We start from the raw sequence: 70,638 nt of genomic DNA, 5'->3' as shown, positions 1-70,638 counted from the left end.
AAGGAAATGCTCTTTCTAGATGCTCTTCACTATGGCTAATAGATGAGCTTGCTGAATAAAAAACTCTCCTCTAGTAACTCAGACACTACTCTATTAGGGTTCTCTCATACGAGTGTATTAAACGGACGCGTGCAATGCAAGAAAAAAAATCCGATTGCATTCTGACCAATGTTAGTCAATGAGTCAGTGCTGATCTACGTATTTTTTGTCAGTTGTATTTGACGTGAGGAAAAATTTGTATATCGGACAAGACTCGCCAATGCAAGTCTATGGGTGCTAGAAAAAAATCAGACGGTACACTGGCCATGCATATGCAGCCCGATTTTTACACATCGCAAATAAAAATGATACAGTATATTCAATCATCCCATGACAGGAAATAACCATGCCAGAATGTGTTGTTACCCACACACTGTAGTTTTTTTTTCAAAGCAGAACATCTACGGAGAACAGCATAAAATAATATGTCAAGTCCAATCAATGTTGAGATGCTCCTAGTCCTCGTACAGGAGTGTTCTGAGCAATGGGACATTAGGGATATGAGGTATGCCGACGAGAAGCGGACTGCATCATGGACCTGTAAATGCCGTCACATGTACCCGAAATATGCTGCCAGCCCACGGGATTTCCAAATTGGAATTAGTAAATTTTTATTTTAATCAATAAAATATTGTTTCTTACCCTCATGTCTGTCCCATATGTTAGACTGCTTGACAGCATATCTACAGTCATGGCCAAAAGTATTGAGAATGAGACAAATAGTAATTTTTCCAAAGTTTACTGCTTCATTTTTTGTAATGGCAATTTGCATATACTCCTGAATGTCAAAGAGTGATCAGCTTAATAGCAATTACTGTACTTGCAAAGTCAATATTTGCCCAGAAAATGAACTTTAACCCCCAAAACACATTTCAACATCATTGCAGTCCTGCCTTAAAAGGAGCAGCTAACATCGTTTTAGCGATTGATCCATTAACACAGGTGTGGGTGTTGATGAGGACAAGGCTGGCGATCAATCAGTCATGATTAAGTAAGAATGACATCACTGGACACTTTAAAAGGAGGCTGGTTCTTGGTATTATTGTTTCTCTTCAGTTAACCATGGTTATCTCTAAAGAAACACGTGCAGCCATCATTGCACTGCACAAAAATGGCCTAACAGGGAAGAGTATCGCAGCTACAAAGATTGCACCTCAGTCAACAATCTATCACATCATCAAGAACTTCAAGGAGAGAGCTTCCATTGTTGTCAAAAAGGCTCCAGGGCGCCCAAGAAAGACCAGCAAGCGCCAGGACCGTATCTTAAAACTGTTTCAGCTGCGGGATCGGACTACCAGCAGTGCCGAGCCATGAATAAAGAATGGTACCAGAATGTCCTCCAAGAGCAACTTCTCCCAACCGTCCAAGAGCAGTTTGGCGCCCAACAATGCCTTTTCCAGCATGATGGAGCACCTTGCCATAAAGCAAAGGTGATAACTAAATGGCTCATGGAACAAAACATAGAGATTTTGGGTCCATGGCCTGGAAACTCCCCAGATCTTAATCCCATTGAGAACTTGTGGTCAATCATCAAGAGACGGGTGGACAAACAAACACGAACAAATTCTGGCAAAATGCAAGCATTGATTATGCAAGAATGGACTGCTATCAGTCAGGATTTGGTCCAAAAGTTGATTGAGAGCATGCCAGGGAGAATTACAGAGGTCTTGAAGAAGAAGGGGCAACACTGCAAATATTGACTTGCTGCATTAACTCATTCTAACTGTCAATATAACCTATTGGTACTCATAATATGATTGCAATTATATTTCTGGATGTGATAGAAACATCAGACAAACACTAATAAAAACCAGAGGCCAGCAGATCATGTGAAAATATAATTTTGGTGTCCTTCTCAAAACTTTTGGCCATGACTGTACTTACAGTTCATTTAGGCATTGATTTTGGCCACCATACCTAATGCCACATCCAACATCATGCAACATGTGTAACAAACCGCATGCACCCCGGCATGTGCTGCTTGTACAGATACATTGATCAAATTGTTTCCTATGTAATTTATGTGTTTTGTCTAATCATAACTTTTCTCTATGTAATTTTGCTTATTCCCAAATGACCAAATGCGTATTGTTCTCTTCCATATTTTCAGACAGCTAACCACATTTGTTCAACACTGACATACTAGATTTTGTAATTGGAGCCATGCATGAGCAGGCAATGTGTCTTCAACCCATAAGTTCCAAAAAAGAACACTCATATTCTTTATAATTTGCAAATATACACAAACTCCATAGCAGAAGGCACAAACACTCTGAATGTTTTATATATGGCATTGTTTCAGTCCTGATTTGGTTATCTTTGTATTGTACCCTTTCCAGTGAACGATGGGACAAGACACTGGTGCAGCTGCAGGGATCAATATAGGAGGGAGAATCAGCAGCAAGGCAGGAGTGGAGGTGGGGCTCCCAAAAAGAGACCATATCTGTATATGGAGCGACTTAGTTTTCTTGTGCCCATAATGGAGCTTAGACATTAAGTTCAATCCTCTGTGCTGTTGGTCCAATTGTGCTTTGTTTGTCTATTATTTGTACTGATCCTGCAAATGTTAAATTCCAAAACTGATACCAATTTACGGGACTGGGACACACCATCTGAGCCCGAGGTGGTGGACACGCAAGAGGAGGAGCCAGGAACATCAGCTGGCCCACAGTGGAGCCCGACCAAGAGGAACAAGAAAGCTCCACCTTGCCGCTTGACACCTCGACCTCGGTGGGGATAAGGCCTCATCACATGGCGGCTCAGCTGAAAGGCCTCATCCCCAACCAGGACAAATGGGACAGCGTCAACACTTGAACGAGATAGAATCCATGGGGGAGTGACACACCCATTTCATTGCCCCGCAGCTGCATACCCATTAAGGAAGAATTGAAGATTCAAGATTCTCCAGTTCTTCCATACGCCACAATACCTACAATTACAAACCGGTAGTTGCTGTCAGTCAAGGCTAACAGCTAGTGTTGAGCGAGCACTAAAATGCTCGGGTGCTCGAAGCTCGGGCAGAGCTCGCCATGATACTTGGGTGCTCGACCCGAGCAACGAGCCCAATGTTAGTCTATGGGAGACCTGAACATTTTTGCGGCGGCACCCCCGGCAGTCTTTTAAAAGCCTAACAAGTGCCCAAATCGATAGTGACAGTGCATGGGGATCGCCCCAGGAAGCATTTCTGACCCCCAGGTCACTGCTGTCAACAACGTGGTCAGAGGTATTAAGCCACTTTTAAGGGCTCACAATAAAACGTTCAAAAATGAAACTGAAACTGCTTTCCTGTGAAATATGTTAAGGAAGTTCCTTTCCAGGGTAAAGATTTGTGTATAAGGTAAAATAAATAACCCCCCAAAAAATACTCCTCCACACCTTGGGCTATGTTCACAAGTAGCATTTTTTATGCATTTTTGCACTTTTGTATTGCTTTCAACCGTGACAAATGCATTCACCGGGAAATGTCATTTTAACATTTTACAATCTTATCTGGCCATGTGCTGTGTGACACATGCATACAGTGCTGAAAAGACATGGGAACAGCATAGGGAAGCATCTCTGACACCCAGGTCACTGCCTAAAAGTATGCCCATCAGAAGTGATCCTTGCCGCATCAGAAGATGCAGACTTGCAACTATCCCCGTGCAAGTTCTAGTCCCAGGGCAGTGTTCAATTGTACCTCCCCCATTCCTTGCAATGCAAGTGACGCGCCCCCTGGGCCATATTCTTTAGGGGAATACCCGGAGCCGGATCAGATGGGGGTTGTAGTCTCCGAGTGGCTGTGACCCGGTCCGTGCCCAGGGTGTCAAGCTCAGAGTATGTGGCAGTCCTACAGATGTTACAAAGTTCGTTATGTCGACTACGCCACCCGTTGGATTGCGGTCACTACGGCCGCCGCTGCAGCAGGGTCCGCTGAGGCTGATGGTGTTGGTGCAGCTTTAGATAGTATAACCCCCAACGGGAGGGGTATGGCCTCAGGGGGTCAGGTGCAGAGGATGGGGGTTGTGGTGGTGCAGCGTAGATGATAATTAAAGACAGAGTCGGGTTGTGCAGTTCAGGGTGTTTACTTACTGCAGATATTCCGGTCACTCCGGCCTTAAGTGACCACCCGAGCCGTGCTGCGTCCACCAGGTCCTGGATTCAGCCAACCCCCAAGCAAGTCCGGAGCGTGTCCCTGAGCCCTCCTTCTTGTCCTTTCTTCTGGCCGTGCCCACCAGGGATCCACCTAGGTCCAGCTCCCTCGGGCCTTCTGTTGGGAGACCCTTGGCCTTGGGTTCCCTGACCCTACACGTGGTTTGCCTTCAGGGTGGATGTGGTGGGTGGCCGTGGCAGATCCTGCCCACGGCCTCCGGTCTCTGGCTGAGGTATGCTTTAGCCCCCACCAGTTTGGGATCCGGTACCCTGTTGCCAACTCTTCACCCTAGGGTTGTACTTGGGTTCTCAGAGTTCTTTTTGTTTCCCCCTCTGGGTCTTTCTTTCTTCTCCTCTCTCACTCTGGGCCTTGGAGCTGCTCAGCTCCTCTGCTCTCCTCCTCTGCAAAGTCTGGCTGACTGACTGACTTCTCACAGACTGACCCTGATCTAAGATGGTGCCCACCTTATATACTCCCTCTATGTGTGAGCTCAGGTGACCAGCACCCAATGAGCTCCTAACTTTACCCAGGCTGCTCCCCCTATCTGCCCCTACACTACTGGGATGTACCACCCCCCTCCCACTCCAGCCAGGAACAGACTCGGTCGTACCTGCACATTTCTAAGTGGGAGTACCGTTGGTCTGTTCCTCGGAAATGGGATGTGTGTAGTGCATGCAGCTTTCTGAGCTCAGTTCCACACTCCATCCTTACCCGGGAGTGGAATACCACACCTCTGGCTGAGGTGCAATACCCCTGTAGCAGCCGAATCCTCAGGGTGCTACATTCCCCCCTGGTAAATCACAGCACGTCCTCGGGCTGTAAGATATAAACATCCACAAACATACATTTTTTTTTTTTCATAAAACATAAACATATAAAACATATAAAACATATATATCAGCAATAAACTTTTCATATAAATAACATTCTCGCAGACTTTTCTTGCTTCTGGCTCCTCCTCCGGACACTGTGCAACGTGTGCCCGGGAAAAGTGCAACAGTTTCTCTAGAAAAATGGTTTTCCTATAAAACCGGTAGGGGGCGCTTTAGGAAGCGCAACTATATACAAGGTGATATGGCCGCTCTCAGTCCTCGGCCAGGTAATGGGAATAGGGATGACCGCTCTCAGTCCTCGGTCAGAGGGATTAAGGGAAATACGGGTAACAGTTCAGTTCTCTGGTCCCAACGGGGACTATATTAGCAGCAACGGTTCACTGTGCCCCGACGGGCAACTATATACAGCTTCTACTCCGCTGTACTCAACGACGACGTCCTCCTGCTCTTTCTTTGTGATTAACTTTAGCTTCAGACCCGTCCGGGTCCTCTTGCTCCATGGTCTCTGATAAAGCCCCATCCGTGCTGCATATTGAACTTGATCACAGTCCCGGTGGAAGGGGGACCATGAGCTGCACGGTGACTCCTCCTGGCCCGGCTCTTCTGCTCCGCGCTCTTTATTTGGGCTTGTTGTTCCCGGACCCGCCTCTCTCTCCGCTCCCTCTCAAAGACCTCGAGCTGCTGCCGGCAGCACTCTGCACGCTCCGCTGCGGCTGCCCGAGTCTCCTGAGTGAACCCCATGAGGTCTTCTCCGGTGGGGTCCCACTCAAACTGTGCCTCCTCTAGCGGGGGCGAGATCCTCTTTATGGGCTTTGGAACCGGGATCAGGGGTTCGTCTAGGGGTCTCTCTTTCCGGAGTCGAGGATGGTGAAACTCCGGTGGCCATATGAAGGGCTGCCCATCCGGGCACGTATGTTGGGCGAACAGATCTTCTCCCAGATGCGGCACTCTTGGTTTTATGGGCGCGGTGGTGGTGGCGCCCGGGTTGCCCAGGCCTTGCGGCCAGGCCTGGGGCACCTGGAAAGTGAAGGGCACCGTAAGGACGGCGGCGCCCTGGGCTACTTGGCCCTGCGACCAGGCCGGTGGCTCCGCGGAGGTCGGGGGCGCTGTTGGTATTGCGGCGCCCGGGGGTACTAGGCCTTGCGACCAGGCCGATGGTACTTCCTGCTTGGTCACGCTCGGGGTCGAGGCGTATGACGTCACAGGGGTCGCGGCCGCGGCTTCCGGTTGAGGCCTAGTCTGTGGCGGTGACGTTGCGGTTACGGGCACGGCAGGGGGTACTTCGGGCTCTGCGACGGGGAGCTGGGGCAGGTACGCGGTTTCCCGGTTTGGGGTAGAAACGTCCCCTTTACCTGCCTCCTTTCGTTCGGCTCCCTTCTCGGCGCCGTCTCCGGCCTTCAGTCCTCCTGCGCCATCCTCAGAGGCGGTCTGTCTCCTCGTCTTGGGTGGCGTGCTCCGCTGACGAGTCTCGGTCCGCTGGGCCATCTCTCGGCTCCACTCCGCCAACGTCTCTCGTTGCACCCGGGCCATCCTCCGTGCGAGGCCCTCCAGCGCAGTCTGTGCACACTCCCGATCTCGGGGGAGCTGTGCCAAGACCTCCACTAAGCCTAGTGGGGTCGTTGCTTCTAGCAGGCTCCTGACCAACGGGTCGGTGCTGCTCTGCTCTCCTTCCGTTGTCTCCAGCAGGCTCCTGGCCAGCGGGCCGGTGCTGCTCTGCTCTTCTCCCATCTCCGGGTAAGCTTCTTCTGGACTCAGCTCTAGGCTTCTTGTCTCCGGGTGCGCTCTCTCCAGACTGCTCCAGGCGACACCCATCTTTGCTCTCTCCTTCTCAGTCCTCCCACTTCGAGGGCGGTCCCGGGGCCACTTGGTGATTGTCAGCTCCAGGGGCAGTTCTTTCACGCTGACAGACACCTCTAGCATCACAGTCTCTGTTGGTGGGGGCGGTTTCCACTTTTGGCGCCATTTTCGGTCCTGGCCCACGATGGGAGGTGGCCTCTTGCCACCCTCTGGCACGCCCATAATGGCGTCCGCTCTTCCAAGGCGGGAAACCTTTGGAAATGGCGGGAATCGTCTCCCAGTGGCGGGAAACTCTGCAGATGGCGGGAAAAAGCTGTTAATGGTGGACAACCGGCGGGAATCGATCTGTGACGGAGTCCGATGGCGGGGACCCTCCGGAACCGGCAGGAGACTTCTTTTTGAGGTAAACTTGTTCTTTTCTTCAGGCACGCAGTACCCGGGTGTTGCGGGCACGTGATCCTGCCGACTACGCCAAAGTTGACGCGCCCCCTGGGCCATATTCTTTAGGGGAATACCCGGAGCCGGATCAGATGGGGGTTGTAGTCTCCGAGTGGCTGTGACCCGGTCCGTGCCCAGGGTGTCAAGCTCAGAGTATGTGGCAGTCCTACAGATGTTACAAAGTTCGTTATGTCGACTACGCCACCCGTTGGATTGCGGTCACTACGGCCGCCGCTGCAGCAGGGTCCGCTGAGGCTGATGGTGTTGGTGCAGCTTTAGATAGTATAACCCCCAACGGGAGGGGTATGGCCTCAGGGGGTCAGGTGCAGAGGATGGGGGTTGTGGTGGTGCAGCGTAGATGATAATTAAAGACAGAGTCGGGTTGTGCAGTTCAGGGTGTTTACTTACTGCAGATATTCCGGTCACTCCGGCCTTAAGTGACCACCCGAGCCGTGCTGCGTCCACCAGGTCCTGGATCCAGCCAACCCCCAAGCAAGTCCGGAGCGTGTCCCTGAGCCCTCCTTCTTGTCCTTTCTTCTGGCCGTGCCCACCAGGGATCCACCTAGGTCCAGCTCCCTCGGGCCTTCTGTTGGGAGACCCTTGGCCTTGGGTTCCCTGACCCTACACGTGGTTTGCCTTCAGGGTGGATGTGGTGGGTGGCCGTGGCAGATCCTGCCCACGGCCTCCGGTCTCTGGCTGAGGTATGCTTTAGCCCCCACCAGTTTGGGATCCGGTACCCTGTTGCCAACTCTTCACCCTAGGGTTGTACTTGGGTTCTCAGAGTTCTTTTTGTTTCCCCCTCTGGGTCTTTCTTTCTTCTCCTCTCTCACTCTGGGCCTTGGAGCTGCTCAGCTCCTCTGCTCTCCTCCTCTGCAAAGTCTGGCTGACTGACTGACTTCTCACAGACTGACCCTGATCTAAGATGGTGCCCACCTTATATACTCCCTCTATGTGTGAGCTCAGGTGACCAGCACCCAATGAGCTCCTAACTTTACCCAGGCTGCTCCCCCTATCTGCCCCTACACTACTGGGATGTACCACCCCCCTCCCACTCCAGCCAGGAACAGACTCGGTCGTACCTGCACATTTCTAAGTGGGAGTACCGTTGGTCTGTTCCTCGGAAATGGGATGTGTGTAGTGCATGCAGCTTTCTGAGCTCAGTTCCCCACTCCATCCTTACCCGGGAGTGGAATACCACACCTCTGGCTGAGGTGCAATACCCCTGTAGCAGCCGAATCCTCAGGGTGCTACACAAGCGCAAATATGCAGCCTGCCACCCACCCACCCCCAGGCTGCAATACCATACTGCTAGCTTGCACTTGAAATGGGGCCTTTTAGTTAGGAGGAGGCTGAAGCTGGCCACTACCTCATGGCTGCTTCGGCAGCGAGGTCTCCATACTCAGTCCCCAGCCACCACTATTTGTCCCGGTAACCTTCCCCCACACTTTTCTTAGCCTCGCCTGCTTTAGCGCAGCATTGGACGAGCCCACCAGAGAACCAGACTCCTCCGGTGGGCCCTGGCTTCTCTATCAGGGGAGTTGAGAGTGCCAAGGTGAGGATCATGATGATGATAGAAGTTAGCATCTGCTTTTTTTTCTTGGAATGCAAGCGCATGTATGTAGTAGCGGCTAGGCCTGAGGTGGTCAGCGTTTTGGCGCATATCCTACCTCCTCCGAGGATTGCTGGATGTTTTCCTGCAACTATCCCAGTTGTATGACTCCCGTTAAAACAAAGCTTCAGGTGATAAATGATGGATGAGGTGGTGGCAAAGGAGAAAGAGCAGGAGGAACAGGGACCATTCACATTAATATCAGGCCAGTCAACCACACATGTCTTGTAGGATATGTTTCTGTACCAAAAGGAGCTGTTCGGCTACACAGTTATAGGGCATACCGTGAGTGCAATGCCTACCAAAAATTTAGAGGCACTCCAATGCCCCTTGGAAGTGACATGGAGGTCAGAGGGCCTTAACTAAGCCATTTTTTCCATTTATAGCAACTGGATCTCCTGTGCACTGTTGGCCTAAGCAGTGAATGGAAGGCTTTCCAAAAATTATGAGGAACTGCAATGCCCCTTGAAACAGACGTGGATTACAGCGTACTAAAAACCTTCTACCCATTATTGGGGAGAGGGTCTCCCTTAGTGTTCGCCTATGCATTGAAAAGCAAAAGCTGACTAAAATTAGGAGGAAATGCAATGCTCGTTAGAAGAGTCGTGGAGGTCGCAGTAGCTTAACAAGACGGTTTTAATGCCCCTCGGAAAAGACGCAGAGGAACGAGTAGCTTAGCAAGACGTTTTTAATGCCCCTCGGAAGAGAAGTGGAGGTCGCAGTAGCTTAACAAGACGGTTTTAATGCCCCTCGGAAGAGACGTAGAGGTCACAGTAGCTTAACAAGACGGTTTTAATGCCCCTCGGAAGAGACGTGGAGGTCCCAGTAGCTTAACAAGATGGTTTTAATGCCTCTCGGAAGAGACGTGGAGGTCGCAGTAGCTTAACAAGACGGTTTTAATGCCCTTTGGAAAAGTGGTGGAGGTCAAAGTAGCTTAACAAGACGGTTTTAATGCCCCTTTGAAACGTGGTGGAGGTCACAGTAGCTTAACAAGACGGTTTTATTGCCGCTCGGAAGAGACGTGGAGGTCACAGTAGCTTAACAAGACGGTTTTAATGCCCCTTGGAAAAGTGGTGGAGGTCACAGTAGCTTAACAAGAAGATTTTAATGCCCCTCGGAAGAGACGTGGAGGTCCCAGTAGCTTAACAAGAAGATTTTAATGCCCCTCGGAAGAGACGTGGAGGTCCCAGTAGCTTAACAAGATGGTTTTAATGCTACTCGGAAGAGACGTGGAGGTCCCAGTAGCTTAACAAGACGGCTTTAATGCCCCTCGGAAGAGACGTGGAGGTCCCAGTAGCTTAGGAAGACGGTTTTAATGCCCCTTGGAAGAGAAGTGGAGGTCCCAGTAGCTTAACAAGAGGATTTTAATGCCCCTTGGAAGAGAAGTGGAGGTCCCAGTAGCTTAACAAGACGGTTTTAATGCCCCTTGGAAGAGATATGGAGGTCCCAGTAGCTTAAAAAGATGGTTTTAATGCTCCTCGGAAGAGACGTGGAGGTCCCAGTAGCTTAACAAGACGGCTTTAATGCCCCTCGGAAGAGACGTGGAGGTCCCAGTAGCTTAGGAAGACGGTTTTAATGCCCCTTGGAAGAGAAGTGGAGGTCCCAGTAGCTTAACAAGAGGATTTTAATGCCCCTTGGAAGAGAAGTGGAGGTCCCAGTAGCTTAACAAGACGGTTTTAATGCCCCTTGGAAGAGATATGGAGGTCCCAGTAGCTTAAAAAGATGGTTTTAATGCCCCTCGGAAGAGACGTGGAGGTCCCAGTAGCTTAACAAGACGGTTTTAATGCCCCTCGGAAGAGACGTGGAGGTCCCAGTAGCTTAACAAGACGGTTTTAATGCCCCTTGGAAAAGTGGTGGAGGTCACAGTAGCTTAACAAGACGGTTTTAATGCCCCTTGGAAAAGTGGTGGAGGTCAAAGTAGCTTAACAAGACGGTTTTAATACCCCTTTGAAACGTGGTGGAGGTCACAGTAGCTTAACAAGACGGTTTTATTGCCGCTCGGAAGAGACGTGGAGGTCACAGTAGCTTAACAAGACGGTTTTAATGCCCCTTGGAAAAGTGGTGGAGGTCACAGTAGCTTAACAAGAAGATTTTAATGCCCCTCGGAAGAGACGTGGAGGTCCCAGTAGCTTAACAAGAAGATTTTAATGCCCCTCGGAAGAGACGTGGAGGTCCCAGTAGCTTAACAAGATGGTTTTAATGCTCCTCGGAAGAGACGTGGAGGTCCCAGTAGCTTAACAAGACGGCTTTAATGCCCCTCGGAAGAGACGTGGAGGTCCCAGTAGCTTAGGAAGACGGTTTTAATGCCCCTTGGAAGAGAAGTGGAGGTCCCAGTAGCTTAACAAGAGGATTTTAATGCCCCTTGGAAGAGAAGTGGAGGTCCCAGTAGCTTAACAAGACGGTTTTAATGCCCCTTGGAAGAGATATGGAGGTCCCAGTAGCTTAAAAAGATGGTTTTAATGCCCCTCGGAAGAGACGTGGAGGTCCCAGTAGCTTAACAAGACGGTTTTAATGCCGCTCGGAAGAGACGTGGAGGTCCCAGTAGCTTAACAAGAGGGTTTTAATGCCCCTTGGAAGAGACGTGGAGGTCCCAGTAGCTTAACAAGATGGTTTTAATGCCCCTCGGAAGAGACATGGAGGTCCCAGTAGCTTAAAAAGATGGTTTTAATGCCCCTCGGAAGAGAAGTGGAGGTCCCAGTAGCTTAACAAGACGGTTTTAATGCCCCTCGGAAGAGACGTGGAGGTCCCAGTAGCTTAACAAGACGGTTTCAATGCCCCTTGGAAGAGACGTGGGGGTCCCAGTAGCTTAACAAGAGGGTTTTAATGCCCCTTGGAAGAGACGTGGAGGTCCCAGTAGCTTAACAAGACGGTTTTAATGCCCCTTACAAGAGCCATACAGTACAGCATATTACAAACATTATCCCCATTATTGGGGAGTGGGTCTCCCATAGTCTTTGCCTATGCCTTCCAAGCAAAAGCTGCCAAAAATTAGGACGGAGGAACTTGCAATGCCGCTTACACCACCTCATCCATCATTTATCACCTGAAGCTTTGTTTTAACGGGAGTCATAGAACTGGGAGAGTAGCAGGAAAACATCCAGCAATTCTCGAAGGAGGTAGGATTTGCGCCAAAACGCTGACCACCTCAGACCTAGCCTCTACTACAGGGGTGGGCAATTAATTTTCCCGAGGGGCCACATGAGAGACCGTGACTGTTGGGGAGGGCCGAACCAATAGGCTGAAATTAATTCTGCTCAATATTAATATTAACATGAGCATGAGCCCCACACAGCCTCCCCATGTCCAGCATGAGCCCCACAAAGCCCCCCATGTCCAGCATGAGCCCCACACAGCCCCCCATGTCCAGCATGAGCCCCACACAGCCCCCCCATGTCCAGCATGAGCCCCACACAGCCCCCAAGTCCAGCATGAGCCCCACACAGCCCCCCCCATGTCCAGTATGAGCCACACACAGTCCTCCCGTGTCCAGCATGAGCACTACACAGCTCTCCTGTGTCCACCATGAGCTACACACAGCCCCCCATGTCCAGCATGAGCCCCACACAGCCCTCCGGTGTCCAGCATGAGCCATACACAGCCCCCCATGTCTAGCATCAGCCCCACACAGCCTCCCATGTCCAGCATGAGCCCCACACAGTCCTCCCATGTCCAGTATGTGCCCCACAGAGTCCTCCCGTGTCCAGCATGAGCACCACACAGCTCTCCTGTGTCCACCATGAGCCCCACACAGCCCCCTATGTCCAGCATGAGCCCCACACAGCCCTCCCGTGTCCAGCATGAGCCATACACAGCCCCCCATGTCCAGCATGAGCCCCACACAGGCCTCCCAAGTCCAGCATGTGCACCACCCACCCCCCCATGTCCAGTATGAGAGCTCGAGAGCCTCCTCATGTCCAGCATGACAGCCCTTCCAAGTGTCCAGCATGACAGCCCCCCAGTGTCCAGCATTAAAGCCCCCCAGTGTCTAGCATTAAAGCCCCCATGTCCAGCATGAGAGCCCCCCCTGTGTCCAGCCTGACAGCCCTCCCTAGTGTCCAGCATGAGAGCCCCCCCTGTGTCCAGCATGAGAGCCCCTCTGTGTCCAGCATGAGAGCCCCCCTATGTCCAGCATGAGAGCCCCCATGTGTCCAGCATGACAGCCCTCCCTAGTGTCCAGCATGAGAGCCCCCCCTGTGTCCAGCATGAGAGCCCCCCTGCGTCCAGCATGAGACCCCCCCTGTGTCCAGCATGAGACCCCCCCTGTGTCCAGCATGACAGCCCTCCCTGTGTCCAGCATGAGAGTCCCCCCTGTGTCCAGCATGAGACCCCCCTGTGTCCAGCATGAGACCCCCCTGTGTCCAGCATGAGAGCCCCCCCTGTGTCCAGCATGAGAGCCCCCCCTGTGTCCAGCATGAGACCCCCCTGTGTCTAGCATGACAGCCCTCCCTGTGTCCAGCATGAGAGCCCCCCACTATGTCCAGCATGAGAGCCCCACTATGTACAGCATGAGAGCCCCCCTGTGTCCAGCATGAGAGCCCCCCCTGTGTCCAGCATTAAAGCATCTCTTGTGTCCAGCATTAAAGCCCCCCTGTGTCCAGCATCAAAGCAAAGCCGTCCCTGTGTCCAGCATTAAAGCCCCCCCTGTGTCCAGCATATACTTACTTCACTCCCCGTTTCCCTACGCTCCTGTCTCTGATGCACTGACTCTCCACAGTGTGCAGGCTGATGCCATTGTGTCAGCTGTTTCTAACGCTGATTGGTGGAAGAGGGAAGTGGCGGCCCCTCGGAAGAGACGTGGAGGTCCCAGTAGCTTAACAAGACGGTTTTAATGCCCCTTGGAAGAGAAGTGGAGGTCCAAGTAGCTTAACAAGAGGGTTTTAATGCCCCTTGGAAGAGACGTGGAGGTCCCAGTAGCTTAACAAGACGGTTTTAATGCCCCATGGAAGAGACGTGGAGGTCCCAGTAGCTTAAAAAGACGGTATTAATGCCCCTTGGAAGAGACGTGGAGGTCGCAGTAGCTTAACAAGACGGTTTTAATGCCCCTCGGAAGAGACGTGGAGGTCACAGTAGCATAACAAGACGGTTTTAATGCCCCTTGGAAAAGTGGTGGAGGTCACAGTAGCTTAACAAGACGGTTTTAATGCCCCTTGGAAGAGACGTGGAGGTCCCAGTAGCTTAACAAGACGGTTTTAATGCCTCTTGGAAGAGACGTGGAGATCCCAGTAGCTTAACAAGACGGTTTTAATGCCCCGCGGAAGAGACGTGGAGGTCCCAGTGGCTTAACAAGACGGTTTTAATGTACCTCGGAAGAGACGTGGAGGTCCCAGGAGCTTAACAAGACGGTTTTAATGCCCCTTGGAAAAGTGGTGGAGGTCACAGTAGCTTAACAAGATGGTTTTAATGCCCCTCGGAAGAGAGGTGGAGGTCCCAGTAGCTTAATAAGACGGTTTTAATGCCCCTTGGAAAAGTGGTGGAGGTCACATTAGCTTAACATGATGGTTTTAATGCCCCTCGGAAGAGACGTGGAGGTCCCAGTAGCTTAACAAGACGGTTTTAATGCCCCTTGGAAAAGTGGTGGAGGTCCCAGTAGCTTAACAAGACGGTTTTAATGCCCCTCGGAAGAGACGTGGAAGTCCCAGTAGCTTAACAAGACGGTTTTAATGCCCCTCGGAACAGACGTGGAGGTTCCAGTAGCTTAACAAGACGGTTTTAATGCCCCTTGGAAAAGTGGTGGAGGTCACAGTAGCTTAACAATACGGTTTTAATGCCCCTCGGAAGAGACGAGGAGGTCCCAGTAGCTTAACAAGACGGTTTTAATGCCCCTCGGAAGAGACGTGGAGGTCCCAGTAGCTTAACAAGACGGTTTTAATGCCCCTCGGAAGTGACGTGGAGGTCCCAGTAGCTTAACAAGATGGTTTTAATGCCCCTCGGAAGAGACGTGGAGGTCCCAGTAGCTTAACAAGACGGTTTTAATGCCCCTCGGAAGAGACGTGGAGGACCCAGTAGCTTAACAAGACGGTTTTAATGCCCCTTGGAAGAGACGTGGAGATCCCAGTAGCTTAACAAGACGGTTTTAATGCCCCTTACAAGAGAAATACAGTACAGCATATTACAAACATTATTCCCATTATTGGGGAGTGGGTTTCCCATAGTCTTTGCCTATGCCTTCCAAGCAAAAGCTGCCAAAAATTGGGACGGAGGAACTTGCAATGCCCCTTACGAGAGCCATGCAGTACAGCATATTACAAACATTATTCCCATTATTGGGGAGTGGGTCTCCCATAGTCTTTGCCTATGCCTTCCAAGCAAAAACTGCCAAAAATTAGGATGGAGGAACTTGCAATGCCCCTTACAAGAGCCATGCAGTACAGCATATTACAAACATTATTCCCATTATTGGGGAGTGGGTCTCCCATAGTCTTTGCCTATGACTTCCAAGCAAAAGCTGCCAAAAATTAGGACGAAGGAAATTGCAATGCCCCTTACAAGAGCCATGCAGTACAGCATATTACAAACATTATTCCCACTATTGGGGAGTGGGTCTCTCATAGTCTTTGCCTATGCCTTCCAAGCAAAAGCTGCCAAAAACTAGGACGGAGGAACTTGCAATGACCCTTACAAGAGCCATGCAGTACAGCATATTACAAACATTATTCCCATTATTGGGGAGTGGGTCTCCCATAGTCTTTGCCTATGCCTTCCAAGCAAAAGATGACAAAAAAAGGATGAAGGAACTTTCAATAATGGCAACACGGACCACGGTCACCCTGGTGGTATAGTGGTGGTGGAGGCTGAGGATAAGGAGAAGAACATAAAACAGCCAAAATGAGGAAGCGTATACCCATGTGTGGGTGTGAAGCGGTGCATGTGAATACACCTCCCGAAATAACACAGTGGATTTGACTTTATGTTACTCTGCTGTCATTTGGTGGTGATGAGAAGTCTGGCGCAATCCAGCCCTTGTTCATTTTTAGAAGGGTCAGCTTGTCACCATTGTCAGTTGACAGGGGAGTGCGCTTATCAGTTATAATTCCCCAAGCGGCATTAAAAACACGCTCCGATAACACGCTAGCGGCAGGGCAGGCCAGGACCTCCAAGGTGTACAGAGCGAGTTTATTCCAAGTGTCCAGCTTGGATACCCAATAATTAAAAGGCACAGAGGAATCACAGAGGACGCTGGTACGGTCGGCAAGGTACTCCCTCACCATCTTTTGAAACTTTCCACTCTTGTGAGAGTACCCCGCGCCTCAGGGTCTGTCCGAAGGGAGGGTCTGAGAAAACTGTCCCAGAACGTTGACAGTGTTCCCCTGCCTCAGCTGGATTGGAGTTGCGTCACTCTCGCATGTAAGCCTTGGTTGGGCAACGAACTGTGACCTCTGACGCTAGCGTGTTCAGATGGGAATTTTTTTAACAGCTCTGCAACAAGGGCCTTCTGGTACTGCCCCATTTTTGTAGACCTCTCCACCTCAGGAATAAGAGAGTGAAAGTTCTCCTTGTAGCGGGGGTCTAAAAGTGTCACCAACCAGTAATGACTGTCACCCAACATTTTGACAACGCGAGGGTCACGGTTAAGGCAGCGTAACATAAAAAGTCAGCAATGCGTACAAGACTGGTAACGGGCAAGACTTCCGTGTCCTCACCAAGATGACGACTAACCATGCTCTACTCCTCCTCCTCCTCCAACTCCTCCCCCCCTGTCCTCAGGCCACCCACGCTGAACCAACGGTATGAGAGTTGTACAGGTACTACCGTCTACAGCGCATGATACAAGCTCCTGTTCTTCCTCCTCCTCCTCCTCCTCTCCCTCATTGTCCCCCAATGCTCGTTGGGATGAGATGAGGCTGGTCTGTGTGTAATCGACCGCTACGGCTTCTTGATCCATCTCATCATACTCTGGCTGCAATGCCTCCTCTTTAATTCTCTGCAGAGAGCGTTGCAAAAGACAGACAAGTGGAATGCTGACGCTAATGATGGCGTCATCGCCACTCACCATCTTGGTGGACTCCTCAAAGTTTGTCAAGATGGTACATATGTCAGATATCCAGGTCCACTCCTGTGGTCTTATGTGTGGAGTCTGACCTGAATATCGACGGCCTTGTTGCAGCTGGTAGTCCACAACTGCTCTCTTCTGCTCACAAATCCTTAGCAACATGTGGAGGGTAGAGTTCCAACGTGTGGGGACATCACACACCAGTCGGTGTGCTGGAAGCTGCAAACACTGCTGCAACACAGAAAGGGTGGCGGAAGCTGTAGCCGACTTGCGAAAATGAGCTGACAGGCGGCGTACTTTGACGAGCAGATCTGGCAACTCGGGGTACGATTTAAGAAATCGCTGAACCACGAGGTTAAGCACATGAGCCAGGCATGGTACGTGTGTGATCTCGCCTCGCCTCAGAGCCGCCACCAGGTTACGGCCATTGTCACACACGACCATGCCTGGATGTAGGTTCAGCGGTGTCAGCCACAGATCTGCCTGCTCTTTCACAGCTGTCCACAACTCACAAGCAGTGTGAGGTTTCTCACCTAAGCTTATGAGTTTCAGCACAGCCTGTTGCCGCTTGGCGGAGGCAGTACTGAAGTGCTTCCAGCTTGTAACTGATGTGGTGATATCTGAGATGGAGGCTGAACATGAGGAGGAGGAGGAGGATGATGATGCGCAGGAGCTGTACACTGTGGGGGCAACTCTGACTGACATAGGGCCCGCAATCCTCTGTGTGGGGAGAATGTGTTCCGTCCCAAGGTCCGACTGGGTCCCGGCTTCCACTATGTTTACCCAGTGTGCTGTCAGGGAGATGTACCGTCCCTGGACACAAGCACTTGTCCACGTGTCCGTTGTCAGGTGGACTCTCCCAGGAACTGCGTTGTTGAGGGCACGGCAGATGTTTTGGGGCACGTGCTTGTGTAGTGCGGGGATGGCACACCGGGCAAAATAGTGTCGGCTGGGACCGAGTACCGAGGGACGGCCACCGCCATAAGGTTGCGGAAAGATTCCGTCTCCACCAGCCTAAAAGGCAGCATTTCCAACGCAAGCAGTCGTGAAATGTGTGAATTTAGGACTGTGGCCTGTGGGGCGTTAGCTGCGAATTTGCGCTTTCGTTCAAAGGTCTGGGATATGGTCAATTGAACGTAGCGGTGGGACGTGGAGGTGGACGTTGATACTGTTTCTTGAGAAACTGCCATAACAAGTGAAGACTGAGAGGAGGGGGCATCTTTGCATGCAGTATGGACAGGGGATTGCCTTGCACACACAACAGGGGGATCTATTGCACGCACAACAGCGGAATAAGCAGTGGTGACACCCGCTGACACTGGTCGTGGACCCTCTGGTTCGCCCCACAAAGTCGGGTGCTTTGCTGCCATGTGCCTGATCATGCTGGTGGTTGTCAGGCTGGTAGTTTTGTCACCCCTGCTGATGCTGGCATGGCAGGTGGTACAAATGGCCTTTTTGGGGTTATCAGCAGAGTCTTTAAAAAAATTCCAGACTCTGGAAGACCTACAGGTTGTACTGGCAACGTCCCTCGTGTTGGTGTTACGGGGAACTGTTGCCTGCCTTCTGTGTGCGGCCACCACACTGCTTCTTCCTGCCTCTTGGGGTACTCTGCCTCCCTCACCCTGTGTGCTGCTGGCCTCGCACTGCATGTCCTCCTGCCACGTTGGGTCAGTTACTAGATCATCCACCACCTCCTCCTCTTCCACTTGCGCACCACGATCCTCCTCCTCACTTACTGGCAATTGTGTCTCGTCATCGTCCACCTCTTGTGACAAATTGCCAGCGTCGACTTCCTGTGGCCGTGGCTGTTCAAATATTTGGGCATCGCTACATGGGATCTCCTCTTCCACCACTTCAAGCGGAGCAGGCGAGGGGCACAAATCTAGAAATGGACCAGTGAACAGCTCTTCAGAGTGTCCAAGTGTGGGATCAGTTGCTGTCTGACGACACTCGGCCTGGTGGGAGGAAGGAGCATCAGGGTGAGGAGGAGTATGCGGTCGAGACTCACGGCTACTAAGATTTGACCGTGTGGAAGGCAGACCGGAGGTGGTGGTGCCCAGGTAACTGGAAGTATTATCTGCTATCCAATTAGTAACCTGTTCACACTGATCAGTTCGCAATACTGGTGTTTTTCTGTGCTTCCCTGGTAATTCGGTCAAGAATTGGAAGCGAGAAGATGTGGCTGTTGGTTGTGGCACATTTTCACCTTGGCCACGGCCCCGTCCTCTGCACGCACCATCACCAGAACATCCAGTTCCACGTCCCTTGCCACGCGCCTTGCCCATTGTAAAGGAAGTAAAATAGCTTACACTCGCACTATCAATCTAAAAAGGGTAATAAAAAGTAGATTAGAACCGTGGAAGAGGAAAACCACAGTTCTATTTCTCGGGCCTACACCCGACTCTTTTAAACAATCTGAACAATCAGGAAGAAACTATTACTGTTTTTCTTTATGGAAAAAATACCAAAAGCTGGATAATAGAGATTTTTTTACTGTGGGACGGCAAAACCACAGTTATAATTTACTGGTGTATACCAGACTCTTTTAAACAGATATATTGGTGTCTGAACACTCAGGAGACACTGTTACTGTTTTTCTTTATGGCAAAAAATGCCAAAAGCAGGATAATACAGAAATTTGACCTATGGAACTGCAAAACCACAGTTGTATTTCTCAGGCTTACACCAGACTATTTTCAACAGATATATTTGTGTCTGAACAATCAGGAGACACTATTACTGTATTTTTTTACGGCAAAAAATGCCAAAAGCAGGATAATACAGATATTTGACCAGTGGAAATGCAAAACCACAGTTCTATTTCTCTGGCCTACACCAGACTATTTTCAGCAGATATATTTGTGTCTGAACAATCAGGGAGACACTATTACAGGTTTTTTTTTATGACAAAAAATGCCAAAAGCAGGATAATAGAGATTTTTTACCGTGGAACAGCAAAACCTCAGTTATAATTTACTGATGTATACCAGACTTTTTAAAATATATATATTTGTGGCTGAACAGTGAGCGACACACTCAAGCTGTTTCTTTGTAGATACAAATGGCCCAAAAGTGGATAATACAGAGGTTTGAACCGTGGAACTGCAAAACCACACTTCTGTTTCTCTGGCCTACACCAGACTATTTTCAACAGATAAATTTGTGTCTGAACAATCAGGGAGACACTATTACAGTTTTTTTTTACGGCAAAAAATGCCAAAAGTAGGATAATAGAGATTTTTTACCGTGGAACAGCAAAACCACAGTTATAATTTACTAGTGTATACCAGACTTTTATATATATATATATATATTTGCGGCTGAACAGTGAGCGACATACTCAAACTGTTTTTTTTTTTAGGTACAAATGGCCCCAAAGTGGATAATACAGAGGTTTGAACCGTGGAACTGCAAAACCACACTTCTGTTTCTCTGGCCTACATCAGACTATTTTAAACAGATATATTTGTGTCTGAACTGTCACAGACGCACTTTTTTTTTTGGGGGGGGGGGACACCAAAAGGTTAATAAGACGGGTATTTGTACAGTGTGAAGGAGGAAAAAAAAAAGAGGATCTAGATGAAAAAAAAGGATTTTTACTGGCCCCCGAGACCTGGAGCTAAGTCCAGCAATTTCAGCAACAGGAGCACACAGGACTGTAATGCAGAGTTTGCTGGTATAACCACTGCATCTCGTATACAGCCTGCATGCCTGCCTGATATCTGGGATGGATATTAGTCCTGAGAAGGACTGTTTGTTTGATCTGGCAGCCTTTACAGACCCTACACTAACTATTTCGCAGAATATATCTCTCCCTAAATCAGCAGCACTGTCCCTACACTGTCTGATCCCAGCCGTCTGTGTCCAAGATAAATACTCGAGGTGATGCTGTGCTGCCAGCCAATCAATGTAATGCCCGCAACCAACATGGCTGCGGCATTACAGTGACTGGCTGGCAATCCCTGCATGTTCATTCGCTCTATAAAGAGCGCCAAACATGCAGGGCGGAGACCCGAGCTCTCGCTCGGGTAACCCGGAAATGCTCGGTGCTCGCCGAACATCCCGAGTAGCGTGATGCTCGGGCGAGTACCGAGCAGTGTCGAGCATGTTCGCTCCACACTAGTTATCACCCTTTTAAGGCTGGCTTCGTCAGAGGCCAGGTGCTTGGGTATTAAGTAGCTTTGTCTTCAGTAACCTTACATTTGTCAGGAGTTTGCTGCTATTTCCCTTGACCCAACTTTAGAAAGGTGACTGTCATTTTCTCAGTTTCTCCTGGCTTCCATGCTATAACCGTAGATATTTCCAAGCTAAGTGCAATTTACTGTCCACATCAACCTCTTAGCAAATTACAAACTTCCCACAATTGTTCTTGGTGCTGTTCACACCTAGCCTCTGCAATCAAGGTAGCACATATCTTTAAGTGTGTTTTCTGTTTACCTATAGTTTATTGTATTCCTGCAGTTAACTATTTCCTTGCTACAAGTTCCAGTTTGCATACATCACTGCTATTAACTATTACCTTGTTTGAAGATACCATTCTGCATTTACTTTTCTGTTATATTGCTGCTATTAAAGGGGTTTTCAAGTGAAAAAAAAGTTAATCTTAATCAACCTTTTAATCAATAAATATTTGAATAATAATAAGTACCACAATTGGATGTGTTTAAAAAAATACTGCTTTGCTGAGATAATCTTATAAATGTGCCCCTTCTGTGTACTGTGTAATGGCTGTGTCTGACTGTGCAGGAACATGGTCTGATCATACCACATCTTCTGGCCAGTGGAGGACGCAAAAGAGACTATACAGGCATTGCAGCAGGGGATCACAGCTGATTCTTTGTCTGAGGTAAAACATTGCTTAAAAACAGGCAGTGAAATGTTTTGCCTCACAGAAAGAATCAGCTGTGATCCCCGTGCTGTAATGTCGGTGTTCTCTCTTTTGCGTCCTCCCCTGCTCAGGAGCTGTGGTATATTCAGACTATGTTCCTTCACGGTCAGACACAGCCATTACACAGTACATATCGGGGACAAATTTATAAGATTATCTCAGTACAGGAACATTTTTTAACACATCCAATTGTGGAATTTATTTTTATTCCAAGATCTGTAAATTAAAATGTACTTTGGGAAAACCTCATTAAGTATTGTCCCGCCATTATATACCAGACTGCATTTATTTCTCAGTTACTCCTGTGTTTAACCATTGCCCTGCCAAAATATGTTGGATTGTATTCCTGTGATTTACTGCTTTCCTGCCATAAGTTACTAGTTTCTTATACTTCTACTGTTCCTGTATGTATCCTCACATCTGGCTTTGGTTCATCTGTGGTACCTGCTTTGGTTGACAGTCTGCCATCCTGTGTACCCTGCAGTCCTGGTTCTTGCTGATTCAGGTATCTTCTGTCTATACCCACCCTGATGAACTGTCACCTCCGGTCAAAGCTGCCCACCCAGACCTATGGCTTAGAGCATGAGTGGGGAATCTTTTTCTGCCAGGGGCCATTTGGATATTTATACCAATCCTTTGGGGGCCGTACAAATTGTGCTATCTGCGCCCACAAAGTACGTCCTGGCACTGGTACTTGTGCCAGGACGTAATCTTTCATTGCAACCGTGCCTCAACATTCCGCAGTGAACACTGTGTGTGCATGCTCACACAGCAAGAAGTAATTAATGGGCCTGCGGCCGTCAAAATACAACCGTTGGCCCAAGCACTGCGGTTCCAGGGAATCTGCCCAGGGGCCGGATGAAAGATCATTAAGGGCCATAAACGACCCATGGGCCTGAGGTTTCCCACCCCTGGTTTAGAGATTCCACCTCACCATGTGAACTCATAACAGTATCTAAATAACCTAATCAAGGCAAAGTGGCTTGATAGAATCTGGATACCTAACACAAGGACTATATTGACTGCCTCCAACTCAGCCACACACACTCTGAGCTAGACCTTGGTTTAAGGTACTGTTGTTGCATTCAGCTAGTCTTCAAGTGACTTTAAATGAGAAAAACTGAAAACTTTAGACAGTGGCTAGCAATCCGTCATTTACCAGAGCGAAAACTCCATAATAATATCAGAAAACTCAGATTTTATTAGTACCACCTTTCAGAATTAAAGATATCATATATGTATTTGTATACAATAAATATAATGCCTTAAAAAAGTATTCATACTTTTCCAATGATACATGGTTTTCTAAATATTTTAAAAATATGAATCTGAAAATAGTGATGTATTTGTATTCAGCCACTGAGTCAATATTTTGTAGGACCAGATTTCGCTGTAATTACTGCTGCAAGTCTTTTGGGATATGTTTCTACTAGCTTTGCACATCTAGAGGCTGAAAATTGTGCCCCTTCTTCTTTGCAAACTAGCTCTAGCTCAGTGAGGTTGGATGAAGAGCGTCTGTGAACAGAAATTTTAGCATCTTGCCACAGATTCTCAATGGGATTTAGATCTGGACTTTGACTGAGCTGTTCAAACAGATGAATATGCTTTGATCTAAACCATTTAAATGTAGCTTTGGCATTATGTTTAGGGTCGTTGTCCTGTTGAAAGGTGAACCTATGCGCCAATCTCATGTCTTTTGCAGCCTCTAACAAGGTTTTCCTCCTGCATTTAGCTCCATCCATCTTCCCAGCAACTCTGACTAGCTTCTCTGTACCTGCGGAGGAAAAGCATTCCTACAGTATGATGCTGTCACCACCATGTTTGACGGTGGGGATGGTGTTTTCAGGGTAATGTGCAGTGTTACTTTTCTACCACACATAGCGTTTTGCATTTAGCCCAAAAAGTTCTACTTTGGTCTCATCTGACCATAGCACATTCTTCCACATGCTAGTTGTGTCCCCTTACAAGAGCGTTTGCAAACTGAAAACAGGACTTTTTAAAATGGCTTTCCTCTAGCCATTCATCCACTAAGGCCAGATTTGTGGCATGTACGAGTAATAGTTGTCCTGTCGACAGATTTTCCCATCTACAGTAGGTCCAAAAAGTATTCAGACCCCTTTAAATTTTTCACTCTTTGTTTCATTCCAGCCATTTGGTAAACCAAAAAAATTCATTATTTTTTCTCATTAAAGTACACTCTGTACCCCATCTTGACTGAAAAAAAACCCAGAAATGTAGAGATTTTTGCAAATTTATTAAAAAAGAAAAACTGAACTATCACATGGTCATAAATATTCAGACCCTTTGCTCAGTATTGAGTAGAAGCACCCTTTTGAGCTAGTACAGCCATGAGTCTTCTTGGGAAAGTTTTTCACACCTGGATTTGGGGATCCTCTGTCATTCTTCCTTGCAGATCCTCTCTAGTTCCGTCAGGTTGGATGGTGAATGTTGGTGGACAGCCATTTTCAGGTCTCTCCAGAGATGCTCAATTGGGTTTAGGTCAGGGCTCTGGCTGGGCCAGTCAAGAATGGTGACAGAGTTGTTCTGAAGCCACTCCTTTGTTATTTTAGCTGTGTGCTTAGGGTCATTGTCTTGTTGGAAGGTGAACCTTTGGCCAAGTCTGAGGTCCAGAGCACTGTGGAAGAGGTTTTCATCCAGGATATCTCTGTACTTGGCCGCATTCATGTTTCATTAAATTGCAACCAGTCATCCTGTCCCTGCAGCTGAAAAATACCCCCATAGCATGATGCTGCAACCACCATGTTTTACTGTTGGGATTGTATTGGGCAGGTGATGAGCAGTGCCTGATTTTCTCCACACATACCGCTTAGAATTATCACCAAAAAGTTCTATCTTCGTCTCAACAGACCAGAGAATCTTATTTCTCATATTCTGGGAATCCTTCATGTGTTTTTGAGCAAACTCTATGCGGGCTTTCATATGTCTTGCACTGAGGAGAGGCTTCCGTCGGGCCACTCTGCCATATAGGCCAGACTGGTGGAGGGCTGCAGTGATAGTTGACTTTGTGGAACTTTCTGCCATCTCCCTACTGCATCTCTGGAGCTCAGCCACAGTGATCTTGGGGTTCTTCTTTACCTCTCTCACCAAGGCTCTACTCCCACGATTGCTCAGTTTGGCTGGATGGCCAGGTCTAGGAAGACTTCTGGTGGTCCCAAACTTCTTCCATTTAATGATTATGGAGGCCACCGTGCTCTTAGGAACCTTGAGTAATGCAGAAATTCTTTTGTAACCTTGGCCAGATCTGTGCCTTGCCACAATTCTGTCTCTGAGCTCCTTGGGCAGTTCCTTTGAGCTCATGATTCTCATTTGGTCTGACATTAACTGTGAGCTGTGAGGTCTTATATAGACAGATGTGTGCCTTTCCAAATCAAGTCCTATCAGTTTAATTAAACACAGCTGGACTCCAATGAAGGAGTAGAACCATCTCAAGAGGATCACAAGGAAATTGACAACATGTGACTTAAATATGAGTGTCTGAGCAAAGGGTCTGAATACTTATGACCATGTGATATTTCAGATTTTCTTTTAGAATAAATTTGCAAAAAATGTCTACATTTTTTTTTCAGTCAAGATGGGGTGCAGAGTGTACATTAATGAGAAAAAAATGAAATTTTTAGAATTTACCAAATGGCTGCAATGAAACCAAGAGTGAAAAATTTAAAGGGGTCTGAATACTTTCCATACCCACTGTAAGCTCCTACAGAGTGACCATGAGCCTCTTGGTTGGTTCTCTAATCAGTGCTTGCCTTGCTTGGGATGTCAGTTTAGGTGGACGGCCATGTCTTGGTAGGTTTGCAATTGTGCCATACTCCTTCCATTTTTGGATGATGGATTGAACAGTGCTGTGTCAAATGTTCAGAGCTTGGGTTATTTTTTGTTATAACCTAACCCTGGTTTACTCTTCTCCACAACTTTATCCCTGACCTGTCTGTTGTGTTCCTTGGTTTTCATGATGCTGTTTCATCTCTAATGTTTTAATCAAATCTCTGAGGCCTTCACAAAACAGCTGTAGTCATACTGGGAATAAATTACACACAGGTGGACTCAGTGTGCTAATTATGTGACTTATGGAAGCAATTTGTCACTCAGGATTTTATTTAGGGGACTGTATCATATTACAAAGGGGCTGAATACAAATGAACGTCACAATTGTCAAATTAATATTTTTAAAATAATTAGAAAACCATATATGATTTCCTTTACACTTCACAAATACTTGCTACTTTGTGTTGGCATATTACATATAATCCCAATAAAATTAATTTAGGTTTATGGGTGTAACGTGAAAAAGGGTGGAAAGTTCATGGGCTATGAATACTTTTTCTTGGCGCTGTAAATGGTGCTTTTACATAGTCAAAAGGGTTAACGTGTCATGCATTAGGTAATGTATTCTAATTATCCAATGCCTACAAAACCTCCCACCTCTTAATCCATTGAGACTCCCCGGGGTATAGCTGTATTACTTTATAATAAATGACATGTAATATATGTTTCAAGCATTCTCTGTTAAAGTCAATGGGTTAATAGAAAAACGTGCACTTCAGGAAGAGGGGTGATGTTTCTGCAAACAAAAAACATTAGCAAATCCGGTGGAGGAAGAACTAGACTGACGTAATAATGATAATGATTGTGTACAGATAGGTATAAAAGAAAGAATCAGGACCATAGACAGCTCAGGTAAAAGGGATCCACTGGACCTGCACCATGCTGAGCAGTCGGCTACCGCTCATCTATGTCTCCTTGTCCCTATTAATGCTGCTGGTGTGCAGCGAGGAGACAGTTGGGGTCAGATCAGCAGAAATCTCTGACAACAATAGCCAGGAAGAAAAGGAGCTGGTAAGATTATACTTAAAGAGCTTGTAAAATCCTGTGCGTCTAGATAGTCAGCTTTGGTAAACTTATGCTTATTACTTGGGTGAACATCATGTTATGGCCCTCTGCTTGGCATATATACTGGGAAAAGTTCCTGTTGTGTTATGCCAAGTGTATCCATACAGCTGCCTTCACCCAACAAAGTGTCCAATCTGCCTCTGTTAAGTTGCTATATGTTACTATAATTAATTTTTTGTTAAATTACATTATTTCTTAGAAATATTGTAGGAATATATATAAAAAAGTCTACCATATGGTATATATTCCTCTTTGCTATGGAATCCTATAGGTAGTGTTCCTTTCCACTGTATGCCTAAACAGTGCAATGTGTTGCAGCCAACCATCGGAGGACTATGTCGCAGGGAACGTCTCCTAGCTTATAAGGAATGTCGAACGGAGACTTACAATGTGATGTGAATAGGGCTTTAGTGAACTGCAATTTCGCAATTCTCAAATTTATAATATATATTTAAAGGAGATGTTTTGGCACTTATGTGTCCCCACTGAAGAGGAAGGGATGCAGGATGTGATGACAGCAACCCTTCTCTTCTATCACCATAATACCTGGCATAAAACCACATAAGAAAAGCAGACCTTTTTTTAAATTCTATAAATCCTGTAGTGCCACGAGTTAGGGAAAGAAAAATGTATTTATTTAGGGAATGCAATTGTCAGGTCCACTTTAAAGGCATTCTCCATTTTACACAGGATATGCTATAATTGCAGATTTTGGGGGACTGACCATTAGGATCCCCACTGAATACTATAATGAAGAAACTGCTAAGTTTGGTATATTTTTTGTCAGTATCCCATCTATCAAAGTGCACCACCATGTTATTCACTTGAATTATTTTTTGCGAGTGTTCCTGCAGTCAGAACCCCAGTGATCGGCCAGTAATGACTGATTTGTGATAAGACTGGAAAACCCCTCTAAGAAATTATACAGCATGAAAATGACATATATACTTCATATTTTAGATAGAAGCTTTACAGGAAGTGCTGGAGAAACTCAAAAGCAAAAGGATTCTTCCTCTGGACAAAAAGCTGGGATGGGTGCCTTCGGTAAGTGGTGACTATTACACATTGCATTTACTAGAAGTAATAGAAATAAAAACATCTGACAATTAATATCCAAAAATGTACCCCCAAAATAATTCTGTTTGTTTTTACTTTATTTTTTCATTAAAGGGGTATTCCCATCTCCAAGATCCTATCCCAATATGTAGTAGGTGTAATAATAGTAATATTAGCAAATATCTCTGATTAAAAATGTAGTAGATTTTTTCTGATTCACTATCTCTCTTTCCTCATGTGCAGGCATCGCAGGACCTTAGGTATCCATGGTTACGTCCACTGATAAAGTCACAGTTAGTTAGCTAGTTGCTAGTGGTCGTAACCATGGATACCTAAGGTCCTGCGATGCCTGTACATGAAGAAAGAGACATGGCGAATCAAAAATACTATACTACATTTCTAATTGGAGGTATTTGCTATTATTATTATTATTATTATTATTATTATTATTACACCTACTACACTGCTCAAAAAATAAAGGGAACACTTCAACAACAGAATATAACTCCAAGTAAAACAAATTTCTGTGAAATCAAACTGTCCACTTAGGAAGCAACACTGATTGACAATCAATTTCACATGCTGTTGTGCAAATGGAATAGACAATAGATGGAAATTATTGGCAATTATCAAGACACCCTCAGTAAAGGAGTGGTTCTGCAGGTGGGGACCACAGACCACATCTCAGTACCAATGCTTTCTGGCTTATGTTTTGGTCACTTTTGAATGTTGGTTGTGCTTTCACACTCGTGGTAGCATGAGACGGACTCTACAACCCACAGAAGTTGCTCAGGTAGTTCAGCTCATCCAGGATGGCACATCAATGCGAGCTGTGGCAAGAAGGTTTGCTGTGTCTGTCAGCGTAGTGTCCCGAGGCTGGAGGCGCTACCAGGAGACAGGCCAGTACACCAGGAGTCGTGGAGGGGGCTGTAAGAGGGCAACAACCCAGCTGCAGGACCGTTACCTCCGCCTTTGTGCAAAGAAGAACAGGAGGAGCACTGCCAGAGCCCTGCAAAATGACCTCCAGCAGGCCACAAATGTGCATGTGTCTGCACAAATGGTTAGACACCGACTTCATGAGGGGGGTATGAGGGTCCGACATCCACAGATGGGGGTTGTGCTCACAGCCCAACACCATGCAGGACGCTTGGCATTTGCCAAAGAACACCAGGATTGGCAAAGTCCCCACTGGCGCCCTGTGCTCTTCACAGATGAAAGCAGGTTCACACTGAGCACATGTGACAGACGTGACAGAGACTGGAGACGCCGTGGAGAGCGATCTGCTGCCTGCAACATCCTTCAGCATGACCGGTTTGGCAGCGGGTCAGTAATGGTGTGGGGTGGCATTTCTTTGGAGGGCCGCACAGCCCTCCTTGTGCTCGCCAGAGGTAGCCTGACTGCCATTACGTACCGAGATGAGATCCTCAGATCCCTTGTGAGACCATATGCTGGTGCAGTTGGCCTTGGGTTCCTCCTTATGCAGGACAATGCCAGACCTCATGTGGCTGGAGTGTGTCAGCCGTTCCTGCAAGATGAAGGCATTGAAGCTATAGACTGGTCCGCCCGTTCCCCAGACCTGAATCCGATTGAGCACATCTGGGACATCATGTCTCGCTCCATCCACCAATGTCACGTTGCACCACAGACTGTCCAGGACTTGGCGGATGCTTTAGTCCAGGTCTGGGAGGAGATCCCACAGGAAACCATCTGCAACCTCATCAGGAGCATGCCCAGGCATTGTAGGGAGGTCATACAGGCACGTGGAGGCCACATACAATACTGAGCCTCATTTTGATTTGTTTTAAGGACATTACATCAAAGTTGGATCAGCCTGTATTGTGTTTTTCCACTTTAATTTTGGGGGTGACTCCAAATCCAGGCATCCATTGGTTAATAAATTTGATTTCCATTGATGATTTTTGTGTGATTTTGTTGTCAGCACATTCAACTTTGTACAGAACAAAGTATTCAATGAGAATATTTCATTCATTCAGATCTAGGATGTGTTATTTGAGTGTTCCCTTTATTTTTTTGAGCAGTGTACATATTGGGATAGGATATTGGAGATGGGAATACCCCTTTAAAGAAGAATGACAAATTACTTAGGAAAATGTTATCTCCTTACTTTAAGTTGTAGACGTAGTCTTGAAAATACATGGCGAGAATTTATAAAATTAAATATAAATATATCATAAATCAAACTTGAAGAAAATGTTGTTTAAGTCATCCAGATGTTATATCTCCAGCCAACTGTGCATTGTAGCCCAAAATATATCACTTGCAACTATTGATGCTATGCATTTCTCAGTTACATTCAAATTGTCTCTTCAGAGAGGAAGAGGATTGAACTCTAGCGCCACCTATTGAAAGTAGCAATCCTAAAAGTCAATATAGACCCTTTAACGAATCTTGCCATATAACTTTTATCCTAAGTCATATGGCAATTCACGTTAAAGGGTCGATATTGACTTTTAGGATTGCTACTTTCAATAGGTGGCGCTAGAGTTCAATCCTCTTCCTCTCTGAAGGGCCAATTTGAATATTTAATTTCCCAGAGGAGCATGCATGGCCTATAAGTCTCCTCACTCTGACATGCTAGGCATTGCACTCTCCACAAGGAGAAACGTTACCCCTTAGATCCCATTTCTCAGTTATATCACAGTTATTATATCTGCTATGGCAAAAGAGTATATCATTAGGTAATGCTGTGACATCATGTAGATTACCAGAAGATGGAACCTTTAGCTAGCAAGGATATGCCTTGAACCATATTGCACCTAGGCCATATTACACATGGAAATACATATCTACTTAGATTAGGCAAATCTGTAGCACAGCTTACTGGAATGGCATTTGTATGTGTTTAGAAAAAAAAGAAACATACAAGACCTGTAGCATATAATATAGTAACATAGGAAGTGGCATTTCACTCTATGCGCATTGAAAATGGTTGTTTAGAATGCCATAATTTTTGGCTAGCCCTCTTCTTTCTTTCATTACCTGCACATAGATTCCTTGTGGTTCAGCATTAGGAAGCATATAGTGCCTCCATACGGCAAGGCCAATAAGAGAAATTACTTCTGTGAAATGGCAGCAAATGACCATTCATGCCAAATCTAACATCTAAATAATTTCTGTACTGAAATTTAGGGCATATGGAGGTACAATAGAGATCCCTTGACACTTCTGTGGGTGCTGTATTATGGACCTGAACATCTCTACAGTTATACGGAGGCTCAAATGGCCACTGTACTTTTAGACATCTAATTGATTTCATTTAAAGATACAACGGCAATCGGCAATTTACTTTAAAGGGATATTCCCATCTTCAAGATCCTATCCCAATATGTAGTAGGTGTAATAATAATATTAGAAAATGCCTCCAATTAGAAATGTAGTTTAGTTCTTTTGATTCACTATGTCACTTACCCAACGTGCAGGTATTGCAGTAGCTTAGGTATCCACGGTTATGACCATATAGTGACAGTTAGTTAGCTAGCTGTAAGTGGTCATAACCATGGATACCTAAGCTACTGAAATTCCCTCTATATGGGGTAAGCAACATAGCAAATTAGAAGAACTATACTACATTTCTAGAAATAAAATCAAAAATGCTAATTCGCGCTGGGCTACTGGATTAGAATGAGAGAATGTGAGAAGTTGATTTGTTACAATAAAATTTAATCAATAAAAAGGAGGATAAATAAATAATAAAATAATAATATTTTTAATATTCCTAAGGTGTTCGCTGATTCTTTTGGACATAGGGCGCTTAGTTCGGCCGATGTATAGTTTGTCACAGGGGAATTTCAGATCATACATTAACCCTTTTGTGGAGCACGTAATACAGTCAGTAATGGGGAATTCGTTTTGGTCATTTTCGGGAAGTGTTTACACAATGAGCATTTTTTTACATGGAAAAAAACCTTTAAGGTTATTTGTAAATGTGTAAATGGGGCGGATAGGGCATTATTCCTTAGGGGATTTTTAACTGAAGTGGCAATAATATTGCTTTGGTTATTTGCCTTTTTGAAAATAAATTTAGGTCGTGCTGGTATTTTGTCGCCTAGTATTTTGTCCTCTTTTAAAATATTCCAATGTCTGCTGACAATTTTGAGGAGGAGTTGTGTGTTTGCGCTGAATTGGGTGATGATTGGGATATCTGCTAGGGTCTCAGGGGGTCCTGGGTTTTTTAGGATTTTGTCAGTCAGTAGTTTTTCTTGGTATGTCTGAAACATTTTTTTGTGCGGCTTCAAGAAAGTCCTTTCGGTAGCCTTTTTCTAAAAAACTTTTGTTAGGGTTTTGGCTTGTTATTCGAAGTCTCTCAATTTTGAACAATTCTGATAAATTCTCATATGATGGTTTCTCGGTATATTGAGTAGCCAATTTGGGAGATGGCAACTTTCTAGGGGGATGTAGCTATTGACATCTGTTGGTTTGGAGAATGTTTGTGTACATAACTGACCTTGTCCAATATAGATGTTGATGTCTAAAAAATTAACCTGTTGTTGACTGGTGTTATTAGTGAATTCAAGGTAGAATTCATTGGTATTAATCTCAGTGATAAATGTATCCAGTGACTTCTGGTCCCCTGGCCAATTGAATATGATATCGTCTATGAAGCGTTGCCATAGGACCAGGTTCGCGCACAGCACGCCACCGGGGTATATGGTTAAGTCGTTCCATCTGCCCACATATAGGTTAACGTAGCTGGGTGCAAACCTGGTCCCCATAGCCGTCCCACATTCCTGGGTGTAATGGTGCATCTCATGTTGGAAGTAGTTATGCGTTAATATAAATAACATACCTTCTTGAATGAATGTGATTTGTTCAGGGGGGGTTTTACCTAGTTTTTAGAGAAAATAGGTGGCAGCTTCACAGCCTTTTTTGTGTTGTATCACCGTGTATAGTGAAGATATATCAAGGGTGCCCAGAATGTAATTGTCCTTCCAGGTAATTCCGTTAAGGAGTTGTAGTACATGTTTACTATCCTTGATATACGCTGAAAGTAGAGGTACTACGTTATGGAGGTGATGGTCCACAAATCTAGAAAGATTTGAGGTAAAACATTGGATCCCGGATATAATTGGTCTACCTGGAGGGTTTGTAAGTGATTTGTGGATTTTTGAGAGGTATAAAAGACAGACATTCTTGGGTGCAGTATGTTAATATACTCAAATTCTTGTTTATTAATAAAGCCGGCGTTGAGGCCCTTTGTTAAAAGGGTTTTCATTTCTCTTTGGTACGTTGGTGTCGGGAAATGCCTGAAATTTATTGAATTTTGAGGTGGGGGCGTATTTTAAACATTTGTTTAGTAGGGAAATTTCATTGGTTTTCAGACAGTACTGACTAAGGTTAAAAATGTTAGGATTATGTTCCTTTATTTCCTTGTGTTGTTTTTTCTTCTTTTTGGTGAATTGCCCCCCACTGCAGCCCCTCTGAGTTGATGGTTCTTTTTTGGATTTGTGGGCGGTTGGAAGGCGTTTATAATAATAATAATAATTTTTATTTTTATAGCGCCAACATATTCCGCAGCACTTTACAATTTTAGGGGGGGCTTATACAATCAATACAGAATAAGTATATCTCATATCAAAAGGAGTGAGGGCCCTGCTCACAAGCTTACAGTCTATGAGGAAATGGGGGAGACACAAAAGGTAAAATGTACATATATTATATAATGCAGCCTTGATATACTAAATAGGATAAATAATAATACATGGACTGGTCGCCAGCCAGTATGTGTACAGTCCTGACCGAGGCTATTAAGTGCATGGTTGGTATGAACCTGAAATTGAAGAAGATTTTAATATGGGGGAAAACTGGGACGGACAGATAGTGTGTGGAGGCGATACGCAAGTCTAAAGAAATGGGTTTTTAGGGTCCGCTTGAAACTGTGGGTATTGGGAATTAATCGAACTGTCCTGGGTAGTGCATTCCAAAGAATTGGCGCAGCACGCGAGAAATCTTGGAGACGGGAGTGGGAAGTTCGGATTATGGAGAATTTTAGTTTTAAGTCATTGGCAGAACGCAGGGCACGTGTAGGGTGGTAGACTGAGACAAGGGAGGAGATGTATGGCGGTGCTGAAGCATGGAGCGCTTTGTGGGTAAGCGTGATAAGTTTAAATTGAACTCTATATTGGATGGGCAACCAATGCAATGACTGGCACAGGGAAGAGGCATCGGTGTAGCGGTTGGCGAGGAATATGATCCTGGCTGCTGCGTTAAGGACGGATTGGAGAGGGGAGAGTTTAGTAAGAGGGAGACCGATTAGTACAGAGTTGCAATAGTCGAGACGAGAATGAATAAGAGCTATAGTAAGAATTTTTGCCGAGTCAAAGGTGAGAAACGTCCTGATTCTTGAGATGTTTTTGAGGTGTAGATGACATGAACGAGCGAGTGATTTGATATGAGGAGTGAAGGAAAGATCTGAATCAAAAATGACCCCAAGACAGCGGGCTTGTTGCTGGGGAGTGATGGTTGAGCCACAAACGGAAATGGCAATATCGGGCACAGGTAGGTTAGTGGAGGGAGGAAATACGAGTAGTTCAGTTTTTGACAGATTCAGTTTTAGACAGAGGGAGGACATAATGTTAGACACAGCAGAAAGAAAATCACTGGTCTTTTGTAGTAATGCAGGGGTGATGTCCGGAGCAGAGGTGTATAATTGGGTGTCATCAGCACAGAGATGGTACTGAAAACCGAATCTGCTGATTGTTTGTCTGATAGGAGCGGTGTATAAGGAGAAAAGAAGGGGGCCTAGGACAGATCTTTGAGGAACCCCGACAGTAAGGGGAAGGAGAGAGGAGGAGGAGCCGGCAAAAGACACAGAGAAGGAGCGGTCAGAGAGATAGGAGGAGAACCAGGAGAGAACAGTGTCCTTGAGGCCAATAGTGTGGAGCATAGAGAGGAGGAGCTGGTGATCCACAGTGTCGAATGCTGCAGAGAGATCCAGGAGAATCAGCAGGGAGTAGTGACCATTAGATTTAGCTGTTAGTAGATCATTAGAGACTTTAGTGAGGGCAGTTTCAGTAGAATGTAAAGAGGAAAAACCAGATTGTAAAGGGTCAAGAAGAGCGTTGTCTGAGAGATAGCGGATTAGACGGGAATGGACCAGGCATTCCAGGAGTTTAGAGATAAAGGGAAGATTGGAAACAGGTCTGTAGTTGGCAGTGCAGTTCTGGTCAAGGGATGGTTTTTTAAGTAATGTATGTATGCTGGCATGTTTAAAAGAAGAGGGAAAGATACCAGATGAGAGGGAGAGGTTGAAAATTTTAGTTAGGTGAGTGGTGACAGCTGGAGAAAGGGACTGAAGGAGATGTGAGGGAATAGGGTCACTGGTGCAGGTGGTAGGGCGGGAAGATGCAAGGAGCCTGATCGCTTCATCTTCCGTGACTGGTTCGAAGTCAGAAAGTGAGCAAGATACAATGTGACAGGGGAGAGCATGCATAACGTTTGGGGATTGGGAGAAAATTTCCTGTCGGATATGGTAAATTTTTTCTTTGAAATAATTGGCTAGATCGTCAGCACTGAGGTCGGTGGTCGGGGCCTGTGCTGTTTGATTGAGGAGAGAATGAAACGTGTCAAAGAGGCATTTAGGATTATTGGAAAGTGAGATTATGAGGTTGTTAAAGTACGTTTGTTTGGAGAGGTGAAGCGCAGAGTTATATGTTTTCAGCATAAATTTATAATGGAGGAAATCTTCGGGCAGATTAGATTTTCTCCACAGCCGTTCAGCGCACCTGGAGCACCGCTGGAGAAGACGTGTTTGAGGCGTGTGCCAGGGTTGTCGCCATCTATGCCGAATTCTTCTTTGTGTAGGAGGTGCGGCTTCATCCAGGGCGCATAGCATTATTTTGTTATAATGCTTGAATGCAGAGTCGGGACATGAGAGGGAGGAGATTGGGGCCAATGATGATTGCAACTTTTTCATAAATTTCTGGGTGTTAATGGCACGTATGTTTCTATAAGTGTGGAAAGTGGGGGTGTCTTGAATAGAGTCACAGTTCTTGACAGAGAATGAAAGAAGATTATGGTCAGAGAGTGGAAGGGGAGAGTTAGTAAAGTCATGTACTGAGCAAAGGCCGAAGGAGGACGTTAGCGATAAAAGATGAGCGGCAGATGGGGAAAGGAGATCTCCAATTGGGATGTTAAAATCTCCCATGATTATCGTGGGGATGTCGCAGGATGGAAAATTTGGAAGCCAGGCAGCAAAGTGATCCAGGAACTGACGAGAGGGACCTGGAGGGCGATAGACAACCGCCACTCGCAGGGAGAAGGGCCGGTAGAGTCTGACTGTGTGGGCCTCAAAAGAAGGGAAGATAAGGGAGGGTACTGGGGGGATAACCTGAAAAGTACATTTTGTTGAAAGAAGCAGACCAACACCTCCACCTGATCTGTTGTCAGGTCTCGGAGTATGAAAGAAGTGTAGGCCACCATAGGAGAGAGCTGCAGCGACGGTGGTGTCCGACTGCTGGATCCAGGTTTCGGTGAGAGCCAGTTGGTTGAGGGAATTAGAGAGGAAAAAGTCATGGATGTAAGAGACTTCATTACATGCTGAGCGCGCATTCCAAAGGGCACAGTTGAATGAGATAGATGATATTCAGGGAATATTAATCAGATTAGCAGGGTTTCTGGATGTAACAGGGAAAGAGTTAGTGTTATTATTACTGGAGGGTCCTGGATTAGGAGAAATATCACCTACGACTAAGAGAAGGAAGATACAGAGAGTCAGCAGATGGTTGAGTGATTTGTGAGAGCGTTTCCTGTGTTGTATGGTGGGAATGAATGGATCTGTGTGGTATAACATTGTGAAGAGAGCATGACAGCTGTACATAGGAGAAGAGAGGAGAGATGGGTTAATATGGATGAAGTGTGCAGAATTTGTGGAAGAACGGTGAATGTGGATGATTGTAGCAGCCAGAACGTAAATGGCACAAATACAAATGGTGAATACTGTTTGCAAAATAGATGACCTGGAAGCAAGGTTGTTTAATTGTTGTGCATGTCTTACCTGTCTCCTGCCCTGTCCAACTGCCATATCTAACTGCCGAGGCACTTTGATAAATTATGCCACTTTGATAAAGTATGCATAAATGCTATATGCATAAATGCCCCCCGCATAAATGCTGCCCCTTGACTATGTCTCAATATATAGGGACGTATCTGCTTAGATCTACACAGATTTAACTCGTTAGCAATCAATCAACTAGCTTAAGACAATAGGAGACAATAAAACTGCAGAAAAAAAAAACAGACTGGCAACTCAACATGGATCATAAACTGTTAAAGTAAGTGTGATGACCTTAAAGTATCATGGATTAAACAATGTAGATGAGTGAGAAATATATACCAGTGATTAGCTGCAGAGCATTGCCAGTAACATGTAGGTACAATGCAGTTTTCAGAATAGATAACACATAGTAGAGGAGTGAGAAATATATACCAGTGATTAGCTGCAGAGCATTGCAAGTAACATGGAGGTACAATGCAGTTTTCAGAATAGATAACACGTAGTAGAGGAGTGAGAAATATATACCAGTGATTAGCTGCAAAGCATTGCAAGTAACATGGAGGTACAATGCAGTTTTTAGAACAGATAACACGTAGTAGAGGAGTGAGAAATATATACCAGTGATTAGCTGCAGAGCATTGCAAGTAACATGGAGGTACAATGCAGTTTTCATACATAACACCTAGTAGGGGAATGAGAAATATATACCAGTGATTACCTGCAGAGCATTGCAAGTAACATGGAGGTACAATGCAGTTTTCAGAATAGATAACACGTAGTAGAGCAGTGAGAAATATATACCTGTAAGAAGAGAAGAAAGATGAATATTAGAAATGCCATATCTAACTGCCGAGGCACTTTGATAAATTATGGCACTTCGATAAAGTATGCATAAATGCTATATGCATAAATGCCCCCACATTTATAGGCATTAAGAAATTTATGAGGAAGCTGGCCATCAAAAAACACTTTATGAAAAAAGAACCTCCCCTATACACCCATGAGCCACACAATTCTGGCACCCCCCAGTATGCCCACAACAACCTAAGGAACAAATCAAATTTTCATCCACTCAATGAATACTCAGAAGCCTTCCACAGCTTCCAAAAAAATGTCATTAATGACATTGGTTTTATCAGCGACAAAAAATGCTCTAAATTTAAGAACTACCTATCGCTACCAGAACCTAGAGCAATCAGGCAACTCCAGGCGAATCAGAATATTGTGATTAGACCTGCCGATAAGAGAGGAGGTATAGTCATACTAGACTATGACCAATAGCGACAGGAAGCTACCAGACTCTTCGGTGATTCACGTACCTATAAAAAGGTTGAAGAGGACCAAACACCAACGTACCAAAGAGAAATGAAAAACCTTCTAACAAAAGGCCTCAACGTCGGCTTTATTAATAAACAAGAATTTGAGTATATTAATAAACAAGAATTCAAGTATATTAACATACTGCACGCAAGAATGGCTGTCTTTTATACCTTGCAAAAATTCACAAATCACTAACAAACCCTCCAGGGAGACCAATTATATCTGGGATCCAATGTCTTACCTCAAATATTTCTAGATTTGTGGACCATCACCTCCATAACTTAATACCTCTACTTCCAGCGTATATCAATGATAGTAAACATGTACTACAACTCCTTAATGAAATTACCTTGAAGGACAATTACATTCTGGGCACCCTTGATATATTTTCACTATACACTGTGATACAACACAAAAAAGGCTGTGAAGCTGCCACCTATTTTCTCCAAAAAACTAAGTAAACCCCCCCCAGAATGGTTATGTTATTTATATTAACGCATAACTACTTCCAACATGAGATGCACCATTACACCCAGGAATGGGTAACAGCTATGGGGACCAGGTTCGCGCCCAGCCACGCTAACCTATATGTGGGCAAATGGGAGGTCTCAACCATATACCCCGGTGGCGTGCTGCGTGCGACCCTGGTCCTATGGCAACGCTTCATAGACGATATCATATTCATTTGGTCAGGGGACCAGAAGTCACTGGATACATTTATCACTGAGATTAATACCAATGAATTCTACCTTGAATTCACTTCTAACACCAGTCAACAACAGGTTAATATTTTAGACATCAACATCTATATTGAACAAGGTCAGTTATATACACAAACATTCTCCAAACCAACAGATGTCAATAGCTACATCCCCCTAGAAAGTTGCCATCTCCCAAATTGGCTACTCAATATACCGAGAAACCATCATATGAGAATTCATTGGAACTGTTCAAAAATGGGAGACTTCGAACAAGAAGCCAAAACCCTAACAAAAATTTTTTTAGAAAAAGGCTACCGAAAGGACTTTCTTGAAGCCGCACAAAAAAATGTTTCAGACATACCAAGAGAAAAACTACTGACTGACAAAATCCTAAAAAACCCAGGACCCCCTGAGACCCTAGCAGATATCCCAATCATCACCCAATTCAATGCAAACACACAACTCCTCCTCAAAATTGTCAGCAGACATTGGAATATTTTAAAAGAGGACAAAATACTAGGCGACAAAATACCAGCACGACCTAAATTTATTTTCAAAAAGGCAAATAACCAAAGCAATATTATTGCCACTTCAGTTAAAAATCCCCCAAGGAATAATTCCCTATCCGCCCCATTTATAAATAACCTTAAAAGGGTTGTCCAGTACTTTTAAAAATATGCCAATGTGTTTTAATGATAAATTGAAGCTTCTTTCTAATTACCCCCTGGTGCTGTTTCTGTCTGTGAGCGGCGCTATCGGTGGCCACTCACAGGCAGCACGTGACCCCCCGCTGATGTCTCGTCAAGTGAGGCGTGACTCAGCGCTGGGGTCCCCACGGTGGTTGCTGGGTTGTGGGCGGGGTTATTCCCCGCGTCACACCCAGCAAGGTGGGAGACTACTCCTCCTAGCTATTCGCAGCCCCGAGCCACCTATTCATATTTCACTCTGATTCCTCTTCCTCCCCAGGGGATTACCATATTTTTTGGACCATAAGACGCACTCCCCCCCCCCCCCCCACAAATTTGGGAGGAAAATGGGAGGTGCGTCTTATGGTCCGAAAGTAACTTACCGGTGGTGGAGTGGGATCGCGGCAGCAGTAGGCGGCGGCAGCAGAAGGCGACGGCAGCAGCAGGCGGCGGCAGCAGCAGAAGAGGAGGTGAGGCAGGCCGGTATCTGCCTGGAGGCCGGGGCCTTGCCGGGTACCGGGGCCGATGTCTTGCTGTGAGCGGCGTGAGTGGCTTTCGGTGCGTGCGGCCATCTTTCTGAAACTATGATCCACAGGAAAATGACCGCCGGAGCCGGCGCATGCGCGCTGCCACGCCAGTGGCCATTTTCCTGTAGATCACAGCTTCAGAAATATGGCCGCGTGCACCGGAAGCCGCTCACGCCGCTCTGCCACGCCACTCACAGCAAGACACCGGCCCTGGTACCAGGTCCCAGCCCGAGGCCCCCAGTGCCAGCCACCAGGCTCCCAGCCCCATGCACCTAGGCCCCAAGCCCCCAGCGCCAGCGACCAGGCCCCAGCCCACCAGTGCCAGGCCCTCAGAGCCAGCCACCAGGCCTCCAGCACACCAGTGCCAGGCCCCCAGCCCCAGGCCACCAGTGCCAGCCACCAGGCACCCAGCTCAAGGCCACCAGCGCCAGGCACCCAGGCCACAAGGCACCAGACCCCCAGTGCTAGCCACCAGGCCCCCAGACCCAGGCCACCAGAGCCAGGCCTGGCTCCCTTAAGGACCCTGCCTCCTGTGACCCCCGCTCCACCGCCCCCCCAGGTAAGATACCTATTCAGACTAAAAGATGGACCCCCATCTTATAAAAAATATTTTTTTTCCTATTTTCCACCCCAAAATTTGTGGTGCGTCTTATGGTCCGGTGCGTCTTACAGTCCGAAAAATATGGTACCTATTCCCCAGGACTATTGTAGAGTAGTCTATACTTTGTGGACTCCACCTATCAACAGGACTACAATCCTCTCTATATGATACACCATCATCCATACTTACCTGAACCAAACCTCATTGGATTCTTGGTGTAGTATCATCACTACTGAAAAACAACCCCTCCTTTTGTGTATATTTACTTTTATTATTTGTTTATCCTCCTTTTTATGAATAAATTATATTTTAACAAATCAACCTCTCACATTCTCTCATTCTAAGCCAGTAACCCAGCGTGAATTAGCATTTTTGAGTTTATTTCTACAATTGTTGGACAATTTGTGGTATTATTTTTATTTGCAGCAGGCCTACTGGACAGATCCTACCAGCGCCACTGATATACTTTTTTATATACTACATTTCTAATTGGAGATATTCGGTAATATTATTATTACACCTACTACCAGTACATATTGGGATAGGATCACCCCTCTTATTAAAAATGATGTTATCCTACCACTGAGAAATCTCTCCAAAGTACCAGCCACTGTCACTGTCTATTGTCAAGTGTTATCTACAAACAGTCTGGGGAGTGAGAGAAAGAAATTTTCTGTACCTAAAGTGCTGGCAGAACGCTGATGAAAAGGAACTACCTACTGAAAAGTAGCGGATGGCAAGTAATAAAGCAGGAGAATTGGGAAAGTTCCTGAGAAGATAAGCCTGCCATGTGTCTCCCCAAAAGCAAGTTAAACTGTTTTTAGGTGATCAGAGCAGTAAGACCATGCTTTCCGCAGGTTTTGCATGAAAGAACACTTTAAGACAGCTGTGTAAATGAGGCTTATGCTAGAATTACATACAGGGCCTAATTCATTATTGTATTTGTGCCTTTTTTTTGTCTATTTTTTTCGTGTTTTACATCTGTTTTAATTTGCACATAATTCTTCTTTTAACGTTCACCTCTTTTAAAGTCACTTTTTTTTATATCTGTCAGTTTTTTTTTTAGTTTGCCATTACAGGTGGAATTTGGGATTTCCAGATGTTTTTGTTTGAATCATCATTTGCGATTTTTTGAAAAGTTGCATTTTTTTTTTCTGTACTTCAGAAATTTTTGTGATATTTTGAAAAATGTATGGATTTTTTCCACTAAAAAGTCACAAAAAAAAGGTAAAAGACAAAAGTTTGACTTTTGCACAAAATTCATAAACCACGTGCACTATTTTGAAGAATTAGGCACAATGAATACCTCGAGGCAAAAAAAAAATAGTAACTGTTAAAAACCTGCAAATGATGAATCAGGGCCAAAATTTTTTGTTTTAAATCCAAACATACTACAGAACACATTTGAAAACTCCTGGTATTTTCTTGATAACCTGGCCTAAGTCTGGATGAGTCCTTTAAATCCCAAATACTTTGTGGATGAATGCTTGTAGTACCTGACCAGATTGTTTCCAGATTTTTTTGCAATTTGTATCTTGAGTTTAAAAACTTTGACATTCAGCAAGTTTGCTGTAACGTTTATGCAAAATACCAGAAAAATATATTTGTGATTTGCAATTTTTGGTTGGTTTTGATATTTTTTGAATAATGTTTAATAATGTTTTTTGAATGTTAATAATGTTTTTTGAATTATGTTTGAATAATTACTTTAGAAAAAGTAGAAGCTCTTCTAGCTTTGCGATGGCACCTTTTTCCACCAATTTTTATTTCCTGAAAGTAATACTTGTAATGGGAGGTCTGGATTTAGATGTATGATTTTTTGTTTTTTTTATTTGGCCTATGTGGAATGATAATATTAATAGAATTTTAGGGAGTTCCAAAATCACTACTCGCACACACGATGACTAATATTTATAGAACACTAGGAGTTCAATCATAGAATGCATGCATATACATGTAATTGGCAAATACCTTTTACAACATGAAAATCACAGTAAGATAAGGACCTAGACAGGACATGGAATACCTCACATGGATTATGTCCTTCCCAAATTACTACATTGGATTACTAAACACGAGTTTACACACAGACTTTGCCGTTAGTCAGAACAACATTATTCTAACTGATTTGTCAAGGTACTGATAAACATAAAAGAATTTTCACAAATGGCAGATGTTGTAGAAACTTCTATTTGAACTGTCTATTCAAATGCTATGGGCTGGGAGTTATGGAAAAAAAGTAGTTTGGAAGCTGTGCAGTCTTCACAATATTTTTAGAGTACAAAAAAAAATATTTTTCATTTTGTTTGTTAGTGGTGTTTTTTTTCTTTTAATTTACTTTTTTTTTTTTTAAATGGGCAATGTAAAGAAAACGTTTATCACTAATCACTAGAACAGGAGGAGAATAGAGAGAGCGGTGGTGATGCACTCAGCATGAACGGAGGCTTGGTTCGGTAGAGCTTCAAGTGATTATACATTTATGTCCTATCTGAAAAATCTATTACTTTAAAGTAACAAAACAAAACCAACCCTTTTATCATTAATCAACACATATATATATATATATATATATATATATATATATATATATATATAAATATACATTGATAATGAAACGACAGCTTCAGAATGGAGCCAACTTCTGAAACCCCTTGAGCAAAGCAGGTGTTCATGCATAATCATGCAATATTCATATATTTTTAAAGGTCTATGACTATTAGTAATATGATAACTTGAGTATCCTAATGATAACTTGGGGTGCAGTGCTTCAAAGGATTTGAATTGTTATTGGCACTTATGAGTCACACTATGAAATTGGACTGTACAATTCTTTTACATGGGCATTAATGTTCATCGTTATTGATCTCTTTGTTTATCTCTTTGTTTCCATTAGTGTGACGCTGGAGAGCAATGTGCAGTAAGGAAAGGAGCACGAATTGGGAAGCTGTGTAATTGTCCGAGGGGGACTTCTTGTAATTTCTATATTCTCAAATGTTTGTAAGCAAAGTATGGTACCTGAGATATGATGAGTAAGACACTTGATGAAAGCAAAAGCAAGGCGAGATGAATTGATTTGTCCGTTGTTCAGTTTCCACTACCACTCTGTGTGACATTGTCTAAAGAAGAAATACCTAGATCATTCTGTAGATTCCCTCCCTACTTTTAACCTGAAAGGATTCACATGAAAGGCTTCTTTTCACATTCACTATGTTGTTATCCTCCATATACAAGTCATTGTTTCATCTGTTGGTTTGTTAAAGATCTTGGAAAGACATGGAAGTAAGACTGGATATATGTCATGTTTTTGCTCTAAAATGTTTTTAAAATAAATGTAAGTACTGTGTAAGATTTCATGATGAGTTATTATTTAGAGATGAATATGCATTGCACAGCAAAATTGCATTTAGTCCAGAAAACATGTATTCTGCTGCCGATGTGTCTGAGGGATGTGAGCTCGGATCTCTGTACAAGCAATGACAGATAGTGTCACTCGCAACCCTTTACTTCTATGCTTGACCGGCTGGATGTGGTAAATCCGGAAAGGACAATACAATGATGAACTTTAATCTATTTTATTCACAGTACCTTGGTGAGATGAGGTAAGATATCAGGGAAGATCAAGGGATGAAGATGAGGTAGAATATGGAGGGTGTCCCTGGGGAGTGTATATAAGTTCTCTGGCTTATATGACTGTAACGTATCAGGGCAAAATGATGCGGCATGAGGGTTAAGCTGCGGTTTAGTCTCTAGAGGGTCTGCTGGCTGTGATCTAAATTGTGGGTTAGTGCTGGAAGTTACCTTGTCAGTAGTAGGCGGCGACATGCATGGCCTTGTGGGTGTATCGGTGTGGTAGATTGGAGGTGGCGCTGGTTCAGATGGTAAATGTCTTAGCACATAGTCAGTAGTGCGATCAACTGGGTCTTCCACTTCTCCTGGAATAAGGCAGTCCATATCAGCACCTTGACCTAGTGCTTGCTCAAGGACTTTAAGTTTAGAGAAAGCTGCTTCTTCCCTTTCTGCTTGGAGTATTTTTAATTAGGCCTCCATCTCTGCTTCCTGCTTTTTAATTAGGATTCCATCTCTGTTTCCTGCATTTTTAATTGGGCTTCCATCTCTGTTTCCTGTCTTTTTAATTGGGCTTCCATCTCTGCTTCCTTCATAGCAAAGGAGCTTCTAACTCTAGCTTTCTCTGCAGTCATACGGATTTCCAGTAGCTTGTCAGACAATGTTGACTTCCTAGAGTTGATCTGGAAGATTGGAGATGTGTTTTTGGTCGACATCATACGATGTGACCTAACCTCTTGGAGGTGTGTGATGCAAAGTTCTGCCTTATCCTGGGCATCTTGTACTAGTGCGGTCTTTTCCTTGAATAGACTCTCCCTTTCAGCCAACTCTATTGTGGCATCATCCATGTCACAATTACTTGGGAATGTGATGTACTTTGCAGACAGTCTCTGGTAGCGCTGCGTCACTGTTAGAGCATGGCAGAGCTGCTAAATAGTGAACAACTCTGCCCCATGAATCATATAAGTTGTCACGGAACTCATCTCTAGCTGTCTCAAAGTTTTCTCTAACCTTTGGCGTCGGCTTGGTCACACGTTCTGCAGTAAGCGTGAACTCTGCTCCTGGAGCATCTGTGGTGTCAGGAACATTATGCCCTTGCCTCACAGAAGGATCCAAGGAGCTTTTTGTGGACATGCTTTAGCTAAGATGGCAGACGGTTATACTTGCTTGCAGACAATGCATATGCACACAGACACTGTAGGCTTAAGTCTCCTGTTACTATTCTGACACCAATGTACATAGGTGAGATGTGAATGAGGGATGTGAGCATGGATCTCTGTACAAGTAATGGCAGATAATGTTACTCGCTACCCTTTCCTCCTATGCTTGACCAGCTGCACATGGTAAATTCAGGAAGGACGATGCAGTGATTAACTTTAACCTATTTTATTCACAGTACCTTGGTGAGATGAGGTAAGATGTCAAGGAAGATCAAGGGATGAAGATGAGGTAGAATATGGAGGGTTGAGGATAGAGGTAACAGGAGAATCCTCACTTCAGTCCTGATGCACATGCTGCCAAGATGGCACTGACCAAAATAAAAGATGTGAGGAAACAAGATAGGAGGAGCTGCAGAGAGCAAGAGGCATTATGGAAAATCACAGCTATAATACATGAACATATTGTAACAATGACCAGTACATGGCAGCAAAGTACAACAAACACTGTACCATCATATCTATATATGATAAACAAAGGAATTAAGACATATAACATTAGGAAAATGTGCTTGTAATGGCTGAAAGCCTTTTCAGACGATTAGCTGAACAGCACAACATGGTCTTATTAACAACCATAAACAATGAGTGAAAGTGAAATGCTATGAAGATGACTGTAGTATACACCTATTGTGAATGTTTTAGAGTTTTCTGTGCTTAAATTAATACACTAGACAAAAAAATGTATTGTCATTTTTAGTGCAGCGTATGAAGCGCCAGTGCTTGTCTCTAAGAAAGCCATTATGCAAGGTGAGATTTAAACATTTTCATTTTAAATCATAGGATTTAAATGGGTTGCCCACTGCTCTATTATCGATGAGCTAACCGCAGGATAGGTCATCAATTTTAAATTGGTGGGAGTCTGACTTCTGACACCCACACTGATCAGCTGCTGACAGCTCCGGTGGCAGCTGGATATAATCAATTGTATGGAAAAGAACACCACAGCTCCATACATTGGCCGCTCCCTAGTACTGCAAATCAGGTCCTATTCATGTGAGCAATATGCCTACCAGCTGCTGCCACCTTTTTCCAAAGCCTGGCAGAATCCCAGGCTCCTTGTGTCAAACTACACTGTGTGCAGAATTATTAGGCAAATGAGTATTTTGATGACATGATACTTTTTATACATGTTGTCCTACTCCTGCATAGCCTTGAGAGCCAACTACCAATTAAGTAAATCTGGTGATGTGCATCTTTGTAATGAGGAGGGGTGTTGACTAATGACATCAACACCCTATATAAGGTGTGCTTAATTATTAGGCAACTTCCTTTCCTTTGGCAAAATGGGTCAGAAGAGAGATTTGACGGGCTATGAAAAATGCAAAATTGTGAGATGTCTTGCAGAGGGATGCAGCAGTCTTGAAATTTCCAAACTTTTGAAGGGTGATCACCGAACAATCAAGCATTTCATGGCAAATAGCCAACAGGGTCGCAAGAAGCGTGTTGGCCAAAAATGACGCAAAATAACTGCCCATGAATTGAGGAAAATCAAGCTGCCAAGATGCCATTCACCACCAGTTTTGCCATATTTCAGAGATGCAACATTACTGGAGTATCAAAAAGCACAAGGTGTGCGATACTCAGGGACATGGCCAAGGTAAGGAAGGCTGAAAAACGACCACCTTTGAACAAGAAACATAAGATAAAACGTCGAGAATGGGCCAAGAAATATCTTAAGACTGATTTTTCAAAGGTTTTATGGACTGATGAAATGAGAGTGACTCTTGATGGGCCAGATGGATGGGCCAGAGGCTGGATCAGTAAAGGGCAGAGAGCTCCACTCCGACTCAGACGCCAGCAAGGTGGAGGTGGGGTACTGGTATTGGCTGGTATCATCAAAGATGAACTTGTGGGACCTTTTCGGGTTGAGGATGGAGTGAAGCTCAACTTCCAGACCTACTGCCAGTTTCTGGAAGACAACTTCTTCAAGCAGTGGTACAGGAAGAAGTCGGTATCGTTCAAGAAAAACATGATTTTCATGCAGGACAATGCTCCATCACATGCATCCAAATACTCCACAGCGTGGCTGGCCAGTAAAGGTCTAAAAGAAGAAAAAATAATGACATGGCCCCCTTGTTCACCTGATCTGAACCCCATAGAGAACCTGTGGTCCATCATAAAATGTGAGATCTACAGGGAGGGAAAACAGTACAACTCTCGGAACAGTGTCTGGGAGGCTGTGGTGGCTGCTGCACGCAATGTTGATCGAAAACAGATCAAGCAACTGACAGAATCTATGGATGGAAGGCTGTTGAGTGTCATCATAAAGAAAGTTGGCTATATTGATCACTAATTTTTTTGTTTTTGCATGTCAGAAATGTTTATTTCTAAATTTTGTGCACTGATATTGGTTTACCTGGTGAAAATAAACAAGTGAGATGGGATTATATTTGTTTTTTATTAAGTTGCCTAATAATTCTGCACAGTAATAGTTACCTGCACAAACCGATATCCTCCTAAGATAGCCAAATCCAAAAAAACCCACTCCAACTTCCAAAAATATTAAGCTTGGATATTTATGAGTCTTTTGGGTTGATTGAGAACATAGTTGTTGATCAATAATAAAAATAATCCTCTAAAATACAACTTGCCTAATAATTCTGCACACAGTGTACTCAATCAGCTCAAGCGACCATGGACTGTCTTCCTCCTCTTATCCAGGAATACATACACACACTTACATTTTGGTGGATAATACTTTAATGGGGTATTCTAGCAAATAGCATTTACTGTGTTTTGCCGGCCACTTGCACGCCTTCTAAGCGCCACCCTACTCACTGCGTGTCTCTCTGCTTCACCTAGTACCTCACCATCGCTTGGAGCCGCCTTGTGCTTCTGTTCCAGCTCGGCAAATTGTGAGTCATTGGGGGGGCACAGCCGAACTCTGCCGGATTTGTATCCATTCTGTCCTGCAGAGATCTGCTTCCTCAGCCTATCACCTGAAAGCAGGTGATATATCAGGCAACTCCACCTTCCATTCCTCACCTGAATTTAGGTTCTAGTAGCTCAGTCTCTAGTTTCCTGTATTGGCATATTCCTGTTTTGTCTCATCTTTATCGACTCGGCTTGTTTTCTTGTTTATCCTGATTTCTCCGCTCCTGCCCACGGCTACGAATTCTGAGCCTGTGCTGCCTGCCCTGACCTCGGACTGTCTGACTACACTTTTGTTTCTCCCACCTGTACCCCGTACCAGAGTCTCTGACCCTCCAGTCAGCTTCTGCAGTCCCATGGACTGCCCTGGGGTGGTACCTGGTGTCTACCAGCGGCCCAGCCTATCCTCACCATCAGAGGCTCTAGTGAGTACCCAGAAGACACTTTGTCACACAGCCTCAGGGTAAGCCCGTGGCGCATTTGGTCCACACCCACCAGCGTTACATACTAGGTAATGTATAAATTGCCTCTTCAGAGAGGAAGAGGACTCTAAGTCATATGGCAAGGCTCGTTAAAGGGTCAATATTGACTTTTAGGATTGCTACTTCCAATAGGTGACACTAGAGTTCAAGTCCTCCACCTCTCTGAAGAGGCAATTTTCATATTTAATTTCCCAGAGGAGCATCCATGGCGTATGAGTTTCCTCACTCCGACATGCCAAGCCTGGCTTGTCACTCTCCACAAGGAGAAACATTACCCCTTAGATCCCTGGGATAGGTAATTCACACTAAATTGGTGTGGGTCTGGATGCTGGGACCCCAAATGATTACTATTCTGTCAGACACAATCCGTTGTTTCTGCACATGCAATACAGTTGAATGGAGTGGCAGTGTGCATGCTCAGCCACCATACTATACTGCACTAGGCTGCATTGGTGGGAAAGGATAGGGTTAGCAACCAGATGATATTCAGAAACCAGACGATAACCCTACAAATTTAGTTTTTATCATACAGTATATCGAATACTACATAACGAAATTTTAAATTTATATGGGAGAAGGTAGGGAGCACACATGCACTAATACACACACATTCATGCAGTACACTTGGACATACGCTAACGCATGCAGGCAGGGGATAAGTAGCTTACTACAGTAATAAACAGATTACTGTATCCCATGTGGTTGATGGGTTTAACATGTAGTAATACTCCTACTTTTTTAACCTTATATCATTTTCCTTTTGTGTCAAACGTATAGTTTTAGAAGAAAAATTTTTAACAAGGGAAATAAATAATTGAGCCATTAGGGCGTATGCCCTAAATGTAAAGGGAACACCAGCAGCACACTTTGTCATGTCCTGTGTACCTAAATAAAGGTATTGTGCAGCAAACTGAACCTTTGCCTTGGGTTAGGAAAACACTGGCTACAGCTCTAACCACAGTTTTCCCTAGAGCATTTATCCCATGGCCTGATGTTGCATTGTAGTGAATAATAATTTAACCCCTTAACGGGAACCTACCATATCAAAAAACGCTGTTAACCTACAGATGTTGGGTTAAGCCCAGCTACCAGTAGAAAATGAACTTTATTCCTCGCAGAGATCACTTTAAAGCTTTCAAATTCAAATATCTGATATGACATCCATTTTAAATAACAGTCCATGAAACACAGAGAAAGAGAAAAAAAAAACAAAAAAACTAAGACAACACAGAGAGAAGGAAGAGAAAGGAAGAACGATATAGACAAAAGATCAAGAAGCAGTTGGTCATTTACTACGCTGCGCCCAATAGTAGTCCCATGGGGCCCATACTGTCTCGAACAGGTCCATCTTTGCATTAAGACTTGCGGTCAAGGACTCCATCCGCCTCACATCACAGACCCTAGCGTAGTACTCTTGTCTAGAGGGTGGTGAGTCCCTTTTCCAGCAAAGAGCAATCATGCATCTCGCTGCTGTCAACAAGTGGAGGAGCAATTTGGATAACGCTAATTTTTTATGTTTAAAACTGGGATGTAGGTAAGGGTGTTTTCAAAATCCTATTGGGATTATAACACGTGCTCTTATGTTCAAGCATCACCTACAGTGGTGGCCAAAAGTATTGGCACCCCTGCAATTCTGGCAGATAATACTCAGTTTCTTCCTGAAAATGATTGCAATCACAAATTCTTTGGTCTTATTATCTTCATTTAATTTGAAGGCACCCTTCAAATATCAAGGACCTGGAGCAGTTTGCCAAAGAAGAATGGTCTACAATTCCAGCAGAGCATTGTAAGAAACTCATTGATGGTTACCGGAAGCAGTTGTTCGCAGTTATTTTGGCTAAAGGTTGTGCAACCAAGTATTAGGCTGAGGGTGCCAATACTTTTGTCTGGCCCATTTTTGGAGTTTTGTGTGAAATGATCAATGATTTGATTTTTGCTTCATTCTCTTTTGTGTTTTTTCCTTGCAAGCAAATTAAATGAAGATAATAATACCAAAGAATTTGTGATTGCAATCATTTTCAGGAAGAAACTGAGTATTATCTGACAGAATTGCAGGGGTGCCAATACTTTTGGCCACCACTGTATATCTATTCGATATTTGTAACTCCAAGAATTGCAGTTACGTAGTGGCATATTCTTCCTGCAGCAGCCTCTGCAGGGAAGGAGTACACCTAGACGCAGCCTTTTACTGGTGTCAACAGCTGACGAGAGAAGCTGGACCCACAACGTCTTCTCTTAGAAAGGGAATTGTCTTCCTGGGGTAACCCCATGTACATGAGCCATTAGCTTTGGGCAGAGCTGAAGTCCACTACTGCTTGCTGTTGGGAGATGAAGCCTGGTGATAGCATATAATCTGCACCTGCAGAATAATGTCTGGGGAATTTCTAAGAGCAAACAACATACAAGAGGAACTGTTATACAATTAGTTTAAGACTTGCATGGAACTTCTTTAATCCAATGTTTTTCTTACTAATGAATTTGTACATACAGCTCAGTGTATTGCTCTGGATGTAATCTGACGTTGTACATCATAATTTGGTGTTGTCACCCTTTAAAATATACAGTATGTATGTAGCTTAGGACCGTGCCATTGAGATCACCATAGTAAAGCCCCCTATGGGAGGGACTGCATTAACCAGCATGCTACTGTGTCAGCCAACACAGCACTTGCTCCCTGATATATGCAAATGAAATGGTGGCCAAAGGGACATAAGAAACTTCCTTTCAAGGAGATTCTCCTAAAACTTCACTGTAGTTGGGCAATAAATAGCTGTAGGGTTTTCAGCAGGGGACTTTCCTTTTTCTTATGATAAGTAGAATGCATGTGTGGCGCCCCTGAGGGTTCGACCGCCACAAGGATGCTGCACTTCTTTAATGGAGTGTAGTGTTCCTCCTCTGAGGTAAGAGCAGTGTGATAGTCGTGACCCAACCTTTGCATCCAACACCACATTTCTCTACCAGAGGGAGCTAGTATGCACTAGGTGCTGCTCCCCTGGTTACAGGGAGACTGGGGAACCAAGAGTTAGGGGAACCAATTAGTGGGTGAGGGTGGAGGACTTACAAGTTAGTTACACTTTAAATTTCATATTTAATAAAAAGCCATCTTGGTTCTTGGTTCTTTGATCGTTCTTTCACTGTTCTTGTATTGTGATCTCCCACCCTGAGCGTGGATCCTGTGTGGACCTGCAGGGGAGGGAGACACGGCCCTTGTACCCCGGCCTTGGGACGAGAGGCAGGTTGTAGACCAGGAATGTCTCAACCCAGCCAAGGACCAGGACCAAGAAGGCCCGGAGCTTAAGAGTGTGGCTCCACAGCAAATGCATCCCAGGCAGGATGCAGAAGGAGCGGTGTACGCCACCTGTCCTCGCCATGCTGATATATTCAGAGGGAGTCCGGCTGCAAGAGGGGTACCGGCCCCCGACACCCGACCTTGCTACTCTACGTCCTGGTCGGGAAAGCCCGGTAGGCCCTGCGGATCCCACCAGGTATCAGACGGAGCGGAGCTGCCACCCGTGCCCTTGTTCTGAGAGGAGCTCAGAGGGAGACCCGGCCTATTTGCACACACACGGACAGGAAAGGATTCGGCCCATAGTTCAGGAACACTCTGGTGTAGGGTCCCGACTGAATGCTGGACTTACTCGGAGGTTGTCGGACCCCGTCCCTGGTGACCGCAGGACTCAGCTGGGAGCAGGGAGTCGCCTTCCTCTGCCATCTATGTGAGTAAAGCCTTGGAAGTTCACCCCTATGGCCTCCGGACTGTTTATTCTGCGCTACACCGCGGGACACGGAGCCCGTGCTCCTCTACTACTACCCCCTCCATCCTGTCCCTCTGCCCTGAGGCCCTGCTCCGCCTGTGGGGAGTAGTAAGAACTATGGCCGCCATAACACCATGCCTCAGCGGACTGCAGCGGCGCTGATGGCCCTTCACCAGGCACCACAGGTGGCGTAGTCGTTAATCAGCCACTCAACCCGGATAAGCCCACACCATCTCTTTTAATGTGACGGCCCGGAGCACGGGTCGGGTCCGGGCCACGGCTGCACCCCATCTCTCCAGCACAGGACCCGACTCCGAGTCCCCCATCTCCCAGGGTAAAATAAAGGGCTTTTCGAGAAGAGGCGTCACAACCTGGCGTAGTCGGCAGGATCGCGTGCCCGCAGCCAAGGAAGGAGTTGCCCATTGCTACCGGGTACTGTGTGCCTTACACCTTGAACTGTCGTTTTTGCACTTAAAATGGCGCCTGCCCAAGAAGAACAGGCGCCATAATACTGTGAAAAGACTGTCTTTAAACACCTCCCATCGTGGGCTGGGCTCCCGCATGGCGGCAAAAATGTGGACTGCCCCTTTCATCAGAGACTGTCCGCGGGGTAATGCCCGTAAAACCGGATGGGCTGAATGAAGGCGGGTGTTAGAACCTTGCTGTTAGTTTTTTTTTCCTTTGCTGGTCACATGACCTTGTTGGCCTATTTAATCCTGCTCCGCCCTTCTGGCTTTGCTGGACTTCATTGTATATCTACTTTCTAGCTAGCCTGTGCTCTGTATCTAACTCTGTTAGTTTGCTTGGTCTACGGACCTCTATGTTCTATCTATTTTGTTTGTTCGTCTGTCTGCTACTATTTCTGTTAGGAGGTGTCCCATATTCCTCCCAGTCCTTAGTACTTGTAGGGATTCCCTCCCCACATCTATAGGTCTCCGTACAGACTAGATTAGGACTTTAGCAGGTCTGATCGCAGGATCAGGTTCCCTGTTACATCGTAGGGATTCAGCTGAGTCCTATAGTAGGGACAGATCTCCTCTCTTTCCTTAGCTTTGGTAGCAGAACATAACAGCGGGCCTGTTAACATACCACCCAGGAACCGCCCTCAAAGAGGAGGAAGAAGAAAAGTAACAAGGTGCGGCCATAGCAGTCTCAGCATCGCCACCACTGGAAGCGGACATGGATGCTGGGGAGGGAACTCAAAAGGAGACTTCTGCAGCTGGCCCGGCTGCCAGTACCGGTGGAGACAGAGCCAGTAAAAACCCGCACTTGCGAGCGCTCCAAATTCCCAGCCATGGACCGAGCAATCTGGCCCGAAGGTGCATGGAGGCGGCTGCGCTGCGGCAGGAGGAGCAATGGCGGGAGAAAGAAAGCCTCCGCCAAGGAGCAGCAGATCAGGAGGAGGTTACGGAGGGCGCCTGCGGCCTAGAAACGGGTGAGTCAGAACCCCTTACCCCGGCCGCTGAGGAAATGGTGCCCCTCCTGGACTTCTGGTCTGAGTGCCTACTGCCCGACGCAGTGACCTGGGAGCAGGCTCTGGCCCCGGAGTTCCAGGCTGCCGCCGTCTCCGGAGACCTCCGTGGTCTCCCACCTCCGTTACCGGAAGACCCCGGGCCTGCATGGGAATCTATGGGCCCCAACCAGGAAAGGCCCGCGGACTCGGGTCTGCTGCAGCGCCCCCTAACGCTGCTTCCGGGCCCCACAGTTACCTGCCCGGCGGCGGAAGAGAGGGCCTGGGACAACCAGGTGGGCAACCTAGAAGGCTCCCCTGGGAACCCCAGGCCGAAGAGAGGAGAAGGGAGCAGTGCCTCCAGCAAATCCTCCAACTAAACCGGGAGCAGCAAGAACGGGAGGCACGGTGTGAGCAGCTCCGAGTTCAGGCCAAAGCTGCGAAGTCCAGAGCCCGCCAAAGGGAGGCGTCCCACGCAAGCCCCCGTGAAGAAGGGCAGGTGGTCCGCTTCCACCAGGAGGCAGGATGGGGCTTAATTAGGAGTCCCGGGCTGAGGCAGGATGTCTTCTTTAACTGTCGCGACGTCGAGCCCCAAGCTCAAAAAGGGACACCCTGGCCGGAACCTCAATCGGGGTGATGTAGTAACCTTCACCAGCCATAGTGGGGTGCGAGGGTGGTACGCCCTGGATATCCGCAGAGTCTCCAGGAGTGATGCCCCCGCGCACCCACCTGTGGAGGGCCGGTCAGCCTCTGTCGGGAGGAATGAGCGCTTTCTCTGGCGGGGATGTATGGACTAAGCAGCCCCCGGCTGCTGTTATAGTTAAGTTGTTTTATAATTTTCGTTGATTTATTACCCGTTACCAGAGACGTTGGTCCTTGTGGACTATGGCAGGCGGCAGACTTTACTTGTATATAGTTTGCATCTTTTCAGGTGCCCCATATTGGTTTTATGCAAAACCGTGTATACCTTTCTACCTCAACACTAGTGTTGAGCCACCCCCGTAGTGTTAGAGTTCGGTTCGGTTCGTCGAACACCCGTGTGTTCGCCGAACTGTTCGTCGAACACCTTCGAACACCGTTAAAACCAATGGCAGGCAAACAAAAACACATAGAAACACATAGAAAACACCTTCAAAGGTGTCCAAAAGCTGACAAACTGCTCAGAAGACACAACTAACACATGGAAAAGAGACAAGTACATATAGTCATGCGAAAAGAAAAGAGGTGGAGGAATAAAAGGAGGGGGAGACACAGATATAGGCATGTCATGCCCTTCTAAAATCCAAAAAGTGAGAAGCCGACACGGCCAGTCCGCTCCTGCCCGTGCCACCTCCGTGTCGCCGGCTTTGTGCCGGAGCCGCGGTGAACCCTGACGGCCAGCCCCCCTCTCCCAATACTGGTGCCTGTCCGCTGGTGGGTCGAGCGAGCCCCCCTGTGGTGGAGGCAGCTCTAAGCTTTTTAATTTAAATTGTCTCTCTAATTTGAATGAATACACTTTAAATCCATTTGCAAGGACCTATTGGAGGGCAAGTCTCATGCCAGCAGCCGCGTAATTCCAGCTCCAGTAGCGTCCACTAAAGCTGCTGCAGTTAAAAAGCTTTTATAAGGATCGAGCTCTGCTGTCCACCGCAAGGCATCCTACTGCCAGTCCCAGCCCCTATGCCTTGGGGTGCCTCCTGATGCTCTTCACTGAGTATCCCGTGGTCCCGAAGCATTTCCTTTGAAAAAATTAAGTGTCCAAACTACAGGTGGTGTAGCTTGCTTAACAGCCGGGATAATCCGCTGACTAGCAGACACTGCTACTAGGCACAAAGTATTTCCTGGGCTAGATGCAGTTAAAAATTTGTAATTAGATACTCTCGTTGGATGCTGAGAAAGCATTCCATAGAGTCTCCTGGCACGCCATATATGATTCTCTTAAAAAGCTTGGGGTAGGGGTCTAGGGGACCCTTTATAGCCAAAATCACGGCCCTGTATCGCAATACGTCACCTAGGCTGAAGATAAATGGAACTGTAGCACCCTGAGGACTCGTTTGCTACAGAGGTATTGCACCTCACCCAGAGGTGTGATATCTCACTCTCAGGTAAGGATGGAGTGTGGATCAGGACCCGACACCTGCATGCATTACACCACATTGCCGTGGGGCAGGGCGACCAATATGCCCCTGAGATGGGCACGACAGTTCCTGTCCCTGGCTGGAGTGGGGGGAGGGAACACTGAGGAAGGGGAACCCTGTAGTGCAGGAGCAGGGAGGAAGCAGTTCCTGGGTGCATTGAGAAGGGAGTATAAAAGGTGGGCACCATCTTAGTTCAGTGCAGAGAAGTCTGAGCAGAAGTGACAGGGAGCAGGGGCTCTGCATGAGCTCTGCTCCGGAGGCGGGCCTAGTAACAGAGGCCCAGGCCTGGAAGAGTGAGAAGGAAGGAAGAGGAGCGGAGAAGGCTCCAGGAACGAGGAACGAATGGATCCCAGGGGTGCGGACGGGCGAGTCGCCACCGCACGCCCGAATCCACCTGCGTGGAGGGGTCAGGCCAAAGGGGGAGACCGGTCCCCGAAACTAGTGGAGGCAGGAAACGACCCTCAGCTAGAAACAGGAGGCTGTGACATTTTATGTGGCGCAGCCCCTCGCTACACCCGCTAGGAAGGCACCACATAGGGTCAGGGAAACTGGCGCCAAGTTTACCAAGAGGAGGCCCGAGGCAGCGGGACAGAAGGTTTGGTAAGAAAGGCCAGACAAAGGACACACAAAGGGGGTCCTGTGAAGCGCTCCAAAGTTATCTGGGAGTTGTCTGAGCCCCTCACCTGGTGAGCACAGTACGACGTGGGCAGCCGTTACCTGCAGACGTGGTCTGGATAATAAGAACTGTGAGTAAAGGCCCTGGACTGCATCACTGACTCCGTGTCGTTACTGCTGCTGCCCTGCACCATCACCCCCATCCTCCGCATACACTGCCCTGAGGCTATACTCCTCCCGTGGGGAGTCATGCTACGCTCTGCTGCACCCACAACACCAGCCTCAGCGGTCTGCCCTGCAGCGGCGGTTCACTCTGACCGCAATCCACGGGTGGCGTAGTCGGACATTTAAACATCAAAACCACATAAATAGTTCCGCCACTGGTTTGACCGCCCTGAGCCACGGAACCGGGTCGCCGCCACGGAGACTACAACCACCAGCATCCACCAAAAAGGGTCCGGCTCCGGGTGTCCCAAGGCCCAGGGGGTGCATCAGAACATTTTCATCACCTTTCACAATCACCAATGGGACAAGGCAGGGATGTCCTCTGTCCCCTCTCTTATACATCCTAGTGACGGAGCACCTGCTCTCATCAATTCGCCATAACCCCAATATTAGGTGGATTGAGGTGGGAGGCACCGAGTACAAGTGCTCTCTATTTGCTGATGATGTCCTAGTATATATCACTCAAACACATATATCCATCCATGCTGTTATGGCTGAAATAGATCACTTTGTTACATGGTCAAATTTTAAAATCAATGCAGCGAAGTGTGAGGCCCTCGATGTCTCCCTCCCCAAATCCATACAGGATTCCATCCAGTCCAACTTTCCCTTTGCCTGGCCCTCACAGGGTATCAAATACTTAGGAATTCCTATTCATAGAGACCTCTCCCATCTATGTTATCTTAATTGTGGGCCCTTTATTGAACAACTCCATACAGACCACGGTTGGCAAGTTAGAACTGTAAGATTCACTACGTGAACCACTGGTGTTTTGTGGAAAAGCACATGTACACTGTGTTCCAAATTATTATGCAAAAAGTGTTTAGGAGTGATAAGGGAAGAATTTGTTTGTTTGTCAGTTAAACTCATTGATGGTGATGTGTGTCAGGGCTCTTTATATCACTGTAAGCAATTGCAGACACCTGTGCTAATTAGTTTGGCAGGTGTGTCCAATGAAAGGCAAGACTACTTAAGAAGGCTGTCCCACATTATTAAGCAGCCTACATTTTCTGCCAAAATGGGAAAGAAAAAGGATGTGTCGGCTGCTGAGAAGCAACAAATTGTGGAGTGTTTAGGTCAAGGCATGACTACAATCAACATTGTGCGATGATCAGGATGAAGTGTTTTGGCAATCAAGAAGTATGTAGCTGATTCACAGTACACACGTGTGCGTGCTGATAAGGGCAAATTGAGGACTCTTTCCTACAGGCAATTACGTCAGGTTGAAAGAGCAGCGGCAAAAAAGCCTTGTCATAGCAGCAGACAAGTTTTTGAAGCTGCTGGTGCCTCCAACGTCCCCCGAACAACAAGATGCAGGGTCCTTCAGAGGTTTGCAGCTGTGTATTCGCCATCCTGTCGACCTCCTCTATCCACTTCACACAAGCAGAAACGGCTCCAGTGGGCCAAACATTACATGAAGACTGATTTCAAAACTGTTTTGTTCACGGATGAGTGCCGTGCAACGCTCGATGGTCCTGATGGATGGAGTGGAGGATGGCTGGTTGATGGACACCCCACGCAAACACGGCTACAGCGCCAACAAGGAGGAGGTGGAGTAATGTTTTGGGCTGGAATCATGGGGAGAGAGATTGTCGGCCCCTTTAGGATCCCTGAAGGGGTAAAGATGAACTCCATAATGTATGTGGAGTTTCTCAAACAGCACTTCCTGCCATGGTTCAAGAAGAAGAACCGTGTATTCCACAGCAAGATCATTTTTATGCATGATAATGCACCATCTCATGCTGCACATAAAACATCTGCATCTCTGGCTGATATGGGCATAAAAGGGGACAAACTTATGGTGTGACCCCCATGCTCCCTTGACCTCTACCCCATTCAGAACCTCTGGAGCATCATCAAAAGGAGTGTCTATGATGGCGGGAGGCAGTTCACATCTAAGCAACAGCTCTGGGAGGGTATTCTGTCCTCATGCAAAACAATTGAAGCAGAAACCATCCAAAACCTGACAAATTCAATGGACGAGAGAGTTCAGAAGCTCCTTTCGAACAAGGGGTCCTATGTGAAAATGTAACATCACCTAGAATAAAGTTTTGAGTTGAAAACTGTTTGATTTCAGTTTCTAATAACCTGCTAATGCTTATAATTTCAAAAATGACCATTTTTTTGGTCTTTATTAAAATGAAAAGGTTGATCGAAAAGTTTGGGGGATCTAAGAGTGTGGCAACCCAGTAGTCAGGATTACTTCGAATTCTGACAATATGAGGGTCATGTTGCAGGTAGTGCAGCAAGAAGGCACTTATGTGTCTTGCGCATCTCGGAGCCCCAAAATTATTTTCCGGGCTAGATGCACCTAAAAATTATTATTAATTTTAAATCTGGTGGAGCTTAGTATAGATGGCCTAATAGAATCAGTGCTGCACACTGCTACAAAGCCCAAATTATTTTCCAGCCAAGGTACAGATAAACATGATTAGTAATTTTAAATCTGGTGGAGCTTATTATAGATGGCCTAATAGAATCAGTGCTGCACACTGCTACAAAGCCCAAATTATTTTCCAGCCAAGATACAGATAAACATGATTAGTAATTTGAAAGCTTAAAACGGTTGGTGAGGTGATTTTAACCAATCATCAAGCTTTTACTCTCCCCAGGATGACACAGGGGTAGAAAAGTTGTTTCGGATCCATGATTTGTTCATCTTTATGAACGTGAGTCTGTCTACATTATCAGTTGAGAGCCGCGTGCGCTTATCTGTCAGCACACCACCAGCAGACCTGAACACACGTTCAGACAGAACGCTGGCTGCGGGGCATGACAAGATCTCCAAGGCGTAAGTGGCTAGCTCCGGCCATTTATCCAGATTGGAAGCCCAAAAAGAGCAAGGGTCCAGTGACACAGTCATGGCTTCAATGTTTACTTGGAGATACTCCTGTACCATCGTCTCTAGGCGTTGACTATGTGTCAGACTTCTTGTCTCCTGTGGCCTTGCAAAGGATGGGCTAAAAAAGTGGTGAAATGATTCCGCAAAATTGATGTTACCAGCAGATACTGTGGTTCTGTTACGGTTTGAGTGCTGAACACTCGACGGTCCCACGGTTGGCAAGTTGGAACTGTGAGATTCACTACGTGCACCACTGGTGTTTTGTGGAAAAGCACATGTAAGATTCTGCAACAGTCTCTGCTGATACTCCTGCATGCATGCATCCCTTTCTATGGCAGGAATAATTTCTGCAAATTTACTTTTGTACCGGGGATCTAACAGTGTGGCAACCCAGTAGTCAGGATTATTTCTAATTCTCACAATTCGAGGGTCATGTTGCAGGTAGTGCAGCAAGAAGGCACTCATGTGTGTTGCGCATCCAGGAGCACCAAGTCCCTGTTGTGTTGGTGGCGAGGTAACAATCATGCTTCCTTCCTCTGTCCTCTCCCCCCAACCTCGCACAACAGAAATGTGATCAAGGTCTCCCTCATCTGATGAGTCTTCCATCAGTTTGTCCTCCACTTCTTCCTGGGCTCCTGCACCTTCCTCACTAGTTTGGCTGCTACCATGCGCCCTGGTAAAACCATCTCCCCCACCCTCACATGCCTGCCGCCTTGGTGCTGCCGACCGTCTGGACCTTGCAGATGTTAGCCCTTCCGCATACAACTCCTCCTCCTCTACTTCCTCCACCTCCTCTTGTGCCACCACCTGACTCTGAATTCTGTTTAACATGTGCTCCAGCATGTAAATCACCGGAATAGTCATGCTGATAATGGCATCGTCAGCACTAAACATCTTCGTCGCCATTTCAAAACTGTGCAGAAGGGTGCATAGGTCCCTGATCTGAGACCACTCCTCCAGCGTGATTTGCCCCACCTCTGGATCTCGTTGGCCCAGGCTATACGTCAGAACGTATTGCACCAGGGCTTGTCGGTGCTGCCACAGTCGCTGCAACATGTGCAGAGTTGAATTCCACCGGGTAGGCACATCGCATTTTAGCCGGTGAAGTGGCAGGCCCAACGACTTCTGTAGAGATGTAAGTCGCTGAGCTGCGGGATGCGAACGGTGGAAGTGACCACACAGCGACCGTGCCCTCTGCAGAAGGCCATCTAGTCCGGGATAGTGGGCTAAAAATTGCTGGACAACCAGGTTCAACACGTGAGGCATACAAGGCACGTGTGTGACATTGCCCCGGCGAAGGGCCGCACCCAGGTTTGCAGCATTGTCGCACACGGCCTTCCCTGGTTTCAGGTCCAGTGGAGACAACCATTCATGAAATTGGTTCTCCAGAGCTGACCACAACTCCTCAGCTGTGTGACTCACATTTCCCAGACATTTCAAAGTAAAAACCGCCTGATGACGTTGAGCCCTACTGCCAGCATAGTAAGGAGGTGTGCAGGATCCCTTCTGCGCAGTTAGAAAGCTTGTGGCATGACCAGACAGGCTTTGGGTGCAGGTGGAGGACCGAGAGGAGGTTGAGGAGGCAGAAGCAGTGGAGGAACTTTGAGATAAAGAGGATTGACTCACAACTCGTGGGGATGGCAAGACTTGAACAGCAGCCCCTTGTCCTGCTGTCACCATAGTTACCCAGTGCCCAGTCAGCGACATGTAACGCCCCTGTCCATGCCTACTCGTCCAAGTGTCTGTGGTGAAATGCACCCTGTCACACACAGAGTTTCTCAAAGAAGCGGTGATGTTGTGTGCGACATGCTGGTGGAGCGCAGGCACACCTTTCTTTGAGAAGTAGTGCCGACTGGGCATCTGGTACTGGGGCACTGCGACGGACATAAGGTCTCGAAAATCCTCTGTGTCCACCAGGCGGAAAGGCAGCATTTCTGTAGCCAAGAGCTTGCAGATGGTGAAATTCAACCTCTTAGCTTTCTCATGGCTAGGAGGAAATGGTCTTTTACTTGTCCACATCTGAGGGACCGAGGGCTGGCTATTGTGCTTAGACGGGGTTGATAAGGGTGTCCCCGGCAAACTGCCGGTCTGTGAGGAAGATGCAGGCAGACATATTAGGTTGCCTTGATCCAAAGGTGGTGCTATCAATGTCGGACAGCGCTCAACACCAGCTGGTGTTACCACCTCCAAAGAAAATGATGACCTGCCAATCACGCTGGCTGTTGCGGGTAAAGAGGTGGCAGGTCTGCACCCCAAAACAGGTGTGACTGCTGTCCCCCCAGTCACAGAGGATGAAGAGGCCGCGGATGCACAAGATATGGCAGACGGTGGTTGGCCCGGCCGGCTAGGCCGCATTGTAGCACAGTGAGCTTCCCACTGCAACTTATGCTTCATGTCCATGTGCCGGTTCATGCATGAAGTACTCAAACTATGTATTTTTTGGCCTCTACTTAGCTTTTGCTGACAAATGTTACAGATAACACGAGTTGGGTCATCTTTATCGATCTGAAAAAATGCCCAGGCTATGCAAGGCTTAGCACCCATGCGACCTGAAGAGCCACCACGACTTGTGGTGAGAGGCAGAGTTGTGTTTGAGGATGCAGTTGTTGACGTGCTTCCAGTACTACGTCTCTGTCCAGGAAGGCGCAACCTGACCTCGTCGTCACTAGCATCCTCCTCCACCTCCTCTGCTGACCTCATCTCTTGGCTGACTGTGGGTTGACAGTAAGTGGGATCTCCAACCTCATCATCATCACCCTGTGCGTTATCACACCCGTCGTCCTCAGAGCCAACCTGTTCCTGCCCTGACAAAAAACTAAAGTTGTCGCTCCAATCAGGTATTTGAGTCTCATCATCGTCTTCCTCATTGTCTCCACCAACAGGAGTTACAGTTTGGGAATGAGGGTCTACATTATGGTCAGAACCTTCTGCGTCTGGTCCTGGATCCGACTCATAAAGATTCTGGGCATCAGTGCAGATCATTTCCTCGTCTGGATTCACAGAAGCGCTGGAGTCGACCTCTGATTCCCAGGCTATAGTATGAGTAAACAGCTCTGCAGACTCAACCATCTGTTCTACCCCATACTCAGACGAGCAGCTGGAGATTTGGGAGCTGTGAGGAAGCAAGTGCGATTGGGGTGACACCTTTGAGGACTGGAGTATTTGTGATGTTGAAGTTGATGTGGAGGAGAGCCCACTTAAAGGAACACTTGATATCCGTTGAAGCACCTGCTGTTTTTGTGCCTCATCTGGAATTTGTAGCGATTGGCGTGGCCGTAAGAAAGGGATCTTATCACATTGTCCGCTAAAAGAAGTAGACATTTTAGTTTGGCTGGAAGATGGTCTTTCTTCTGCAGATGTTACTGTTGCTTTAACACCTACCCCACGGACACAACCTTTTTTCCCCTTCCCAACACGCCTATTCCCCTTTCCACCAGCAGCAGGCCTTTTTCCACTCATTTTGGTGCTTAGCTAATTCACAACTCTGGAGTTGTTTGCACAAAAAAACAATGGATGGGAACCGAGCAGAGCTGAGTGGCCAAACTGTGGTATTACGCAAAACTATTGGCTGGGTTAGATGCAGAAAAAAATTATATTCAATTTGCAACCTGATGGAGGTCATTATAGATGGACTAATAGAACAAGTCCCACACACAGCTAGAAGCCCAAATATTTTTTCAGAGGTAGATGCAGAAAAAAATTGTATTCAGTTTGCAACCTGATGGAGGTCAGTATAGATGGACTAATAGAGAAAGTCCCACACACTGCTAGAAGGCCAAATATTTTTTCAGAGCTAGATGCAGATAAAAATTATTTTTAATTTGCAACCTGATGGAGGTCAGTATAGATTGACTAATAGAGAAAGTCCCACACACTGCTAGAAGGCCAAATATTTTTTCAGAGCTAGATGCAGAAAAAAATTATATTCAGTTTTCAACCTGATGGAGGTCAGTATAGATGGACTAATAGAACAAGTCCCACACACAGCTAGAAGCCCAAATATTTTTTCAGAGGTAGATGCAGAAAAAAAATATATTCAGTTTGCAACCTGATGGAGGTCAGTATAGATGGACTAATAGAACAAGTCCCACACACAGCTAGAAGCCCAAATATTTTTTCAGAGGTAGATGCAGAAAAAATATATATTCAGTTTGCAACCTGATGGAGGTCAGTATAGATGGACTAATAGAGAAATTCCCACACACTGCTAGAAGGCCAAATATTTTTTCAGAGCTAGATGCAAACAAAAAATTATTTTTAATTTGCAACCTGATGGAGGTCAGTATAGATGGACTAATAGAGAAAGTCCCACACACTGCTATAAGGCCAAATATTTTTTCAGAGCTAGATGCAGATAAAAATTATTTTTAATTTGCAACCTGATGGAGGTCAGTATAGATGGACTAATAGAGAAAGTCCCACACACTGCTAGAAGGCCAAATATTTTTTCAGAGCTAGATGCAGAAAAAAATTATATTCAGTTTGCAACCTGATTGAGGTCAGTATAGATGGACTAATAGAACAAGTCCCACACACAGCTAGAAGCCCAAATATTTTTTCAGAGGTAGATGTGTGGCACCCCAGGGGTCTGGTTTCCACAGTAACAGCAATGTTATGTCTGATAGCAGGTGGGAGGTCTCTTGGTCAGGAATCCTATGCATGCCACACCTCCTGCCCAGTCCTGGGAGGGGAAGAACTTCCCCTATATAAACCTGGGGCTGAGGCAGGGTTAGAGAGTTCAGGGGAAGAGTTCAGCCAGGAGGGCTGACAGGGAGCTGTGGCTCCGGCTGGGCCCAGCTCCTGGGCCATGCCAGAAGTAGAGACAGAGAAGAGAAGCAGCTATGGGAAGAAACAACAGGAGCTCTGTGGGAGCAGTGTTACAAGGAGTCAGGGGCTGGCAGCTGCAGCGCTCGCCCTGACTGAGAAGATTTCTTACCGGACCCGGAGTCCGAGGCTGTGGGGACTAACTCCTATCCAGCAGCAGAAACCGACCGGCAGGGGATTGCAGGTCCTCTGGCCCAGAAACCCGAAGGCACGGTCACACGCGTGGGACCAGCACCGCCGTCGTGGAGCGGAAGCTACTAGAAGGCCCCGAGTCACCGGCCATACGGGTGAGCACCACACGGTACACTCAGGGATGTGGGCTACTTATACCCGCTTCTAGCAAGGTAGCCAGAAGAGTATCGTTAGTTTGGGAGGCCTACAACTCCGCCTGGCCAGGGGAGATCCCATCTGCTCAAGGACTGACCAGGCCCCAATCGCTAGCCAGTACTCCGGGAGGGTCTATCGTTGTCACCAGTAAAGACCCTGAACTACACCGTACCGTCTCCGAGTGGTTCCTGCTACCCCCATCATCCACGTCGGCTGCCCTGAGGCCATACCCCTCCCGTTGGGGGTTGTACTATCACGCTGCACAATCCTACCACCGGCCTCAGCGGTCTGCCCTGCAGCAGCAGCTCCTTAGCTGTACTCAACGTGTGGCGTAGTCGTCCAACATCTACCGCTAATACAGCGCCACTTAGTCTGACTCCCTGGGCATGGACCGGATCACCGCCACGAGACTACAACCCTCAAGAGATCCGGCTCCGGGTAAGCTCCCGCGTGCGCAACGCAGCGCGACACAGGCCCAGGGGCGCGTCAGATGCAGATAAAAATTATTTTTAATTTGCAACCTGATGGAGGTCAGTATAGATGGACTAATAGAGAAAGTCCCACACACTGCTAGAAGGCCAAATATTTTTTCAGAGCTAGATGCAGACAAAAAATTATTTTGAATTTGCAACGTGATGGAGGTCAGTATAGATGGACTAATAGAACAAGTCCCACACACTGCTAGAAGGCCAAATATTTTTTCAGAGCTAGATGCAGAAAAAAAATATTTTTAATTTGCAACCTGATGGAGGTCAGTATAGATGGACTAATAGAGAAAGTCCCACACACTGCTAGAAGGCCAAATATTTTTTCAGAGCTAGATGCAGACAAAAATTATTTTTAATTTGCAACCTGATGGAGGTCAGTATAGATGGACTAATAGAGAAAGTCCCACACACTGCTAGAAGGCCAAATATTTTTTCAGAGCTAGATGCAGAAAAAAATTATATTCAGTTTGCAACCTGATGGAGGTCAGTATAGATGGACTAATAGAACAAGTCCCACACACAGCTAGAAGCCCAAATATTTTTTCAGAGCTAGATGCTTAAAAAAAATTATATTCAGTTTGCAACCTGATGGAGGTCAGTATAGATGGACTAATAGAACAAGTCCCACACACTGCTAGAAGCCCAAATATTTTTTCAGAGCTAGATGCAGAAAAAAATTATATTCAATTTGCAACCTGATGGAGGTCAGTATAGATGGACTAATAGAGAAAGTCCCACACACTGCTAGAAGGCCAAATATTTTTTCAGAGCTAGATGCAGACAAAAAATTATTTTGAATTTTGCAACCTGATGGAGGTCAGTATAGGTGGACTAATAGAACAAGTCCCACACACTGCTAGAAGGCCAAATATTTTTTCAGAGCTAGATGCAGAAAAAAATTATATTCAGTTTGCAACCTGATGGAGGTCAGTATAGATGGACTAATAGACCAAGTCCCACACACTGCTAGAAGCCCAAATATTTTTTCAGAGGTAGATGCAGAAAAAAATTATATTCAGTTTGCAACCTGATGGAGGTCAGTATAGATGGACTAATAGAACAAGTCCCACACACAGCTAGAAGCCCAAATATTTTTTCAGAGGTAGATGCAGAAAAAAATTATATTCAGTTTGCAACCTGATGGAGGTCAGTATAGATGGACTAATAGAACAAGTCCCACACACAGCTAGAAGCCCAAATATTTTTTCAGAGGTAGATGCAGAAAAAAAATATATTCAGTTTGCAACCTGATGGAGGTCAGTATAGATGGACTAATAGAGAGAGTCCCACACACTGCTAGAAGGCCAAATATTTTTTCAGAGCTAGATGCAGACAAAAAATTATTTTTAATTTGCAACGTGATGGAGGTCAGTATAGATGGACTCATAGAGAAAGTCCCACACACTGCTAGAAGGCCAAATATTTTTTCAGAGCTAGATGCAGACAAAAAATTATTTTGAATTTGCAACATGATGGAGGTCAGTATAGATGGACTAATAGAACAAGTCCCACACACTGCTAGAAGGCCAAATATTTTTTCAGAGCTAGATGCAGAAAAAAATTATATTCAGTTTGCAACCTGATGGAGGTCAGTATAGATGGACTAATAGAACAAGTCCCACACACTGCTAGAAGCCCAAATATTTTTTCAGAGCTAGATGCAGAAAAAAATTATATTCAATTTGCAACCTGATGGAGGTCAGTATAGATGGACTAATAGAATGATGCTATGCCCAAAAGATTTTACTTCACTAGGTGCAGTAAAAAAAATGGTATTCTATACACAGGTGGTATATCTTGCAACACAGATAGGCTACTCCACTGACTAACACACTCTGCAATAGGCCAAAAAGGATTAGCTTTGCTAGATTCAGCCAAATGCTGTGAAAAAAACTTGCACAGCACTGGCACAGACCTGCCTGGCAAAAACTGATAGGAACTGATGTAACTTAGTCCTGAAAAGGACTGCAATTACAATTAGTCTTTACTCCCACAACCTATCTATTTAAGAGCACAGACCTGCCTGATAAAAGTCGTAGGAAATGCTGTAACCTAGTCCTTAAAAGGACTGCAATCACAACTATTCCCTACTCCCAAGCTATCTGTAGATTTGGGCGAAAATTGGCTTGAAATTAACAAGGTATAGCGCACACAGCAACAGCGGTGCCGTCTAACATGCAGCTGCAGCAATGAGAAAATGGTTGCGACGGGGAAAATGGCTTGGTCTTATAGGGCAAGGACATGTGACATACACTGCCAATGACACATGCCCTTGCTTGTGTGAAAAAAAGCACTTCGCTCTGTGTGTGCGCTGCTGATAGGCTGACAGATTGCACCTCCCCACTGTAAATGCGGGAAAGAGAAAAAAAAATGGAGATCTTCATTATTCCTGCAGAGATCCATCCCCTGCCCCTCCCCCCGCCCCGCTGTACACTCAAACTGCGTATTAACATTAATTTTCATCATTACTGAGAAAAAATCCAGTTATGATTTTGGTGCACGAACAGTTATCGAACATAACCTCGAACAGCCGAATTTTTCTCAAATCGTTCGTGTTCGCCGAACGGCTCGAACACCGCCCAAAACAGCTCAAATTTTAGATTGGCGAACAGTTCGAGTCGAACAACGCTCATCTCTACTCAACACCTCAGAAGGAAAACCTGTCAGGGTGGCTCTCTGAGAGGTCCAACTCGGGATCTACATGCCCTGCAGCCACCCCAGGGCCCACATTGAGAGTGTGGGACAGGTTCCTTGCACTTCTGAACTGACTCTGCGTCTTTGCACTTTAACCCGCCTGTCTGCACTAAAAATGTCTCTGGAAAATGTTAGCACTTTTATAATTTTATAATTTTGTATTTTTATACTGTATAACCTGTTATGCAACGTTTAAGAAAGTGTGCCTCCCATAAAGGGAAGATAGTTCATGTTGTTATTAAAAAGAAAATTTCCTGGGTGTTACTTCTTTTGCAGCCCGCGGACGTGCTGTGTTTTACCAGGGGGGAATGTGGCACCCCTGAGGGTTCGACCGCCACAGGGATGCTGCACTTCTTTAATGGAGTGTAGTGTTCCTCCTCTGAGGTAAGAACAGTGTGATAGTCGTGACCCAACCTTTGCATCCAACACCACATTTCTCCACCAGAGGGAGCTAGTATGCACTAGGTGCTGCTCCCCTGGTTACAGGGAGACTGGGGAACCAAGAGTTAGGGGAACCAGTTAGTGGGTGAGGGTGGAGGACTTACAAGTTAGTTACACTTTAAATTCCATATTTAATAAAAAGCCATCTTGGTTCTTGGTTCTTTGATCGTTCTTTGACTGTTCTTGTATTGTGATCTCCCACCCTGAGCGTGGATCCTGTGTGGACCTGCAGGGGAGGGAGACACGGCCCTCGTACCCCGGCCTTGGGACGAGAGGCAGGTTGTAGATCAGGAATGTCTCAACCCGGCCAAGGACCAGGACCAAGAAGGCCCAGAGCTTAAGAGTGTGGCTCCACAGCAAATGGATCCCAGGCAGGATGCAGACGGAGCGGTGTACGCCACCTGTCCTCGCCATGCTGATATATTCAGAGGGAGTCCGGCTGCAAGAGGGGTACCGGCCCCCGACACCTGACCTTGCTACTCTACGTCCTGATCGGGAAAGCCCGGTAGGCCCTGAGGATCCCACCGGGTATCGGACGGAGCGGAGCTGCCACCCGTGCCCTTGTTCTGAGAGGAGCTCAGAGGGAGACCCGGCCTATTTGCACACACACGAACAGGAAAGGATTTGGCCCGTAGTTCAGGAACACTCTGGTGTAGGGTCCCGACTGAATGCTGGACTTACTCGGAGGTTGTCGGACCCCCGTCCCTGGTGACCGCAGGACTCCGCGGAGAGCAGGGAGTCGCCTTCCTCTGCTATCTATGTGAGTAAAGCCTTGGAAGTTCACCCCTATGGCCTCCGGACTGTTTATTCTGCGCTACACCGCGGGACGCGGAGCCCGTGCTCCTCTACTACTACCCCCTCCATCCTGTCCCTCTGCCCTGAGGCCCTGCTCCGCCTGTGGGGAGTAGTAAGAACTATGGCCGCCATAACACCATGCCTCAGCGGACTGCAGCGGCGCTAATGGCCCTTCACCAGGCACCACAGGTGGCGTAGTCGTTAATCAGCCACTCAACCCGGATAAGCCCACACCATCTCTTTTAATGTGACGGCCCTGAGCACGGGTCGGGTCCGGGCCACGGCTGCACCCCATCTCTCCAGCACAGTGTTATGTTCTGCTACCAAAGCTAAGGAAAGAGAGGAGATCTGTCCCTACTATAGGACTCAGCTGAATCCCTACGATGTAACAGGGAACCTGATCCTGCGATCAGACCTGCTAAAGTCCTAATCTAGTCTGTACGGAGACCTATAGATGTGGGGAGGGAATCCCTACAAGTACTAAGGACTGGGAGGAATATGGGACACCTCCTAACAGAAATAGTAGCAGACAGACGAACAAACAAAATAGATAGAACATAGAGGTCCGTAGACCAAGCAAACTAACAGAGTTAGATACAGAGCACAGGCTAGCTAGAAAGTAGATATACAATGAAGTCCAGCAAAGCCAGAAGGGCAGAGCAGGATTAAATAGGCCAACAAGGTCATGTGACCAGCAAAGGAAAAAAAAACTAACAGCAAGGTTCTAACAGTACCCCCCCTTCTAAGAGGATCCTCCGGATCCCCTAGGACCAGGCTTATCAGGAAATCTCCTGTGAAACGCTCTGATAAGTCTGGACGCGGAAACATCATCTGACCTCACCCAAGAGTTATCCTCGGGTCCGAAACCTTTCCAGGCCACAAGATACTGCAAACTACCTCTATACCGTCTAGAGTCAAGGATGCGAGAAATTTCATATTCCCCGTCCTCCACCACCGGAGGAACAGAGGCAGAGGCGTCACCATCCGACACAACAGCTTTTTTTAACAGAGAGACATGAAAGACCGGATTAATTCTCCAGGAGGTAGGAACCTCCAACCTAACAGCAGATTGGTTGACAACCTGAAGCACCTTAAAGGGCCCTACAAACTTGGGACCCAATTTCTTAGAAGGAATCCTCAACCGCAGATTCCTAGAGGACAACCAAACCATGTCACCAACAGCGAACAAAACCTCCTGTCGTTTCCTATCAAAGTAGTCTTTAGATTTTCTGTTGGCCTCCTGAAGATTACCACGCACATCCGTCCAAACTCTTTCCAAATCACCGGAAAAATTCTCCTCCTCAGGCACGGCAGATCCCAACTTGGAGAACGACCCAAACGACGGATGTCTCCCAGAACAACAAAAAAAAGGCGAACAACCAGCAGA

The 70,638-nt window shown here is 46.2% G+C and overlaps 1 protein-coding gene across 1 annotated transcript; it reads left to right on the top strand.

The window, feature by feature from the left end:
* Positions 1-26,417: 26,417 nt before the first annotated feature.
* Positions 26,418-43,872, top strand: LOC141165628 (cocaine- and amphetamine-regulated transcript protein-like). Its single transcript, XM_073651363.1, has 3 exons — positions 26,418-26,583; positions 27,598-27,681; positions 43,435-43,872. The coding sequence occupies exons 1-3, from the start codon at positions 26,452-26,454 to the stop codon at positions 43,540-43,542; spliced, it is 324 nt and encodes a 107-aa protein (XP_073507464.1). The 5' UTR covers positions 26,418-26,451; the 3' UTR covers positions 43,543-43,872.
* The last annotated feature ends 26,766 nt before the right edge of the window (positions 43,873-70,638 follow it).

The sequence above is a fragment of the Phyllobates terribilis genome, unplaced genomic scaffold (genome assembly GCF_046119375.1).
Source record: "Phyllobates terribilis strain yellow unplaced genomic scaffold, ASM4611937v1 Scaffold_1__5_contigs__length_1240528914, whole genome shotgun sequence".
Classification (NCBI taxonomy): domain Eukaryota; kingdom Metazoa; phylum Chordata; class Amphibia; order Anura; family Dendrobatidae; genus Phyllobates; species Phyllobates terribilis.
Note: the sequence above shows the minus strand (reverse complement) of the source record. Positions and strands in the feature narration are given on the sequence as shown.

Bases quoted from the DNA above. Each gene is read 5' to 3' on its own strand.
- LOC141165628 (XM_073651363.1), top strand. From the start codon at position 26,452: ATGCTGAGCAGTCGGCTACCGCTCATCTATGTCTCCTTGTCCCTATTA. The intron at 26,584-27,597 runs GTAAGATTATAC...TTCATATTTTAG, and splicing joins GCCAGGAAGAAAAGGAGCTG to ATAGAAGCTTTACAGGAAGT. The intron at 27,682-43,434 runs GTAAGTGGTGAC...TGTTTCCATTAG, and splicing joins AGCTGGGATGGGTGCCTTCG to TGTGACGCTGGAGAGCAATG.